The sequence below is a fragment of the Microcebus murinus genome, chromosome 6 (assembly GCF_040939455.1).
Source record: "Microcebus murinus isolate Inina chromosome 6, M.murinus_Inina_mat1.0, whole genome shotgun sequence".
In the NCBI taxonomy this organism is placed as follows: domain Eukaryota; kingdom Metazoa; phylum Chordata; class Mammalia; order Primates; family Cheirogaleidae; genus Microcebus; species Microcebus murinus.
The window spans coordinates 58,466,050-58,538,138 of NC_134109.1; the positions used below are offsets into that span (position 1 = coordinate 58,466,050).

General features: G+C 36.6%; 1 protein-coding gene across 2 annotated transcripts; it reads left to right on the forward strand.

Annotated features, from left to right (window-relative positions):
- Positions 1-7,831: 7,831 nt before the first annotated feature.
- MBIP (MAP3K12 binding inhibitory protein 1) lies at positions 7,832-28,808 on the forward strand. Of its 2 annotated transcripts, none has more exons than XM_012767035.2 (9): positions 7,832-8,035; positions 11,764-11,883; positions 13,653-13,877; positions 13,974-14,070; positions 16,587-16,652; positions 16,896-17,048; positions 20,479-20,576; positions 26,512-26,550; positions 28,211-28,808. In XM_012767035.2, exons 1-9 carry the CDS (start codon positions 7,907-7,909, stop codon positions 28,316-28,318), a joined length of 1,035 nt encoding a protein of 344 aa, XP_012622489.1. In that variant the 5' UTR covers positions 7,832-7,906; the 3' UTR covers positions 28,319-28,808. The 2 variants fall into 2 exon arrangements, with proteins under 2 accessions (XP_012622489.1, XP_012622491.1); XM_012767037.2 differs by having other exon boundaries at positions 28,214-28,808.
- The last annotated feature ends 43,281 nt before the right edge of the window (positions 28,809-72,089 follow it).

Consider the following 72,089-nt stretch of genomic DNA (forward strand, 5'->3'; position numbering starts at 1 on the left):
ACGCTAACTTTTGGATAAAAGAGGAATAAATATGTAATTAGTGTTCCATGTTCACATTTGTGGACTCCCTGATTTCCATCCATAAATTCTTTAGGGGCTCTGTGGATCCCAGAATAGGAACTCCTAATCTGGTGGCTCTGGCATTCCTTATGTCTCAAAGTCCTGTCCTGTATTCTCTGCATCTTGTCAGCAGACAGGGAAGAGAGAACACAGAGAACCATGCAGGAGGTTTTAGAGGCTAAGCCTGGAAATGGTGCACATCACTTCTGCCCACATTTCATTGGTCAAAATTCAGTCATATGCCCCCAACTAACTGTAAGAGAAGCTGAAACTAAATCACCAATACTAACAGAAGCCCACGTGTCTAAGGTCTGATAATATGCCCCCACTATTCCCCATGCAGGAAGGACCTAAATTCACTGAGAGACAACTATGTGTTCTCACAATCCTTTTGGGAAAAAAAAGACTCTTAAACAAGATGTCTTCACAATCAGAGATGATTTTACATTCAAAAATAGAAGAAGACCAATACTACAAAAGACAAGTATATTCAGTAAATAGAATTTACTCCAGGCTAAATAAAGGTAAGACAGACTTTTAAATGAATACTTTTAATATCTTCAAAAAGAGATAAAGGAGAAAATCAACAAGCAAGCAAAAATAGAAGGTAATGATATAGGAAAGATAGTTAAGAAAAATAACCAATTAGACATCTGAGAAATAAAAACTATATTTGAAACTTTAAAAACTCAGAAGATGAGCTAAATAGAAAACTAAATACAGATGAGAAGCAAATTAGTGAGCTTGAAGATGGAATTGAGGAAGGCTTCCAGCACCAAGATATAAAATATAAAAGAAATGTTACGAGATATTTAGGATACATCTTTTCAGGAGGAAAGGGAATGGTGAGTGGGCTTATCTTAAGAGAGAAAGACTAACAATTTCCCAGAATTAAAACAAAAGACCCATGCCTTCATATTTTAAAAGTTTATGAAATGCTGAACAAAATTAACTTTCAAAAACTCCATATGGGGAGGAAGGAGGAATAAATGGGAAGAGCATAGGTGATTTTTAGGGCAGTGAAAATACTCTGTATGATACTATAATGGTAGATACATATCATTATACATTTGTCCAAACCCATAGAATGTACAATGCCAAGAATGAAGCCTAATATAAACTATGGACTTTGGGTGACTATGCTGTGTCAATGTAGAATGGCCAATTACAACAAATGTGCCACTTTTTGGTGGGGGTTGTTGATAATGGGGAAGGCTATGCATGTGCAGAGGCAGGGAGTATATGAAAAAATCTCTGTAACTTTCTCTCAATTTTACTATGAACCTAAAACTGCTCTAACAAAATAAAATCTTTAATGAAAAATAAAAATCACACTTAACTCCAAAGTCTTTTGGAGGAGATGAAATATATTCATTGCATCCCAGCTATAGGCAACTGGATTTATGAAGCTGTTAATAATTTTTTAAAAAACCCAAACTCCATATCTAAACCCATGATGAAACTTGTGAAAAATAAATTATCTAATGTCCATAGGGAAAACATAGACTACTATAAGGAATGAGAAAATATTGTCATCAGATTTCTCATCAGTAACATTGAGTTCTAGAAAACAATAGGAAAATACGTTCAAAGTACTGAAGAAGAATAACAACAACAACAAAAACCCCTTCAAATGTAGACATCTTTGCCAAGTCAATCTATCACTCAAGAGTGATGACCAAGTAAATCTTCAAGCCGGGCACAGTGACCCACGCCTGTAATCCTAGCACTCTGGGAGGCCAAGGCGGGCAGATTGTTTGAGCTCAGGAGCTGGAGACCAGCCTGAGCAAGAGTGAGATCCTGTCTCTACTAAAAGTAGAAAAAAAAATTAGCTGGGCAACTAAAAATAGAAAAAGTTAGCCAGGTGTGGTAGTGTGCACCTATAGTCCCAGCTATTCATGAGGCTGAGGCAGGAGGATTACCTGGGCCCAGGAGTTTGAAATTGCTGTGAGCTAGGGTGATGCCATGGCACTCTAGCCTGGGTAACAGAGCAAGACTCTGTTTAAAAAAAAAAAAAAAAAAAAAAGCCGGGCGTGGTGGCTCATGCCTGTAATCCTAGCTCTCTGGGAGGCCAAGGCGGACAGATTGCTCGAGGTCAGGAGTTCGAAACCAGCCTGAGCAAGAGCGAGACCCCGTCTCTACTATAAATAGAAAGAAATTAATTGGCCAACTAATATATACAAAAAATTAGCCAGGCATGGTGGCGAATGCCTGTAGTCCCAGCTACTTGGGAGGCTGAGGCAGGAGGATTGCTTGAGCCAGGAGTTTGAGGTTGCTGTGAGCTAGGCTGACACCACGGCACTCACTCTAGCCTGGGCAACAAAGCGAGACTCTGTCTCAAAAAAAAAAAAAAAAGAAAAGAAGAAGAATAAATTTTCAGATACATAAGAATACAAAAAGATCAATACCCACAGATCTTAGCTTTAAAATGTTTGGAGTAGATTTTTGTGACTACAGTTCTCAAAGCAAATTTTGTTTCAGAACCACTCTTTTTTTTATTATAATTTCAGAGTATTACAGGGGTACAAATGCTTTGGTTATATAAATTGCCTTTGCACCACCCAACAAGTGTGTCCATCCCCAAACAGTACACACTACATCTGTTAGGTATGGATTTACCCATTCTTTCCTCTCCCCTGACACCTGCCTGACACCCTATGAATGTTACTTCCCATATGTGCACATTAGTGTTGATCAATTAGTACCAATTTGATGGTGAGTACATGTGGTGTTTGTTTTTCCATTCTTGTTATACTTTACTTAGAAGAATGGGCTCCAGCTCCATCCAGGATAATATAAAAGGTAGTTCATCATTTTTTTTTATGGCTGAGTAATACTACATGGTATACATATATCACATTCTGTTAATCTACTCATGTATTGGTGACCACTTGGGTTGTTTCCACATCTTTGCAATTGTGAATTGTGCTGCCACAAATATCTCTATTATTAATTTATAATTTATACCTCTTTTAAAATATTTTTATTTACCCTATAGTTTATAATATATATCTTTAGTTTATTATAGTCTACTTTCAAATATTTTATTGCTTCATGTGTAGAGTAGAAACATTACAACTATGTATTTACCATTCCTACCTCCCAATTTTGGTACTATGTTATCACACATTCCTTTTACATATGCTATAAACCCACAATAATTTGTCACTATATTTGTTTTAGACAGTCAATTACGTCTAGGGAAAATAAAAATAAGAAAAAATATCTTCCATATATCACTTCAGCCATTTCTTAAGATCTTCATTTCATTGTGTAGATAAAAGTTTCTTTCTGGTATCATAGTCCTTTTGCCTGAAGAACTTCCTTTAACATTTCTTATAGTGCAGTTCTGCTAATAATGAATTACATTAGTTTTGTTCTCCTTTAAAAATCTTTATTTCTGGCCGGGCGCGGTGGCTCAAGCCTGTAATCCTAGCACTCTGGGAGGCCGAGGCGGGCGGATTGCTCGAGGTCAGGAGTTCGAAACCAGCCTGAGCAAGAGCAAGACCCCGTCTCTACTATAAATAGAAAGAAATTAATTGGCCAACTAACATATATATATATAAAATTAGCCGGGCATGGTGGCGCATGCCTGTAGTCCCAGCTACTCGGGAGGCTGAGGCAGAAGGATTGCTTGAGCCCAGGAGTTTGAGGTTGCTGTGAGCTAGGCTGACGCCACGGCACTCACTCTAGCCTGTGCAACAAAGTGAGACTCTGTCTCAAAAAAAAAAAAAAAAAAAAAATCTTTATTTCTCCTTCACTTTTGAAATGGAGATGTGGAGTCTAATTTCTCATCCCTTGAGTGTTGGCCATAGTTAACTTGGTTCTAACAAATAGAATCAGATGGAAGTTACAATGTGTACCTTGAGAGACTAGGTCCTAAAAGGTATTGTGGCTTATGTCTTTCTGAGTTTCTCCAAAGTGTGTGACAGAACACCAAGCAAAGCCACTCCTGAATTTCTGAATTTCGGCCACAAAAACTATGAGATAACAAATGTTCATTGTTTTAAGCCATTGAGGTGAGTTATTACACAGCAGTATGTAACTATTGAGGTTCTCTAAGCTTCTTGGATCTGTAGTTTGATGTCCTGTATCATTTTCTGAAATTCCTGTCATCATCTCTTGATATATCTCTTTGCCCCATTCTCTCTCAATTCTCCTTTTAGAATTCCAATTATATGTATCTCAGACTGTATAACTTTGTCCTATAATGCCTAGATGCCCTATCTGTAGTTTTCAAAACTTACCAAATCAGCCTTATCATGCTCACCTTAAGACACCAATCCCATCAGAATAGCACTCCCTTCTCTGAGGGAAGCCATAGGGCTGGTTCCTGTAATCGCATACATTTTAATAATTCTAAACTCTTCCTTTTGTTCCCCCAGCCCTAGAGGGGTTAACTTCTTCCTGATATGTTATTGTTTCCTGTTACCTTCTTCTATATTTTATTGTTTTCTTATTGCCTTTTGAGTTAATTAATATCTTATCCTAATTAACAATATTTGTATTAACTTTTCTCTATTCAAATAACAGGTAAGGCTTCTGTTTCCTGACTAAACCTTGAATGATACAGAAATTGGTACAATGAGTATCAGTAAGTAAATCCTCAAAGAATGGGACTTTGAAATTGGTTTAGTCATGTCCTTGGGCTTGATCACACTGCTAAGGTCCTTGCTAATAGAAAATAGAATGTTGTGATCCATTGCAGGAAAAGTATGTACAAGTTGTAGGAATAGTTTAGTAAAGGAGTAAATAAGCTCTTTAAAAAAAATTTTTTTTTATGAGGAAAGACTTCCCAGAAAAGATTTTCTAACTGGAGTTTGAAGATGGAAAAGGAGTTTCCCAAGCAGATACGAGGCAGAAGGCATAAACAAAAGCATGGAGGCAAGACATGGTAAAGTTTTGAAGAAATAAAAGCAGTTTCAGAAGCATTAAGCATCAGACAGTTTGTGGCAGAAAATAAGGCTGGAAATTTAGGTAAAGGCCAGAATATGAGAAGAGCCTTAAATGTCATTTCAAGGAACTTGGACTTATGCATCAGGTGATAGGAAGCCAGATATGACAAATACCATTTATTTTTCCTTTTTTGCATTAGAAAAAATTTGAATTCTCATACATGCAACAAACATCAGTTAAGCAAATATAATACCTCAAGCATTTTGCTGAGCACTGGATTATTGAATTGAGTTGTGCCACTAAAGTTCATCATAAAAAACATTTTTTTTGATAAGGTAGATAGCCTAGATTTTATTTATAGTTTCTATCCTCCCAGTTGATTTTTCGCATAAGCTTGTAGGACAGTATTTCTAACTCTGTTGCTAATGCCAACACCAACACTTTGAATCATTTCTGCCAGGCAGCAGATTTTTCAGCAACCCGTTTCATAAACTGTAATTAGTTTTCTATAAAGGGCAAATTATTTCCTTTATTCCTTTTCTAAATTTCATAGCTTTTATTATATTTTTGTTATACATACATACATACAATATCTATAAATTTCTATTTGGAGTTAGCCCAAAGGAATCCATATCTTTTCAGCCTACAAACTCTTCTATTTAGAATAGAATTTGCTACTAAAAGAAGAAAATGAGAAAAATTTCCAAAATGAAGGTAATAGGCATCAGGAAGGAATAAGAAAGGTCTTAGAAAGAAGAAATAATGCACAAAAGAGTTAACAAATTCAAAGTATTACAAGTTTAGTATCCCTTATCCAAAATGCCTAGGAGTAGAAGTGTTTCAGATTTCTTTTTTTCTTTTTTTAAATATTTGCTTATATACAATGAGATATCTTGGGGATAGTACCCAACTCTAAACATGAAATTTATTTATATTTCATATAAATCTTATACAAACAGACTAAAGGTAATTTTATATAATATTTTCAACAATTTGTACATGGAACAAAGTTTTGACTGTGACCCATCATGTGAGGTCAGGTGTGTAATTTTCCCCTAATGGTGCTGGTGCTCAAAATGCTTTGGAATTTGGAGCATTTTGGATTTCACATTTTCAGATTAGGGATATTCAACCTATACCTAAGTAAGGAACACTAAGATTTAAAGTCTAGATATTGAATCACAGAATTACATAGAGAATTCATATACAAATCAAATGTCCATCAGTTAATTCTGTATTAGGGATTCAAGGGAACAAGTAAAACTTGAAATTTCAAAATCAGTGATGGCAAAGAAAAGAATGAGCAGTACCCTTCTAAAGACAGTATTCTTCTAATGTACAAAGCATATTCCCAAATGTGCTGCATACCAGTATCCTGCATATTTGAAAAAAATACTTCATATCCCTGATGAAAACAAATGATCTGAAATTGATTGATTGCTAATTTGGCACAGAACAAAAAACTTCTAGTTACCCCATTACAATGATTCCCCAATAACAAGAAAATAACGGAAAAATAAAATATGCTAACATTGCAAAGAATCATGAATTTAGGTTAGATATGGGGATGAGTGGCTTGAATGGGACTGGATGTTGTGAAGTCTTTTTTCTGTCTCTAGACATAGGCTGGACTATCATTTGTATATCCTGCTGCTAACAATGGAACAGGCAAGATTTCTCAAGATCCTGTCAAGCCTCCCGATCCCACACGTCTTTGGAAATGAAAACCTAATTAAGAGACTCCCTAGGGACAGGTCAAAGGAGTTCTTTTATCCCTACTGTCCTTCTCCTAGTTCCTTGATGCCTTATTCCTTCCCTTTCATTCAGTCTACTCTAAAACTAAAGAATACACAATTGCGTGAGTTTCCACCTCTACTTCCTCTAATGTAAATGCATTAGTCTATTAGAATTAAGAGCTTTAAATCCCTCATCCCTTACCTCTAAACAGATAATGTATATATTTAAAGTATTTTGGAATAGAGCTTAACACTAAAAATTCTTCTTAAACTTGTTTTTCATTGGATAATTTTTTTTTAATGTTAAGAGTCTGACTAAAAGATTACAAAGTTCTTCAAACATCTTTATAATAAAGCTACAGGGTAAATAACACTTTGTCAATTTTCAGTTCAAATTTATGTCCTCCTAATTTCAAAGATTGTGGTTGCATGATATTACTTATTTGGGTTAAATTCCTGTTGGAATCATATTGACAGTGTTTCACTTCTTTGAAACAATTTTCGGGTTGAGTATCTCTACAGTTATCACCCAGATAATAGCAACTGATGCACGTTTTAAAATTTGACGTAAATTATTTTACAGATTTAAGATTGTTAATGTCATTCCCTTTATTACTACAAATGAGGCATAATGGAGCACTTTTATTATTCTTTTACATCCAGCCCTCCCCCGCATGAAAACTTACTCGTGTTGATTTATATATGTTTTAAACAACCTTGAAGAGATTAAAACGTTTAATTATGACAATTCTGGGTGAGTTTTCCAGTGTTTAGAAACACACTCCATCCCTGACCAGCAGTCTTTTTCCAGATCCACTCCACACCACCAGGTTAAAATTTCAATTTTTAGGGCTCAAATTCTGACATTTAGTTATAAGTCTCTTCTTACCAACACTCATAAACGTCTATGAGTCAAGGTAGGCTTCGTGACACTAACCCTTAACACACCATGACTTCAATCAAATCTCCCAATAGCATCCAGCATAGCGCTCGTCAGCAATTACCCGCTTCAGAGTCGCAGCGCAATATGTCGTTGCACCTGATTGGCGTACGAGCTTGTCAGTCATATAGAAAGGGTGGGGCCTTAATGCCCAGTCTAAACGAGACGCTGTTTTTACGTAATCGCTGAGCGACGAAAGCAGGAGAGGGTGGGGGTGGGGTTGTGAGCGAACCTTGGTGGTGGCGGTGGTGGTGGAGCGGCCTGCGAAGATATCATGGCTGCTGCCACGGAGCTTAGTCGCCCGAACAGCGGTGACAGGAGCCTGGAGAGAAGCTGCAGCCCCAGCCTCTCCCGAGAGGTGCTCTGCGAAGTCTTTCGCTCCCTGCACGCCCTGCCTGGAAAGGTGAGAGGTGGCCTGAGGGACTGAAGGCAGGGTAACCATCCGGCCCCTCCCCCCTGTTTTTCCTCTAGCAAAGGCGGGGGCAGCCGAGGCCTGCGGGAGTGTGGGATGCTGCCCCGGGGCAAACCCGGGCCCAGCCGCCTCGGGCCGGATGGGGGGACGGCCGTGTAGGCGTAGTTCAGTGCGGGTTGCAGACTAGATTACTTTGCAGCTGTTCTCCCCTGGAGTAAGTGAGGGTGATCTAAAGTAAAAACCCGGCTCCTCGAGGAGCAGGCTTGGAGACAATGCGGAAAAAGCTTCATTGAGGCTTTAGGAGGCGCCTGGAGCTCAGCGTCCTTTTTCCTCCAGTTTATTCATTATAGGAATTGGTGGGTCAGTGCGGCCTGAGATTTTAGGAACAGAGCGCTCTCGGCCTTTTTTTTTTTTTTTTTTAGGGTGGCTTGCTTTTATGAGTCACTTAGTTTTGTTTTTTTCTTTTCTCCTTCTGGCCCCTGTGTACATCTATTAACCCTTACAAACGGGAAGGAAAGTAAAAGGAATTCATTTAAAATAGCGTGAATTTCGATGACTTATCCATGGTTGATGCTGTTTGCATTAGAACTGTCGTTTAATTGTTTAACTATTTACTAGTTTGACTGGCTAATAAATCGTTTTTGCAGAAACGTCATAGTAAAACTGGGTTTAAAAAACGGGCTCCTTACACTCTATTCGATCAAGTTAGTATTTTGTTTCATGATGTAAAATTAAAAGCAAATTTTAAATGAGAAACAACTTAAAAGTATGTTTGTTAAACTGCTTTTTAAAAGGAAATATTTTCTTTTATATCTTATGGACCATTTTCTAGCTATAAAAGTTTGTTTTGGTGCTGGTACTCGTGCATGTAGGAGACACAGCAGGTTTTTATGTCAAAAATAATGGTAAATTCCTATGAAAATAGAGCGTTTGTGAAAATCATTTTTAGAAGGCTTAAGTGGATTAACAATCTTTTAAAAAGTTATTTCGATATTCTAAAAACTCTTAGCATGTTTCTTGTGACTTACAAATAACAGTACTGCTAGTTAAACATTCAGTTTTGTGTAATGAAGCAATTATTAATAGAATCTCCTAAAAGATTCAACTTTTCAACTCAATTTTTTGCCAAGGACTTACCAAAAAAATTTTTAAAGACTTGGGGACTTCTGTTACTAACATTTCAGCCTTAAGATTCAAGGCCTTTAAATGGTTTAAAAGTTAGAGAACTTTTTATGGCAAGATTGGAGCATTAAATTTTATTCATATTCTAATGTCAAGACAAAAAAAGTTTACACTCACCTATTACTTACAGAAGTTTATTTTTCAGTGATGGAATGATTTTAAAAATTAATATGGAGCAATGACTTAAACATTTATTTTGAAATATTTTGCATACTGAGTTTTTCAAGCTCATTTAAAAATTTTAAACATTCAGGTATTCTAAAGGTACAAGTAAAGGAGTGATTAAAATTTACTTAAGTCACCTGTAAAAAATGTTTAGGGTAAATGTTTTGTGAGTTTACTGAGACACAGTGAAGGGACCTTCCGGTATTATACAAGTGTCAAAAATAAGATTGTCTCATTAATTAAATGTTTATCATTTCGATAATACTCAGTTTTTTGAGAAATACTAAGAATGAGAGCCAGAGTACCATACTTACAGTATGGTCCCCAAAAGAATCAGTATTTTCTTTTGCACCAAATTTAAATGATTTTTAAAATGTATGTTGTAATATGCCTAAGTTCATCCTGCATCATCCTCAGTATCATTGTATTATTAGTTCTCCTCAGGAGGAAACATAAAATTGAGTGCTTAAAAGCATTTTCTACTTCAGCTCACAAAATTTATTAATTTTAACCTTTTTTACTTGCCTCTGGATGGCCCGTTTTACCAAGCAAAGGAATTATTTATTTTTAGCTTTGGTTTTTGTATTAATTTAAAGAAGGTTTTTACTGGAAATGTATGTTTAAGTAGTCTATATTAATAACAGATTAATAGAGAGTTTTGAGTGGATTATTTACTATTCCAAGTTCTCTAGGAGGAAAATGCATAGAATTAATATTACTAATAGGGAATTTGTGGAATGAATGGTCAAATGTATTGGGAAAGTTTTAAAATTAATTTGTGACATTATTATGTGGTTTTCTTAAAAGACCAGGTATTCTTAATTGCACTTGTAATTAGTAGTTCTGTTGAATTGAAATGAGAAGGTGATTCAAACATTAAAACTTGTTTTCTATTATTTTCTCTAGAAAATGTGATACTTTCCTTTGGTTGAGGTTTTGTCTGCTTTATCCCCAAACCATCCATAGTCATAAATTTGCTATAATTGTCTATAGATCTCATTAAGAATTATACAATTATAATAATGGGTTACTTCCATTCGTAATATATGTTGACTAACAAAATCTTTATAGGCATTAAAGTAATATAAATTAAGGTTAATGCATTAATCTTAATATAAAAATCTTAATTAAATTAATATAAAGTTATCTTTGCCAGTACAGCCAACAGAGGATTTCATATTTCTTTACACTTTTCTAATAAGGACTTCAGATACTTCTGGTTTCATGTTCAAAGGGTGGCAAATTTTTGCCACATAGCATTTTTCAATATATTGCTTTTTTATTGGTAACTTTGGATCTGTTTGATCCTTGTATAGTGATTTATCTTTTTCTTTTATTATAATTACAACTCATAAATCTGTATTTGAACTTATGTAACACTTTATTTTGTAGAAAACATGACTAATTTTTAATAAATTATTTCTGAAAAAATGTAGTTAACTTGATTCTGCTTGGAGTATATCCTTATGCTATGCTATACACACATGTCCCTAGAAAAGTTTGTGGTAGTTCAATTTTATTCCCTCAAAAAACTGCAGATGGAGGCTCTCACTCTAATATTTTCACTGATTTGATACTAATTTTATATTCAGATTCTTGGTAGTTTTCTGGGTATGATTTTATTGTATCATATCACCAACTGACAAGTAATTTTCATATAATGAGCCCTTACATCTTATTAGAAAATAGTATTTAGCAAAAGATCTAGACATTCCATTAGGTTTCTGGCAATTTTTTCACTATTGTGGAGAAGTTGTTTTTTATTTGAAGTAGATAAACATGTTGCCATTTATCGCTAGACTGTATATGTATGAATAATCTTGATTTTTAAATTATTTTAAAAACTGGTTAACGTTGAAAACAATAATGTGATTCGGAGGACATCAGAATAATTATATATTTCTGATATGTATTTGTGCACATATTTAACAAAGAGACATGTGCATATTAGAACTTTTGTAAAACAGTTGTGCTTCTGCTGGTTAATGCTCTGAGCTAGAAGTAGTAGGAATCTGAATAAGGCAAGCCTATTTTGGACCCCATCCAAAGGTTTTTAGATATTGAAGTATCAAGAGAGCCTTCATATTTTCATCTTTCATGAATGGCTTCTCTTCTAAAGTGGTCCCATTACACAGACCCAAGAATAGAATCAGAGTGAGGTATCATTTTGTTTTTGTTTTTAATGAAAATATGTACCTTATTGGCCTTTTAAAATGGTAATGGGTAGAACATTTTAACGTATCATTAAAAACTTGATAACTTTGAGCAAAATAGACATGTGTTACTCCATAGAAATCTTGTTTTTGTGACAATCCCATATGTACAGCTTAATCTTGTAATTTTTGTGATGTTACTGGTTTGCCCCTTTGAAGCTTAGCCTCAGAGATGATGTGGTGAAAATTACAATCGATTGGAACAAGCTCCAGAGCCTCTCAGCATTCCAGCCTGCATTGCTCTTTAGTGCACTTGAGCAACACATTTTATATTTACAGGTAAATTTCTTGTTAGAAATGTTAACTCAATATTGAAAATAGAAATTAATTGTGGTTAAATTTGCTGGAGTATATGTCATTTCTATCTTAACACTGTATTAATAGTGATACTAATAAAAGGTTACTTACATCCAAATTGGATCTAAATCTTTTAATTTCAGTAGTGATCAGGACAGTTATGGCAGTATAGCCCAATAGGCCAATGTGAGTATGAGATTGAACAAATGCAACTCTATTCAATTCTAAACTTGCACTGAAAATTCAATACTGTTCCATCTATGGTGGGTTATAATTAAGCAATAAGACACGGCAGGTGTGTGTCATGCTATGATAATGATTCCATGCCTTGGGTGAGTTTGGAGGCTCATGGAGTGCTTTCAGTGGTTCAAGAAGTGGCATTATCCCAGCATGACACATCCTGGAGTGTCTATTGCAATTAAACAGTTTCAGCATAGTTTTTAAAAAGAAAGTAATTTCTGTGACATTAATGTCTCATCTTAGTAGCCAGTCACTATTTTATCTTTTCTTTTTCTTAGCAGTTGAAAATAATTCATTCTTTACATATAAGTCAACATTGTGTTTTTATTTATAAAGTATTATTATGTCTTTTAATATTTCAGTTTAATAACTGAACAGTATTGTGACCTTGCTGGTTTCTAATTGAACATCTCTGCAATTATAATTGATGTAAGTTTGCAGTTTATCCCTAATCAAAGTGTAAAATGTGAAGTGTCAAGAAGTTAAGTGAAAGAACTGTTTGGATTGGTCAGTTTACTGTGATTAACATGTTATAAGGTTTCAGAAGAGTATTTGGTATAGGCAACAATGGAAGCAAAATTGTAGGTATGAAAAAAATAATTGGAACATTGATAAGTGTTAGTTTTGACTAATGGAATAGGCATTAATGTAGCCCTCCATTCAATGACATTGTGAGAAAATTTAACTCTGTGTTTCATGTTAAAAGTAATAGTTAACCTGGTTTTTAAAGGGCAGAATGTTGAGCCATAGAACTCAAATAAGGCCTAATTATTGGGTGAGGCGGGGGCATAAATGGGTAATATAACTCATCCGAAAGGGTATTTTCCCACCTCTAGTATAGTGATAGGTGACATTTATCTCCTTTCAGCTATGGATCTTGGTAGGGTTTTTTTCCTTGTCCATTTTCTTTTTTAAAATTTAATTTCATGACCCAAGAAGATATTTTGCCATGTCAGGAAAAGTCTGAGTGTTCACTCAGCATAACACCTATATATTTCATGTCTATGCTTTCTCATTCACATTGGCCAACTGCAGTTTCAAGTGGAGAATCTCCAGTGATATAGTGATAATGCAGGGCTTTGCAGAGTGAGAGCACTGGCTCTTATGTTAAGGAGGAAAAATACTAAGCTTTAGTGTTCTGAGGAGGCATTTGAATGACATGTTAATTAAGTGGCATTGGTGCCAGAGGCTGAAGGCTTTGATTTGGCACAAAATAAAAGATGAGTGACAGAATGATTCCCTCAAAGAAAATTTTAAATTTCCTCAGGTTTTCTTTCTTTCTTTCTTTCTTTTTTTTAAATAAATTTATAGCAAATGATAATGGCCACATTAACAGAGAACAGTAAACACTTATATGTGCTCAGATTTATGTATTCTGATGTAACACTTTTATATTTAATAGTTGATATTAAATATTTCATTTGCTTAGCAGAAATTTATGTAAATGTATTAAATGTGTAATTAATTTTGGTTAGTGTGAACCCCTGCAGATGGAACTGTGTTCTTCTCAGCCTTTTTTAGCAAAACTTCAGCCTCTGATTAAAGAGGAGAATACAACTGCTTGTGAAGACATAGGAAAAACAGACATGGGGAACAAAAATGAAATAAACACCAAATTTTCTATTGGGGACCTACAAGAAGAAGAAAAGCACAAAGATTGTGATTTAGGAGATGTGAAAAAGACACAGATCCATTTTGATCCAGAAGTAGTTCAAATAAAGGCTGGAAAAGCAGAAGTAAGAAGTTTTGCGGGGGATGGGGGAGTGGGAGGGTATTACTTTTTTAAAAATCTCATTATGTTTATATTGTTAAAACATACTTATTGTTTGTAGATTGACAGACGAATATCTGCATTTATTGAAAGAAAGCAAGCTGAAATCAATGAAAACAACGTCAGGGAATTTTGCAATGTTATTGATTGTAATCAAGGTAACTACCTAGAGGTTAATTTTCATAGGATTTTAAGTGCGATTTTTATAGTTGTTCTAATTTTTCATTTATTTTTTAAAATGAGTAACATTAAAACACAATTTATTTCCCAGTTTTAATTAGTAAGTAAGGCAGTAGAATTTCCTTCTGCTTAATAATAGACTAGATTGTAAAACTGGTTTTCATTTTGGTTACACAGAAATCAAATAAATGCTTTTACACAAAGGCTAATGTTTACCACAGGTGAAAGATTATTTTAAAATTCCTTCAGGAAATGAAGGTGAAGTGTGGGTGGCAGGGTTGCTCAGTCTCACTAAAGGAACTGAGCTGTATAAATTTCAAGCCTGTAAATGTACTTCTGAAATTAAGGTTAATATATAAAGTAAACTCAGTAGAGTTAATATTCCTCCAGAGGGAGAGTTTTCTCAATACTCTTGAGCTATTTGAAACGTTTTATGTCATGATACAACGGATTTGTCATGAAGACCATGGCGTCTTATGCTTTTTCCATTCTCCCATAGTGCATACATTCACTGTTTTTCATCAAATTCCCTTTTCCTTCTCCACTTGATGCTATAGTATGTTTACAGATCTGCAGGTATGCTGCAGAATACAAAATATTGCAAAGCACTGCTATAGATCAGGCATCATAGTAATAATCAGAACAAGTAGTTCTTAGAAAAAATTATGGAGAAGAGTTCATAATTGGAATGAACATTTTTCTTGTTGCCTCTAATATCTCATGGCTAATTATCATGAATACAGAATTGTCGGATGAAGCTAGAAGTGACTTGTATCACATTGGCACACTGATTCTCTTAATAATGAAATAACAAAGGCTCAGGTTGGGTCCTAAGTTCAGGTGGGTGCTACTGTTAACATTATACATGTATATCTTTGAAATTGGTATATTTTCCTCTTAAGCTTTTCAGAACAAGTGCAACAGAGGCAAAATCTCAGGTACTATAATCCAACTGTAAGCAACCCATGAGAACGGGTTTGTTGAGGGAGCAAGCACATGTGTCACTAATGTTATTCCTCTGTTCTCCTTGCTAACTCTATTATTATAAACCACCAGGGGATAGAAATTGACAAGAATTGAAATGCTCAGCAGGATTCCTTGGCCCATTCAATCCCTTGCTGGCTCAAAACAGTGCTAGCAAGAATTGCTGTGGAGAGTGACTAGCACTCATACATTCACTATCTTCACACCATGCTGAATTTCTCACTGATGGGTCAGTTAATCTATATGTTTAGAATATAGCTCCAGAATGGAAGATAGTTTCTTTTTTTAACCCTTAGCCCCAAGAAATGGTAGAAAGAGAATGGAGAAGTGATGACCCTTTAAGGATATTTTGAGGTATCTCTAGAAAAAAAAGAAAAAGAAAAGATGATTCTCTGTTAGTCAAAGATAAGTGGATTTGGAATTTTATATCACACAAATTAACTTATCAGCAGAGCTATTAAGGAAACTTAGACTGAAAAAAATTAAATGTATTTTAATGTGTTAATGTTTTTCTTTTAATACCTATCAATGTGACCTAAATTTAAACAGTGGATTTTTAAAAAATCAAATTCCATAGGAAACAAAATAATTTTTTTTCAATATCTCACTTTCCTTCCAATTTTTATATAATAATCAAGAGAATTTTGCAGGAAATTTATTGCCAATGCATGGTTTTACTAATGTTATTTTAAACATTAGTATATTATTATTACTATAGTGTATCATGTTATGATCCTATATAACATAATTATGTAAATAAAATTAGTAGTAGTGTATGTTAACATCTTTCCAGTTTTTTCCCTTTGTAATTTATTTCTTGTTATCTAATTTGAAAGAAACTCTACTTTTCAGCTTAGAAAAAAATAGGACCAAATTTTTGCAACATATCTTTTCCTAAAATTGCATTTTTTGAAAGCGGTAAGATGAAGAAGTAGATGACTTTTGTGATTAGAGGTTTTTAAAATAAGCACTGGAAATCTAGGCAGAGTGGAAAGGGATGTGTACTGCAGATTTTAAGGTCTTTGTGTGGAGTTCTGAAATAAAAAGGGTGTTTAATGTGTAATTAATCCTTTTTATTGGGTGTTCATTAATTTGGTCAGTAATATCAAAAATGCTGGGCTTTTAAAAAAAGATATTTTAGTAAAAATGATGAATTTTATTTCTACAATGAAGCAGAATTAAGATACTCCATAATATATATTATTTTCTCCAAAGGCCCAAATGGTTTTAGAGGTATTGGTTTTCATTAAAAATTGTGCTAAATTATGCCACTTAATGTTAATGGCTTTTCTGTATGTAAATATGAACATTAAATAAGAATATTAGATATTGTGATACATTTTAGAGGGTAAAGAAGGTAACTAAATTCTGTCCTGTGTGATGGTGATTTAATGATTATTATTTAAAATTTTCTTATGAGTAATATATGGATTATTGGAAGTTTATCAAAATCTCATACATTTAAAGTGAAGAATACATTTAAACTTATTTTCATCTAAATTCTCCTTAGAAAATAGTTGTGCAAGAACTGATGCTGTTTTTACCCCTTACCCCGGATTTAAAAGTCACGTAAAGGGTAAGTAACCACCATGTAATACCTGAGTCACTGGTAGCTTATTCTAAATTATTAGCAAAATGGAATAGAAATAGCTTTCCCATCTAAATTTTGTTTATTTCAAAACAACACAAAAACTCTTGTATTCTTCATAGTTGGGTTTGTGGTTAGATGATCTTTATGACAAGATTATAAAATACTATTAGAGAGAGTTTTTTATTTTGAAATATAAATTTGCATAGGCTCAAAAGCTTCTTAATTTAGTTTCTAGAGTTGTGAATACATATGGACCACAGACTAGACCTGAAGGAATTCAAGGGTCGGGTCATAAACCTAATAGCATGCTTCGAGATTGTGGTAATCAGGCTGTAGAAGAACGACTGCAAAATATTGAGGCTCACTTGCGATTACAGACAGGTAAGCAAAGTGGCAGATGGTATTCCACAATTTTCAAGTGGTTACAAAATTCCAATTCATTTAGTCACCAAATTTTCATTGAGTGCCTATCATGTATAAAGCATTTTTGGGTTGATACAAAAATAAAGTATTCTTCTCAAGGAGTACACGGTTCTTGTATATGCTCTTCCTTCTCTCACATTTCTTGCCATTTTCTAAAATTGAGAGAGTCTTAGTAGAATGTGTACAGGTTCCAAATAGATCTTGATAGTCTAAGTTTATTGAAGTCACAGCTGAAAACTAATGTAGTCTTTGCCTATCATCAATTTCATAACTTACCATGACCACTTCTTACTCTTATCACCCACTGTGCTAGGTACAAAGTATTTATAAATGTTCTGGTCCTCAAGGATCTCTCAGTGGGGATAAGCATATAAATAAATAAATGCCATAGGAAAAATGAACTAGCATTTATTGAACTGTAGTAAGTGCCAGTCACCCAGAAAGTGTTATGTATATTTCAGATCAGTTAATACGTGAACAGTACCCTTTCAAGATACTGGTGCTGTTATTTTATCATTGTGTAGATAAAGGAACTGAAGTTCAAAGAGCTCAAGCAAAATGCCCAAGATAGTAAGTGACAACTGGAAATCAAATCCAGATGTTAACTGGCTGCAGAACCTGAGTCTACCTCCCCATTTAGTCACCATGTCCTTTTGATTCTGCCTTCTAAATATCTCTTAAATCCGCCCACGTCTGTCTATCTCCATGCTACTACTATAGTTGAAGCCACTATGGTCTCTGCCTTGGACTGATGGAAGGATAGTAAGTGGTCTGCTCGCCATTAGACTTTCTCCTCTAGATCATTGTCTACCCTATGGCCAAATTGCTTTTTCTAAAACTGAAATCTGATCTTGCTTCTCCCCAGCTAAAAATTCAGAGATTGGGATCAGAGGAGGTTGTAATTCTAAATAGTGTGGTCCACGCCTGTAGTTCCAGCCACATCTCTGGGCTTCCCATCTTCCGCTCATTTTGCTGCCCTGAGGTCTTTATACTCATGCTCTTCCTTCCATATATGCTTTTCCTTCCTGTTCCCAGACCAGTATAGATTCCTATTTTATGTAGTCTCATAGTACTTGATACTCTCTGCCCTCCTTTAAAACAGTTATCATGGTTCTGTTTAATTTCTGTTTACCCTGCGAAATAGTAAGGTCTGTGAGAGTGGAACTATGTCATATTCATTACTCTGTACCTAGTATAGCACTTGGCTCAAAGCAAGTGCTCAAATGTTTATTGAGTGAACAATTGCTCATTTCACCTTTTTAGATATGTGTACAGTACAGTGGGACGCAAAGTTAGTGTTAAGATTCTCTCAGGGGAGGTCAAGGGGGTGGCATCCTTGATGAGGTAACTTTTGAACCCTTGAAGGTTAGTAGGAATTTTTCTGGAGCAAAGCAAAAAAGAGAATCAAAAGAGAGAACAGCAGGAGCAAAGCATTCCATAAAGAAGGACCAGCTTTTAAAAAAAGGACAGGGACACAAAATGGTTCAGAGAATTTCAGAATCTAGTCCAGCCTAGAATATTTGTTGGATGGAGGTAAAAGAAGATAAGAAAATGAGTAAGCTTTTGAGGGAAATAGGACATTAGCATTAAGAATTAATTCCCTCCAGAAGTAGATGGATTTAAAATGCAACTATATAAAAGATTGACTGGTTAAGTCTCTAAAAGTATCAAGTAGTTATTTTTTGGAAAAATATCTGTTGAATGCTTACTATGTGCCAAACACTATTTTAGGCACAAGGAATATTGAGATGTAGTTATATTCTCTGGCTCCAGTGACTATAAACTATGTGGGAGAAAGATTAATGGTAAAGTAGAATTGTAAAGGGGCAGTGAAGACAGGAATGGTGGGCACTTGGAGCCTCCATGTGAAGATGTTCAGGCTTGGACCGCAACCAGCTCAGTAGGTACAGGGTACAGAGGACATTGTAGGTAATAAAGGGAGCAGCAAGAGCAAAGTCAGATGAACAAGTTACTCATTTTATTTTATTTAACAGAAGAACTATCAGGGTCCTAAGATAAACACATTGTCAAAAAGAAAAAAATATATTTCTAGAGTTTTTATATTTAACAAGTTGATACTTTTGATATAAAAATTTACACATTCTTTTATTGCATGATTGTCTAATCATATATTCAATCAGTAAATACTGAGCATCTGCTCTGTGCCAGGCATTGTAGTCTATGAACTGATGCTTCCTGGCTTTGTGTGATGCACAAGCTACACAGCAATACCCAATGAAAACTCAGCAAAACCAATAAAACTCTCTGTTCACTTGGAACTTAATTAGAGTGAGGAGACAGTGAATAAACAAAATCTACAGAATGTTGGGTGGCAGTAAGGGTATGGAAAAAATTAAGGAAGATAGGGAGTGCTGGGTAGTGTGAGATAGTAGGACTACTGGTATTTTTAAAAGGATGGTCAGAGAAGGCCTTACTGATAAAGGTAACTTTTGAGCCAGGACCTGGAGTTGGCAGGAATAAATAAGTCTTAGGAATATAGAGGTAAAGGGAACCACAGTTGCTAAAGCTGATGGGGTGCTTGGCCGAAAAAGTAATCAAGTGGCTAGAACTATATGGGTATAGGGAGAATGTCCAAATTGTGTGGGGCCTTGTAGGACATTGTAAGGGTTTTGGTTTTTAATCTGAGGAAATGGTAAGGTATTGGAAAGGTTTGAGCAGAGAAGTGGCATGATTCTGACTTACATTTTGAAAGAATCACTGGCTGTCATGTTGAGAATACACTCTATGGAAGCAAGGCAGAAACAGGGAGGGATGGTGGTAGTCTGGACCAGAATGGTTATACTGTGGAGGTGGTGAGAAGTGGAAGGATTCTGAATATAATCATAAACTTGAAATTTGACCTTAATTTACTATCCCTCTCTCCAGAAAGTTTATTAATTTAGAATAACAGTAAAGCCCCTTTTTAACATACTTCTAGGTCAAAGGAGAAAATATGGCATATAGGGAGAAATATAAATTGAAGAAAATAATGATATGACATTGCAGTAATGGAATTCAATTGTCATTTATCACTATGTATTTTATTCCTCTCTTGTAACTATCAAAGCCTATCAGAAATACAAATTGTTCTGTATGGAAACTATTCAATATCTTATAAAATGAATTTAACATAAAATAAAGTTTCTAGCAATATAGGAAGCATAAATGGGGTCTGGAGAGAGGGGATGTAGTATAATATATTCCGTAGTGTATAATTTGAAAATATGAGCTAAGGAATTTATTCTATTTTACTTTTGTTTTTATTTTCTGAAGTTTAAATATTTCTCATTCATTTGCATAAGTATCTTTGCATGGTATTTTAAAAGTAAAAATTATAAGAAAAAAAGAATTATTCAATAGTATCTCAAAAAATTTTTAATGTATTTAGGTGGTCCCGTGCCAAGAGACATTTATCAAAGAATTAAAAAACTTGAGGATAAAATCCTTGAATTGGAAGGTATCTCTCCTGAATATTTTCAATCTGTGGTGAGTATAAGTATCTCTTAAAAAGAAATAAAAATGTTTTATTTTAGAATTCTTTGTAATTTAACAGTTCACTCATTGATCTACATGCAAAAAAACCCACAATAATTCAAAGGTGAGTGAACATGGTTCTATGTAGGGGCATATCTATCTATTCAGAAATTCTGATTCTGAATATTTTTTATATAATACCCAAATTCTCAAAGATAGGCCATTTTCATGGCGTAAGGAATCAGCCTGGATAGTGGTTGAGCCTGTCATTCTGTACTGTCTTGTAAAACAAAGGCTTCCTCTGGGATCTTGCTCTGGCACTTATCCCTTCTGTCTCTTTAATCCCTCCTTCGCTCAGATATACACGGTTATATTTCTCCATAGTAAACACACACACCCCTCAAGCTGCCACCCTCTTTATCATAACCACCATACTTTTTGAAAGACTAGTCTATATTTATCTAATTATTTAATTCTAGCATTCATTCATTCATTTATTCTTACCCCCTTTTCTAAGAAAATTAAGAAACAGTGTTGTGCTGGTAACTATCTTCTTTGGCACCTCAACATTTTTCAGAAAATAATCCTGAGCTCTTGTTAACTTATTTTCTTAGTCTTCTGAGGTGATTATCTATAACCTGCCTTTTCTGAGTTTTTTTTAGGAAATGCCACATTAAAACTAAAATAATAATAAAAGATTATGCTAAAAGAGTTTAGAAACTCTTGTTTCTAAAAAATTATGTAAAATAGCTCATTTCAGTATGGATCATATAAGTCCCTGGTGAAAATATATTTAAAATTCATTTTAGGTGTTGGAGTAATCTTTCTGAAGTTATAAATTAGATATTAGAGTGAGGTACAGAAAAGTATTTCTAGAGGCAGAAGTCAGGTCACATGACAAAAGGGAGGGGGCAACAAGTCCTAAATGACAAAAATTTCGAGCAGGTGTCTTAGTGATTTACTGCTCTAAAATGTAAAAATGAGATTTATAAAAATAATAAGGGCTGAAGCAAGGATTAAATGAGTCAGTGTTGACCAGACACTTAGCACACTGCTAGCATATGGTAAAAACCTCAGTAAATATTAGCATTTATTTTCAGAAACCATCTGTGAAATGGCTATATAAACATGGTTAAGTAACTCTATTCCTCTGGTCTTCAGAGTGGGAAGCATTATAAATATAAACAGGAATGGCCTGGCTGTGATAGGCATTCAGAAAAGGGTGAATAATGGCAAGCTATGATAAAACTGTGCTTTTTAAAAATACGTGCAAGTGTGTCAAAAACAATATATCTTTGATTAAAAGAACCACTTCTGAATTAGTGTCAGAAGTGACATATTCAGATAAACATTCAGACTGATTCTGTCCTGTAGGCCTATGAACATATATGGCACAAACCCTAAGTTAGAAAAGTAGATTTTATACTCAACCCTTCTGTAGCAGAATGAATGAGCCATCTCTACGAACTACATTCCTCGCTTGGAATAGAGCCAGCTCTCGGATTGTCCTTGCACATGGGAGGAGTTGAGCATATATACCCTACATCACCATGCTGGGAGTATACGCATGGTTATTGTATAATTTTACATATTTATCCCTCAAAGGTATACAGAAGAGACTACATATGTAGCAATCTTCTAGCTTCTAAAGTTAGAAAGTAAGAAAGTTGAGCCCATTCAATTTATTAAGGATTGCACTTTTGTTGTAACTTCTGAACTCTGAAAAGTTTTTAAATTGAAATTTTTTGATCCAAATTCACATGTAGAGGAATTCTAAACATGGGGCAGCTTCTTACAGTTGCATAGAGATTATCATGGGTAACATTGAAGCATATGAACATATGAAGAGGAGAACGTTAAAAGAAAAAGATGTACATTGTATTCACTTTGTAAAACAAAATCAGATTATGTAAAGTTCTTTTCATTTTATAAAATAGACATAAAATTCTACAATAAGGTATAATGTATATAAAACAGGAATTATGACAAGGGTTAATATTGTTGTACCTTTTAATGCAATAGTTCTAAAGATCTTTACCCTCAACATTAAACATGGAAAGATTGTAATGTGGTAATGTTTTCAAAAGTTTAAGGGCATGACTTAACAGATAAAAGATAGGATCTTTATGTGTTTCTAAAGAATTACTGATTTTAAATTATGACACTTGAAAACAGTAAGTATAACATGCTTTACAAGTATGTTTCTGCAGCACTTTGTTCATTTTATAGTACTTACCACTTACATATTTGCACATCTCTTTTCACACTATATTTTGAACCTCTTAAGGGTAGGAAATGTGTCTTGTTCATCTTTGAGTACATGGAATGTAGTAGACATCAAGTAGATGTGTGAATGAATGGATAGGATTTGGCTTATACTTAATTACTGGATTTTGAAGGTATATTCTCTGTTCCAAAGTACTGACCTAGGCATAATTTTTAGTCTATAAGGGTAACTCCTGATTGGAAAGGGAAGTTATCAGAGGAGCAGAATGCTGAAGGCCAAGTCATCATCATGTGCACAGGCCATGTGTGTGTGTATGTGTGTGAGAGAGAGAAAGTGGGTGGTGAGCCAGAAGCATGAGTGAACAGCTGGAAAATTAAGAGTGTAAACACATTTTGGTAAAGCTTCAATGTTACATTACCCAGTTTGCACTTCCCAGTGTCAATGGAGCACAATTAAGTTTTGAGAAAGAGAAACCTGTAATTTAGGTTCCTGTCTGGTAGCATTATAAAGTCTGAGTTGGAGAGAAATTGGAGTCAAGGAAACTATTAATAGGTTAGAAAACATGTCATTATCCAAGCCAGAGAAAAATGAAGGTCTGAATCAGGACACTGGGTGGGTCTAAAGGGAACAAACATTTAAGACTTAGCACGTGTAGGATCAATTGCCTTTTACACCTGATTAGAAAGAAGGAAGGAAGTTGGTCATGGAAGAGGCCTCCTTAGCCTTGAGTTTCCTTATAGCACTGGTTGCTAGAAGTATAAATGTAGTATCTTTTCATTAGGACACAGGCATTATAAACACATCTGTAAATTAGCCTTGCTCCATATAGTGATGTTTTGGTCAACAGTGGACCACATATGCTACAGTGGTCCATAAGATTATAATATGGTATTTTTACTGTATCTTTTCTATGGTTAGATATGTTTAGATACACAAATACTTAATCCTTATGTTCCAGTTGCCCCACAATATTTAGTACAGTAACATGCTGTACAGGGTTGTAGCCTAATACCATATAGCTTAGGTGTGTGGCTTAGGTAGCCTGTGCCATCTAGGTTTGTGTAAATACATTCTATTGTTTGCACAATGATGAAATCACCTAATGATGCATTTATCAGAGCATATTTCCATCATTAAGTGATGTGTGGCTGTACCTGCTAAGGTAAAGTGCTAGGAGAGGAGATAATTTTGAATTATCTCTGTCCAACTTTATTTAGTGTGTTGTGCTCTCAAATATTTTCTGTCAGGCATCAACATTTGTTAAAATTTCTACCTTTTATACAGCTGCCCCTTGACTTGCATTAGGGTTACATCTGAAAAACCCATTGTAAGTTGAAAATATTTTAAGTCAAAAATGCATTTAATACATCTAACCTACCAAACATCATAACTTAGCCTAGGCTACATTAAAAGTGTTCAGAACACTTATGTTAGCCTACAGTTGGGCAAAATTATCAGGCAGCACAAACTGTAGAGTATCAGTTGTTTATCTTCATGATTGCAGCTGACTGGGAGCTGTGGCTGCTGCCCCTGGCCAGCATTGCATGAGAGTATTGTACTGCATATCACAAGCCCAGGAAAAAGATCAAAATGCAAAGTACAATTTCTACTGACTGCATATCACTTTGCCACCATGATAAATTCAAAAAGTCAAATCATTGTAAGTTAGGAACTGTCTATACTGAGATTTCCTTATACCTGAAATAAATTTTAAAACTAGTCTAGATTATCTATAGTAGATGTGGTGTTCCTAAGTGTTACCCTTGTCAAAATACTCTGCTAAGACCTAAAATAAGCCCCAAAGACCACATTTTACTATATGTTTAAATTAATGAGCCACTGATGTCCTTATTCTTCTCATTCTGATCATTTTTCACTTTGGTTTCATAATACAGTAATAATCTGATTGCTTAATGGCATAGAAACTATCAATATCCTACAGGTTAAACTGTTAGGAGAACAAGGGGAAGTGTATTTTCATCAGATGTATAAAAAGCTACCTCATGGGAAGTTAGGAGACTGAGCAATGGCCAAATTAAACATTAAGCCCTTAACCTGCTCATAGGCTCCACCACAGGTATCCAGCTCAGTTTGTCAAAGAAAGGAGAGAATATGTATCTGAGCTCTATTATTCCATATTTAATAATTCTAAAACTTAATGATTTCTAATTTATTATAACCACTGCTAAGAGGTATATCTAGATGTTCTCTGAATCAACATCTGCCACAAAGGAAAATATGAGTTTTTTTAACCTTCTCATCTAAATCTCAGTGGTCAGAAATGTTTGTGAGAAAATTTTGCCACCTACATTTATAGTTTCTTTGTCAAATATACTCATTTACTAATTTGCCATTCAAAAGCTTGTGGTGGTGTGAAACTAAGAACAAAGTCAGGAAAGAATTTAATATATCAAGGTTAAAAGGTTCAGTAATGTGTTAGTGAGAATGTTGTTAGATTCAGCTATAAGAAATTTGAACTGAAACTGGCTTAACCACTTTGGTACGGCGCTCACTGGCCATGAAACCTTGCCCACAGCCAGCACTTATAGTTTGTGCTGTGCGTTGATGACGAATCTGTTTTGCTCTTGTGTGATGAGGAAGGCTTTAAACCACTGAAAACTTGTTTTACTTTACAGGCAGCTTTACTTGTAATGTAAATCAGAATAGGTAACATATATGTTTTCATTACGTTATTTTTAAATGTTCACAATTTTATTTTGATAAATGAAAAATTAGAAAAGTCATATCACGGCTGTTGGCTAAAGTCATCGCTCGGCTGTGTGCCTTCATATGATGGCTGTCATCCGTGGCTGTCGACGCTCATACCAAAGTGGTTCAGCAATATGGAAATTATCTTTAAAAATAGTAAGTCCACTGGTAGCATAATCTTCAGAGGTAATTGATTCAGTGGCTAAATTGTGAATTTCAAAAGAATTGGGTTCTTTCCCATCTCAGCTCTGCTTGGTGTTGACTTCTTCCCCAGAAAGATGGCAAGATGGCTATAGCTCTTTCAGGTATCTCCTCCAGATACAAGTGTCCAGGGAAACTCTTTTTTGAGGACTTTGTTTCAAAAGAAGTAAGGAAGCTTTTTCCAGAAGCTCTCCTCTTAATTTCCAGCAGACTTTCCTTATTTATTGGCCAGAATTGGACCTGTACTCATTTCAGTCACTAACAAGATGATTGTGTAGGATCACCATTCCCTCGAGTCACATAGAGAAGCAGCAGATAGATAGCTGCTTGCATAGACAACACGGTGTCTGTTACAGTCAGTCAGGGTGGGGGTGCTGCTTTCACTCTTTGGCCTGGTGTACCAAATTCTTTTCCTCTGCTCTTGTTTCACTTGTTCAACATCCTGGGATGGAAAAGTTATAAAAAAGGAAACTAAGTAGAAAATCCCTAGAACACCTCTTTACACAATCACTTAGGCTCATTAGAAGCTGGCAATTAGTGGGAAAGTTTGTATTGCCAGGGATGAGCATGTTGTGCAATATTACTACTATTTTTTTAGCATCATCATCTTTTGAGGGTAACTTCCAGATATACAAAAGGTAGATGTCAGTTGCAGATAATGCTTGGTGAGTTGGTGGGTTTTATTTTTGTCAGGGTTCTCAAAGGCTCTACGTATTTTGTACTATACAAAATATTCAATAAAAGAAAATTGATGCTTAGATTATTTAAACATTAATTACTTACCTTTTCTTTTTTTTACTTTTAATCTAGAACTTTTCTGGAAAAAGAAGAAAAGTTCAACCACCTCAAGTAAGTTAAGTTACTTCATTTTCACTTTGGCTTCTGAAATAGTTTGATTAGTTTTATACCTTTCTTATTAGCCTGCCACAGATGAACATGCACAGCGACTTTAGCGGACAGCGTGATATGAAGGCACACAGCCAAGCGTGGACTTTAGCCAACAGCCATGATATGACTTTTCTGATTTTTCATTTATCAATATAAAATTGTGAACATTTAAAAATAATGTAATGAAAACATATATGTATATGTTACCTATTCTGATTTACATTACAAGTAAAGCTGCCTGTAAAGTAAAACAAGCTTTCAGTGCTTTAAAGCTTTCCTCATCACACAAGAGCAAAATGGACTCGTCGTCAATGCACAGCACAAACTATCGTGTGGACTATGAGTGCCGGCTGTGGGCAAGGTTTCGCGGCCAGTGAGCGCCGTACCGAAGTGGTTAATAAAGATTCTACTATTATTACTTTTAGATCATTTCTGGTAAGATTTAAGATGGAAAAAAAGACAGTATAAACTAATATACTTGAATTAGAGAAATAATTTTAAAGGCATGGAATTACTCAGATGGGATAAACAAATATAAAAATCTTTACCCTGCTTTTTAATAGAACAGTAGAAAAAAGTACTAGGTACAAAATGATAAGTACTCAAGTAACTTCAGTCTCCTCCCCCTCCCTCCTTTTATGGACACCACTAATAGCAACATCTAAAGAAAAAAAGGGTGTTTGGCAGAGGTTGACTTCAGCCCACACCTGTCCAAAGTACTATTTATTAATTAGTTGAATCTTAAATAGTAAGGTTTTGCTTGCCTTAACCACTTCAGTACAGCGCTCACCAGCCGGAAACCTTGCCCACAGCCGGCACTCACAGTCCTCACGATAGTTTGTGCTGTGCATTGACGACGAGTCCATTTTGCTCTTGTGTGATGAGGAAAGCTTTAAACCACTGAAAGCTTGTTTTACTTTACAGGCAGCTTTACTTGTAATGTAAATCAGAATAGGTAACATATACATATATGTTTTCATTACATTATTTTTAAATGTTCACAATTTTATATTGATAAATGAAAAATTAGAAAAGTCGTATCACGGCTGTCAGCTAAAGTCGATACTCGGTTCATCTGTGGCTGTCGACTATAGTCGATGCTCATACTGATATGGTTAAAGGTGGTAATGTAAATTTAAACCTCGGGGAAACTTTAAAAAATGTTTTGGCTTATTTTTTAAGAATAACATATTACTTATTTTTTTATTATAAATTTTGAGTAAATTTTTGAGAGCAGCCGTTTTCCAGAAGAAGTAGTTGATTGCAGTTGATCACTCAAAAGAGACTTTCTAGGTATTTTAAGCATGTATGCTAATCCTGAAGTTTATTTAATTTTTTACTATTGAGAGTAGTTAGGTTTTTAAAAAAGTTTTCACTATTCTTTCAAAGTAAAAAAAGTTCAGGAAAGCTTAGTCATTAGGAAAGAGAAAGATAGAAATATTTAAGCCTGGTTATTTTGTGCCTTGAAATTTGATATAGTTCAGTTTTAAAATTATTCTCATGAGGAAAAAAATGTATCCTGCTTTTGAATATTTTAAATATTTATAGTTCATTTAGTACTTTATCTGCATTAGGATACTTAAGAATCTTATTCAGCAATTTATGTTCTTATTGTTTACAGCAGAACTATTCACTGGCTGAACTTGATGAGAAAATTAGTGCCCTCAAACAAGCCCTCCTCAGAAAATCAAGAGAAGCAGACTCCATGGCAACTCACCACCTTCCATGAAAAACTCTAATCCTTGTCATTTTACTTTTTTATATAAATGTAACTTACACTATAATTAATTAAATGGATATCTATTCATCAATGTAGACTTCTCTGTGAAGTCAAGGTTTATTTTCACATGACTCTGGCTTACAGAAAGTAATCTTCAGATATTCTAATGAGTTTTGGAATAATGAATGCAGTGAAAATAGTATTGTTGGAATTTATTCCCTTCTGTTTTAAAGGAGGTATTTGGAAATTGAAATACAGATGCATCTTTTGCCTTTTGTGGACCACAGGAAGGAAGATTTATTTTGATAGTGATATTTAAAAGGACTTTATAATATTGGTGTTAACCAGTTTATTAGTTTAAAGCAGTACTTTGTATATAATAGGTATTAAACAAAAATTTATTGCCTGAAATGAATTTTAAGTGCATGTGTAAAATTTTTTATTTTTTCAGATGTCAGTGTTAATGTAAATAAACAGTAGATCCTGCTTTATCTCTTTATTGGGTCTGTTGCTTAACTCTCTTTGTACCTTAATTTTCTAGTCTGTGAAATGGGAATGATAATAGAAACTGCTTCATTAATTGTTAAAATAGGCAAGATCCTGCATGTTTAAAATTGTCCCAAGGGAATTGTTCAGTAAATGTTACCTATTATTGTAAAACAAGGTCTATCTTTGGACAGCACTTAAGATGTTACGAAGAAATTATAGTGCTCTCCCTTGAGGGCCTCACTTTTACAATACCTCAGTTATGTCAGGCAGTACATATATTGCCCATAATTGCAAATTAAACATTTAAAAGATGTGGTTATGGTTAGGTCAAAAGTCTTTCATAGAGCAGCCGCTTAGGTCAAAAATTATTTGGTTGCAAGAATCAGAAATCTACCTAAAATACCGTGTTTCCCTAAAAATAAGACCTACCCATAAAATAAGCCCTAGGAAGATTTCTAAGCATTTGAACAATGCTTAGAATTTGAACAATTCTAAGCATTTGAAAATAAGACCTAGTGATGGGCATGGCTACGCAGCATATCTGCACAACCCATGCATTTAGTTGGGGAGCAGACGAACACCCCTTCTCGTCTGCCCATCGTGACAGCTACTATCCCACCGGTGACCGGAAAGATGCGGGCAGCCCCACCAACAAGGTCGCCACAGACCCTTCCCCCACCCCACCCCTGCCCCCCAGTCAGGTCCTGGCCGTCCTATGCGTGCTGCAACCTGAGGCTTTGAGGGGAAAATAACACATCCCCTGAAAATATGCCCTAGGGTGTCTTCTGAGGAAAAATACATATAAGACCCTGTCTTGTTTTCCGGGAAATACGGTAGCTTGTAAGAAAGCTGTTAAAACAAATCAGATATCAGGAACTTACTTGCAGAAATATAGTGCAACATTGTAGGATCTAGGAAGTCACCAGCAATTACTCTAGATGTCTCTGACTGCCCGTCTCTATCTAGGTCTGTCTCTGTCCCCTATTCCTTGTTTTCTGCTATCCCTCTGTCTCTTCCTTGTTTTTCTCCTACACATAACCATCTGTGCATCTACTTTATTCTCTTTCTGTGGTCTGGTTTCTCAGAAGGACTTTTCATTTCTGCTTCCTCACACAGGGTGTCAGGTTAGTCCTGTCTCGATAGCCTCAGCTTGTTCATGCCTTTGAGCTGCTATGGTGCAAACTCTGAACCCAACTCTGGAACTTCACAACTCCGGTGACTGCTGCTTACCTCAGTCTCTTAGTTCAAATTCTTCAGGGATTAAATCTGACTCGATGTTACCAGGCAGCTCAACCAGCTGTGGTCAGGATGATGGGGCAGGACCTCTTACAGGAATATGCAGTATACACACAACCTTGTACAACCGTTTGTGGCAGCCTGGAAATTGTGGTCACCTGATAAAAAGTGGAGGATTTGGAACCATTCCCAAGAAGATGTAGGCTAGGTTGATTGCTGCTGTCATACCACTATATTTCATCTCCGCAGAGCAAACTTATCCTTGAAGATATTCTAGCCTGTCATGATCCAGTATTACAGGTACAGCTACAAATGCCTGCTCCCCAGTCTCCACCTGGTTCATGTGATCACCACCCTGCCAGAATGACATCCTCCAGGTTTAGTAACACATTTTACTACCAGCCCACTAGCAACAGTAGAGACAGCAATAAAATTGTCAATTAGAAAACGAGGTTTGCCTTAGAGGTGAGGAAGAAACTTAGTAAACAAGATCATATACTGGTTACTGGTCCAGACCAATAAATACCATGAATCAGTTTGATGCCTGCCTTGGTAATAGAACACGATCCTAAGTCATGTCTGACAGCCCTAGGATCCGCCCATTAGAAGGATTTCCTTTTTCCTTGTCCTTCAGGCTTGCTCTTCTGAGGGACATAGGCGAGGAGTCCTCTTTCCACTTCAGTAATTATTGTCTGCTGCCAGCATCCTTTTCTACTTGAGTCTGGAGCCTGTAGAAGAGGCAGGACTCACCCCATGTTGATATGAGTTGATAATAGTACTTGTTCAAGACTAAGGTTCTTCAGGTGCTAACTACCCTGGAACTTTAGTGGGCTTTCAATCATTGTCTTTCTTGAGTGTGTCTTTGACTGAAGGGTGACTGCAGGAATTTTTTGTGGGGTAAATTTGCTCCCTTAATCACCAGGCTGCCTAATGACCATTCCTTCCTGATTTTTATTCAGCTTTCCTTATCCCCATTGTTTCTTCCTATTGGCCTTGTCTTCAAGAGAGTAAAGGAGGACAAGTGTTTAGAAAGAGGCTTGCTGGCAGACACTGGAAAGCACCCTTTCCCTAGTCTGCCCCACAATACTCTCCCCTCTACAGGTTACATTCCTAATCCATGAAAGTGTTTTACAAGGGGTTGGTGTGGGTGGGGTTGGGCATCAACATGTCTATCCTGTGAGGAGGGTTGGGCTTCCCAAACTAGTCTGTCTACCGTTAGATATCCCCACTTCAATTGCTAGGCTCCTGAGCTTTTTCAAACTCATGAGTAATATCTGGACCTGATCTTCAGTAATCTCAGCAGAAAAGATTTCCCTTTATGAAACAGAAGTTCCCTGCTTTTCCCTATTTGTTTTTAGCCAAATAACCTGAATGTGTGGTTTGGGTCCCAAGAGATTTTTGGTAATTGTTTATCTATTTTGTCATTACTTATCTCCAATCAGTTTGTCATAGAACTGGACTCCTCTCTGTCTGTCCTATCTGTCTATCCTATCCTCCTATCTGTCTCTACCCCATGTTGATTTCTATCCCTCTTTGCTTCATCCGCAACTAGTTTTACACTTTCACGCAGGACCTGTGATTTGGGCAATCCCATTCCTGGCACTAATTTCTGTTTTAGAGATTTGTTGTTTTGAAGAAACAGGAACCCAGTTCTAAAATAAAGAGGTATTATAAAGAATGTGAAGAATCCAAATTGCAGGAAGTTTAGCGAGTTTTTATCACCTTTTATCCCTTACTGGGGCACAACAGATTCTACACATTTGTTTCATTCCCCTTGGCTTCTCTGAAGATGTCTTCCTTCCTGCTTTCCTATAATTTAGGCTTGCTCAAGACTTCAGGCAGGCTCTGTGATGCTGCTAGACCTACCTCTTTGGCACCAGTATCCGTCCCCTCTTTGTTTCTTATGGTTCAAAATCTTGAAAAAGAGGAATTCATATTCTTAACTTGGGTCAACTGTCCACAATTACCTGTGGCTTGAGTGATAGGATGTCTGAGAACAAAAACAGCCACATGCACCCAGCCCTTCAGGAAATGAAGGGCACTTCCAACAAAGTGTAGGCTGGGAATCCTGACCCTAGACTGGTGGATACACTGCTGGCCTTTATAAAGTGTTCAGTTCCCTAAGAAATACTTTTTTTTTTTTAAGTATCTTTAATGAAAATGTATTATGTTACCAGAGGTAGCCTCCAGGTCCATTGGATAAAATTTTAGCTTGGTGTTTCTTTTTTGAGCAGTTCTAACTATAAGAATTGATATTTCATGACTTTTATTCTTTCTTAGAAATCCTTCAAATGACAAAGAGAAAATTTTCTTCTTAAAAATAGAATATAACTCATATCTTGCAATTCTTGTATGGGTTCTTTGGACTCTTATAAATCTGAGATATATTATGGACTTTCAGTGATTTAATTTTTCCTATATCTTTTGAAACACTTTGTTTCATTATCCTAAGAATTATTTAATCATTACTAGTCAATTATGCCCAACTATGCTAAAAAAGAAAGACTAAAATAAGGAAATGAAATAATGATGACTAACCTAAAAGGATAATGTATTAGGAAAATAAATGGTCACTATTATGGCATCCTTCAGTTTTTATATAGCACTTCCCAAAGTATTGCATCATCTACAAAGAAGATACGAAAGTCTGGAGAGAGATCATTTTTAGAGTCTTGTTTTTTAAGCTTTCAATAAATACAGTTAAGAATTAAGAATTTTTCATTTTTGTCCATAATGGCAAGTAAAATAAAATGAATTTTCACAATTATTAAAGGAATCAAGGTAAATGCAAAGAGGGCAGTACCCTAGACCCTAATGATGCTGATGAAATTGATCATGCAAGCAAATCTCAAGCCTTGAGTCTAAAGATTCATATTCTAAATGAGCTTTTTCATACTCAAGAATGGGTGAGTAAACCAAAAATTTCTAAGGACAACAAGGAAAAACAATATTCCCATGGAGGTACTCAATAGGAAAAACGTAATCATGCTTTTCAAAAGCTTAATCAATATTTTGTGACAAGGGCCTGGACCACCTAATTTTGCTGAATGGATGTGCAGTATTCTTTCATCTTTTATGATGTTTATCCACCAAAATTTACTTGATATAGTTTCTAAGTTGAAAAATGTTGAAGATAGCTATGTGCACAAAGGTGATTGAAAGGAATTAAATGATGTAAAAATGAAAAAATTATTGGATTCATCATTCTAATTGGTGCTTATAAATCTAAAAATGAAAATGTTCTTCAATAATTGCCATCCTCCCACAAAATTATGTCATCAAAGTTTTAAAAAGTGTTGCATTTTGTCAATGCAAGTATGGGAAGAACCAGAAATAATGATGAACTAGAACCTAATAGAAATGTCTTTGAAATCTGAAATCACTATTCACAAGATGGATATGTTCCACAGTAGGTGGTGAGTAGTTAGTTACATTCAACTGACGTTGCTGATTTCAAGTATACATACCGTCAAAACCAAGAAAAGATGAGATAAAAATTGTTTTTACTATTTTTAAATTCTCACTAAAAGTTTCTAACAAAGTTGTTTTTCAAACTATCCTTTTACACTTCTGTAAATTATTCTTAAAATGACTTAAAATATATTTTTTAAAAAGTTTAAGACTCATTGGAACTAGATAGTAAAAGGTGATGACTATTTTTCCTGGTATATTGAGTGTTAAGATTTTTTTTAAAATCTGAAGATCTTTGTAAAATCCATATGCCTAACATTAAATTTTTTAAATAGTGTCAACATTTTACAAATCTATATTTAGGTGACATGAAATCACTTTCAAAGATTTATTATTTTCTAATGTTTCCAAGAGGACGGGTGCAGTGGCTCATGTTAGTAATCCTAGCATTTGGGGAGGCTGAGGCAGGAGGATTGTTTGAGGCCAAGAGTTCAAGACCCCGCCTCTACAAAAAACAGAAGAATTAGCCAGACACAGTAGTGTGCAATTAGAGACCCGCTACTTGGGAGTCTGAGGCAGGAGGATCACTTGAGCCTAGGGATAAGATGTTGCAGCGAGCTATGATCGCACCACTGCATTCCAGCCCGAGCGACAGTATAGGACCCTCTGGAATCAAAAATATTTCCAAGAAAGTGAAATACATGTAAGATCACTTCCTCACACACACTTCCTGCAGGAAACATTGGTCGAGAGGAATGAGTAAGTGTGAAAAAAGTGTTGGATTGTAAAATGTTCACATGCTTCTGCTTTTTGAAAAAGTAAACATCTAAGTGGCTGGCAAACTGCTTTCCCTGTGTGAAAAAATAGGGACATTTATTCAGCACTAAAAAGAAATGAGCTAGAGACATAGAGGAAACTTAAATGCATGTTACTAAGTGAAAGAATTCAATCTGAAAAGGCTGCATACTATACAATTCCAAACATAACATTCTAGAAAAGGCAAAACTGAAGGCAGTAAAACTGTCAGTGATTTCAAGGGGTTGTGCAGGGAGAGGGGGGAGGAGATGAATAGGAAGAGAGCAGAGGATTTTTAGGGCAGTAAAAATATACTTTATGATACTGTAGTGATAGACACACATCATTTGTCCAAACCCATAGAATGTACAACACCAAGAATGAATCCCAATGTAAATTGTGGACTTTGGGTGATAATGACTTAACAGTATAAGTTCATCAGTTGTAACATGTGTACCACTCTGGTGGGGCATGTTGACAACAGGAGAATCTATGCATATTGTGGGGGCAGGGTACATGGGTATATGGGAAATCTCCGTACCTTCTTCTCAATTTTGCTGTGAACCCAAAACTGCTTTCTAAAATAGTCTTTTTCAAAATAAAGCAGGGACACTTTCAAAAACATCTCATTCTTATAGAACAAAATGCTTCCAATGTTCTTACTTATTCTTATAACTTATAGCTTTTGGTAAGCACAGCACTATCCTAGAAATCCAATTTATTATGAGACTACTTTTTTATCTTTAAATGGCTTTTCTAGGATGGTCTTTATCTACGCCACTACACATCACTAAGAAATAGAATTTTTCCAAGTTATCTTAAAAATAAAGTTTGAATATTTATATATTTTTAGACTATCAGAGGAGGCTGAGTTAACAATACATTTTTGTCATTCTAAGATTGTGAAATTAGGAGCTCACTAAAAAAAAGAATATGATTTCAAACATACAGAAAAGTATAGAAAATAACAGACAACTCCCTCACCACCCAGATTTAACAGATGTTAATATTTGCTTCAAGGTTTTATTTGTAAAGAACCAGGCCAAGCACAGAAAATATCTACCTCTTTTCTTTCCGTCTTTCTTCAGAGAGAATCACAATTCTGAAGTTCGTGTGCATCATTCTCATACATTTCTTAGTACTGTTTTTTGACATGTTAATCATATTTGAAACTTGCTACTTTTATTGAATATTGTTTTTGAGTTCCAACCATATTGATTTATGTAGATCTACTTTACCTATTTTAATTGCTATATAATATTTCTAATGTATGAATAAGAAAAGTTCATTCATTTCCCAAGAGACGCTAAAGTTGTTTCCACTCTTTGCGTTTCTGGTGTGGTATCCTGACCTGTGTACGGGTCGCCTCTGAGGCGGGTAGCTTTCCGAGCACATAGCTTCCAACCTTGAAAAACAAGCTACCCCAGAGATTTGCTAGAATGTAATTTTAAAAGAGGGATGTAAATTAACAAGTTATTTATGTATTATAGATAAAACCAGACATATTGAGTGATAGACAGAAAAGTATAACCAAGCAAAAAATGTACGTTCATTTTTTTTTTCACTGTGACAATTTTGTTTCTTTATTGTCTCAGTTGATTTAAACATTTAGGCTTTAATAGCCTGGGAATTATGCTCTGAAATTCACTGCGTTGCTAAAGAACTCCAGCCTTCATGTGGCAGCCTATTAAATAGCAGCTATTCACTGCCTTTTTTTTCTTGCTCTCAGAATCCTGATCTCATTTTTCTGTCTCAATAGAAAGACAATGGGTAGATGAACTCTCATGCCAATTAACGAATCTAGGAGGAAAAATATGAGTGATGCTTGAAAAGTCATGGCCTCTGACCCTTATTTACTTTTATGAGGTAAAATCCAGAAAAAGAGATTCAAAAGAGCATTCTGTTCACATTAGTCTCTGGCCTGAAGCTATCCGCCCTATGTACTACTATGATAAAAAGGAATTATGGAAAATTCATTTATCCATTCAACTTATATTGAATAACAAGCACTGTGCTGGGGCTGGGTACTGATGGAATTTCTGCCCTCATAAACTTAACCTAGTATATGTTCTCTCCCTGTAGCACTGACAATAGCTCCAGTTGCTTCTTTTCAAGAAAGCTAGGTGGATCTGGAAATGCCTCAAAAGAATAACTAACATGATCAAGAGGATTCATGGATAAAAATAATTAGAAATGATAAACATTATTAGGGTTTGTATATAAGTTGAATATCCCTTTTCTGAAATGCTTGAGACCATAAGTGTTTTTTGGATTTTGGATTTTTTAGGATTTTGAAATATTTGCATATATATAATGCAATATCTTGGGGATGGGACCCAAGTCTAAACACAAAATTCACTTATGTTTAGTATACACCTTATACACATAGCCTGAATATTAATTCAGATTCCATATGAACACAGAATCCTGTAAGCCTGGGCCTGGACATTTGTGAGACTTTAAATCCTATGTAAGGGGTTCTGAATAGATTCTGAAAGAATCAAAAGTCAAAGTCCATACGATTACTTAAAATTGGACCCCCAAAGACAAATTTGGGATAAAACTCACTAGAAGAGTGTTAAGGTGGAAAGCCTAGTAGGTGCTCATGGCGTGGGTGGAGAAAGATTTCTCACGCAGAGATTAGGATATATAAAAGTAAAAAAGTATATTGTATCCTTTAGAAGGACAAAGAGAATGAGAGAAAGAGAGAGAGAAGAGGGCCGGGTGGGAGAGAGCAGGGAGACAGCGTGGCATCCCAAAGAAAGAGAGGGAGATGCCAGCCACAAGACCAAGTGGCCTGCTGCTTTTATGGAGACAAAAAGAAGGGGGGGGGGATAGTGATGGCTGTCAGTTGATAACAAAAGCCACAGCAGGTAGACAACAAAAACTGCAAGGATGTCAAAGTCCTAGAGTTGGCTCTCCTGCCTTTCCCTGGAGAAGGGATTGTCACAGGAGATATGGTTGAGGCTGTAGCTGTTTACTCAGTAACTCGGTAAAAGCAGATTCTCAAATAACAATTTTGAAAGAGAGAGATTTACATCTCTTTTCCATCCATTCAGCTCTCTTCAGAAGTTGTGCAAAACAGAACTCCCGTGGGGTACCTGTTAGTGAGAGAACTCATAGCCTTGGTCTTTAACTGTTCCTGGGAAATTTGAAGGATTAGGTATTTTCCTGTTATTTTTGCAAGGCCGCCTGCTTCTAAGAGGCCTCGTGTAGGAAAAATGACTCCTCCCACTTTCCTGGATTTCAGGGGGCAGAAGAGCAAAGAAATGTTGCAAAGTCATCAAACTTTAACCCTATCTTTCAAAAATGATGGATGGGGTGATAGGAAACTAAGCAAAGCAATAGGTTTTAACAAAAGAGATATTTTCTAACTAAAACTAGAAGGGAGGACAAAAATTTCCTTAAGAGCATTGTGACCTGCCATTTCTCTTCGGGAGCACTGATTTAAGTGGCGATTACAGAGAACACAAAATGTACATCTCCTGCTCAGACCAGACCAGACTATATCCAGTGACCCACTTGAAATCTCCCCTTGGATGTCTTGACTCATATCAAATTCCACACTTCCAAAACTAAGCTCCTGATCTTTTTCTCTGACCTGCTCCAGTCATGTCTTTCCCATCTCAGTGAATGGCAAATTCCTTCTTTCAGGCCATCAGGTTAAAAAACCTTGGGACCATCTTTAACTCCTATCTTTCTTTCACAGTGCACATTCCATTTGTCAGAAAATGCTATTGATTCTACCTTCAAGACATATTCAAAATCCAGCCATCTCTCATTGTTTCACTGCTACTACCCCATTCGGAGCCACCATCATTCTAATGGCTTTGGATCCCTGTAAAGTCCCCTACCACCACCCTGCTCTGCCCTGCCATTCTACTATTTTCAACACAGTGGTCAAAGTGATCCTCCACAATTGGAAGTCAGTTCACGTCACTTCTTTGCTGAGAACCCTACAGTGGATTCTCAGTTCACTCAAGAGAAAAAACACAGTCCTGCCCAAGGCCTTCAGGGCCCTGTGTGATTGGCGTGCACCCACAGGTCCCCTTCCTCCTGACAGGCCCTCCCTTCTCCCCAGTCCCAGCCACACTGGCCTTCTCACCTTGGCCGGGCACTCCTCCATTACTGTCCCGCATCCCCCCTTATCTTGTCCCAAATCTCACTTCCACTGGGATGAGGTTGCCAGATAAAATACTGGACACTCGTTAAATGGAAATTTCAGATAAGCAATGAGTAACATTCTAGCATACCTATGTCCCAAATACAGCATAGGACGCAGACATACACTAAAAAGTATTCGTTACTTATCTGAAATTCATATTTAACTAAGTATCCCATTGTTTTATTTTGTTTTGTTTTTTTCTAACTCTGGCACCCCTGTAATGGATGCTACCCTGACCCACCCAGAAACATCCTGTCTCCTCTTCACCCCAACTCTTGACTCTTCTCACCTGATTTATTATTTTTTTCCTGTAACACTCGGCTTCTACCAACAAAGTACATAATTTATTTAAATATCATGTTCATTGTCTGTTTCTCTCCTCTGGAAAACCATCTCCATGTAACCAGTTCCAGCATAAAAGCAAGATTTAATTTGTGGTCAAAGTGTTTTATTTTTTATCATATTACTTTCCCACTGTTTTAAAGGGTTAGAAGTTTTTTTATAAAAATACTTGGGGAAACATAGGTGCTTGTATCTCTGCACTCTTACTGTTGTTACACATCTAATACACAGGCATGTAAGTTAATATTGATTTCCATTCAAAGCTAATCATTTGCTATGAACTGTAGAAAAGAAGTTTGTCTTCAAAAAAATACACCGTACACATAGCTGAAAAATACAGAATTCCAATGGTAGAAAATAAATTACTTAAACCCAAACATTTTGATTGAAATTACCAGTTATGTTCTTTCTTTGATAGCAGCCGAATACAGATATATATTATATTTAAAATGAATGAACTTTTTTTCTGCAGCAGCAAGGCCATCTGTTGAATTCTGTAGTTTAATAAAAGCTATAGAAAAGGTAACCACCTTGTTCTTTGTTTATTCATTCAACTACTGTCATTGTTTAGCTGCCAGGTGGGGAGCATCGTGTTAGGTGTTGGGGAGACCTTCCCTCCCCCGTGAGAGGGAAGAAGGGTCCAGGTCCAAAGGGCCTTGCAAAGCACTGGCTTAAGGAGCCATGGGAAAGGGCAGGAGTGGCCCAATCTGACTCACACATTAGAAAAATCACTCTGGCTTCTGACTACAGTGTGGAGGATAGATTACTATGCTCAGGTACATTACGTTTGATTAAGAAGTTAGTATAGGCCAGGCGTGGTGGCTCACGCCTGTAATCCTAGCACTCTGGGAGGCCAGGCAGGTGGATTGCTTGAGGTCAGGAGTTCAAAACTAGCCTGAGCAAGAGCGAGACCCCATCTCTACTGTAAATAGAAAGAAATTAATTGGCCAGCTAATATATAGAGAAAAAATTAGCCAGGCATGGTGGTACATGCCCGTAGTCCTAGCTACTTGGGAGGCTGAGGCAGTAGGATTGCTTGAGCCCAGGAGTTTGAGGTTGCTGTGAGCTAGGCTGACGCCACGGCACTCACTTTAGCCTGGGCAACAAAGTGAGACTCTGTCTCAAAAAAAACAAGAAGTTAGTATAAACAGGGTCTTAACCTTAACTTCTGGGCCTCAAAGCAAAAATTTCAGAAACTTGTCCCTTTGAAGAAATCACAGTGGATCTGTTTTTAAATACCTTATTACAGTCTGTTTAAATGGAGTTTTTAAAGTAATTATCTGTATAGCAAACATCTGCAATTTTACTCAATTCTGTGAATTTTTACTAATGGATAACAGACAAAAATAGAGAAAAAGGAAGAAAACACCAGCAGGAACTAACAATTTTGAGTACTGTACTCACTCAAACCCAACAAAGCATGAAGGACTTCTCATGTGTTATCTCATTCAATCCCTACAATAAGCAAAGAGGCTATTGTATTATCATTCCTATTTGCAGATAATAGATTTCAGACTCAGAAAGGTGAGGGGTCCCCCCTCTGTAAGAGACAGGGTTCATTAGCCTGCCTTCACTCTCTCTGAAGCCCATGTTCTTGCCTCTACAACAAATGGGAGATGCATTTACAGTATGAGTAAGTTAGGCAGCAGTCTGGTAGGCAAAGGCTGAGATAACTTTGAACAAAAACAGAATAAAGGGGGGAAAATGATCAACTAGACAAAGGGGAAAATCGGTTGGCAAAATAAAATTATGCATGAGGACTTACCCTCTTGGTAAGAGCAAAAACCTTCTCAAATGAAGAGCTATAGAAATTATCAATTTTGAATTTCTTAGTATAGTGCAAGTACAACAATAACATAGTTTCTATTGCACTATAGAATTTAAGAGATGCCCTTCTTGCTGAGGCACTAAGATTAAAGATGAAATGCTACAGAAAGGAAGCCCACTTACTAACTTATTTCACATAACCACTCTCATATGCCCTGGTATTTGACACTGGCTTGGTCACCAGGCGTGGGCAGTATCTAAATCCTCTGAAGGCCAGAGCAGGGGCATATTCCTTGCCACAAGCAACAGTAAATCTCCCCTCCCCCAAAGAAACTTCCACTTAGGTTTTGAGATAGGGAAACCCCAGGCCCGGCTTGATTGACTAGAACCAAGGTCTCTGACAAAACAAGACGACTGCAGGAAAAAAAGCGGCCCAAACAAGCTAGAACTGAGATGGCCACACACACACACACACACACACACACCTACACACACACACATTAAAGAAAAAAACAACAACAAAAAAACACCTCAGGTTACCCTCACTGCTCATTATACCCTGGCTTATAATGTATTAGCACACTAAAAGAAACTAACTCCTACTGGTGCCGTGACAGTTCACAAATGCCATGGCAACTCCAGAAGTTACCCTATATGGTTTAAAAAGAGACAGAGTTCTTCTGGGAACTTTCTACCCTTTTCTCAGAAATCTTGTGAATAATCCTTCCTCTGCTTAACATAAAATTAAGTCAAAGGTACAAAATAAGTCCCTGGAAACTCACAAGGTGCTACTCTCTGTTGCTCTGAGAGATAACCAATGCTCTAAGGAGCAAGCCTTCCTTCTGCTTCTTTGTTACTTTCATAAACTTGCTTCTGCTTTACTCTGCCTGCTCGCTCTTGAATTCTTTCCTGTGCGAAGCCAAGAACCTACTTAGCCTTCAAGCTGGACTCCAGTTTTAGGGTCTACTTTCCTATATCAGTTTGTGCTCCAAACTCTGGAATAGAGACTCTCTTTGGAGGGATGTTAGTCACACTGACTTCATCCCCTAAGACACAGATTCGGGGTTAGTTGGGGCATCCACTGGTCACCCACATAGTAAGTTCTGAAGAGCACTGGAAATGTCTCCTTCCTAAACTGAGCCTCCCTACTAGCTGGTGGAGATCTTGGATTAATATACGTGATTGAGTCATTACCCCACTCACCTCCTTAACTGGCCAATCAGCTATCAAGCACCCCAGGGAATGGAGCACAGAACTGCTGAGCTTTGAGGGAGAGAGTATAGGGAGAATGCTGGCCCAGGGTAACCTGCCTCAGTGAGAAGACCTGCTAGGCAGGAAGCAAGAGAGTCTATTTAGGAGAAGGGCCAGATATCAAACATACCAGAGTGTTGTGTACACAGTCAGTGCACAGTGTTTCCTAAATAATTGTTGAGGTGCTATAAAGGACTTATGAGGGGTTAGGAGAAGTAAGGATTAAGAGCCAGCCCCCAAACTAATGCCTATTTAACAAGTTTTTCACTAGCTTTATCAGGACAGGCAAAAACTTGTTTAGTTGAGCAAAGTGGTGGTGAAATGAAGGTTAAATATATATACCCTTTCCATGGGACATGGTGTGAGCCACATGTGAGCTATTTCTTCCAACTATGAATGGATATTTTTGTGTCTCTCTTCTTATTACTAACAAAATAGTAAAGACAAAGATGGAAGAGAACGAGTGGGAAAGAGGCAAGACCAAAACTTAGTAATTCTCTTGGCTCTGCCTGGCCTCTTTGAGGCTTGTACACAGCCTCAGTCAGACAGGAAGTGCAACTGTAAATTGGTACACCTTTGTCCCCAGAGTGGCCTTTATTGAGGAATACATTTTTTGCTGAGTGACTTAAAGTCTAACTGGCATTAGCTACCTGGAGATGGAAGGGGCAAGTCTTTGAAAATTCCCATTCAATAAACCGGCAGCCAGTACACTGGAGGAGAAGAGAAGGAAAGAAGAAAAACATTCCCTCCACCAGAGCATCCCACAGAAAATTAAAGCAGAGACTGACTCACAGCAGGGCGATTTTAGCATATCTGACCCGGGGCTTGGCGAGCACTCTCTCAATGTCTCTTCCAGTGCAGTTATACTATTAGCTTTCATGATATCCTTTGTGGGGGAAACACTTTTCTTTAAGCTATTCCATTTTGCAGTCACTAAAGAGCTTTGAGTTTAAAAGTTCACAAAAAAAACCCATCATGTCCCATCTCAGACATTTCCTTTGTCTAATAGGTAGTAATAACATCACCATTTCAGTTCACATTACTTGAACATCCAGCTGCCCTATTTCACACTTGGAAAGGGCTAGGCAATAAACCTATCTGCTCTTTTCTTTATTGTCTGCTTCAAGAATGTATGCAGGATTTTCTTCTTTGCTATAGGAACAGATTTCTTCTTTGCAGTGTAGGAAGTGATTCACCTCTAGGAGGCTAATTTCTTATAGTTGAGTGCAGGATCTTAATAAATAAACCAAAAAGTGAAGTGCTATTTTGAACAGCCCTCACACCAGCAGGAAGAATCAGTGAATGAGGAACCATGGATGACTATTCACTACATACCCATTTACTCCAAAATATTATTTGGATCAGCATTGGATATTTTTTAATAAATTATAAGTGATTCTTCTTTCTGTATTAATTAAGAACTTACACTACTCCTCAAGTGTTTTAACTCCCCCAGTGCCAAGCTTAAATCCTCTGGATTAATCCTGATGCATGAAGAGCTTTGAAAACATAACAATGGTAAGCAACAACCCTGGGTGATTAAGAAATCAAGATGTGTGCAGGTGCTGGTAAAAGACACACACACAGAAAGACGGCAAATGGAGACTGAAAAGATTGCCCAGACATACTGCCAGAACAAGCTACAAATGTAAGGCTTGGAATATGCTTAATTTATATCACATCTCACTCTAGAAGAAAGTGTGAGAGGGAGAATATGAAAAAGCAAAGCTCTTAGCAGAGGGCCTAACACAGAAGAAGTACTCAATAAAAGCATGAAACAAAGAAAACACAGTGGCAAAAGATAGAAATGGAAAGAAAACATTTCGGTGGTCATATAATAGATTATATAACAGATTTACAGTATAGCAAGGGAATTCAAAGAATCTTTTGTCAGGCTGATGACATCTGATGAGGTGTCCTAGATATGGCTATTAATGTACGGTTTCGGTGTCATCAATCCATCAAGTCATTCTTCCTATGCCAACACAATACTCTCAGTACTATCAATACAAGCCTGTTTCTTCACACATAGTCTCTTCTCAGTGTGGAGACCTGGTCACAAATGGCTTCCTCTAGAGCAATTCTGAGAGGATGGCCACTGGGATTTTCAGCCCAGATCCTGTAAACCAGAAGCTTCTTTGACAGGGGAAACGACAACCAACACATAGTGATAGTAAAGTGTCTCCACTTACCAGGCACAGAATCGGGACCAGAAACCCCTCCCTCAGAACTTCCCAGCAACGATCTCCCTAACAGTCTCACAGTAAATTTTACTTTCATAGAATAGGAACAGCCTCTGAAACACTAAATATTTCAGGTTTTGTTTACCTTTACCCCAACACACAAGTTTTCTTCACTCATGAGGTTTTCATGGCAGTAATAAACAATTTGATAAGACTTTCTTGACAATCACCAAATGGAAAATTTAAACAGTATTTTTTTTTTTTTTTTGGTCTCTCTCAAGGTAAAGCCCCTGCCCACAGGCTCAATACTGATTCCTTAAAACTAAAAACATACACACTTCATTCCTATGATAGTCAGTGTTTACTTTTACCTAAGTACAACTGAGCAATTGTAGCTTTATTTTGGGTTATAGAGTAGAAAACAAATATAAGCTAATTTCATAGAATAATCTCTGTAGGAAGGAACAACCCAAATCAAAACAATCCTTTTTTTGTGGACCTTCAATTAAACTATGCTATGTCATGGACAAAATACTCATCATGACCTGGAATAGAAAGGTATTGTTTCAAACCTATTATGTACAAATCATCTAATTTTTCAAGGTTAATGAGTATAATTTACCCATCTTTGGTTACTGAAGGGGTTACATAGGATGAACAAAACTTAAGAGTTCATCCATTTCATTTCTGTTGTTGATTTGCCCACATTTGTTTGCCTTTTATGTCCATGTAATTGATTTGTATAATTCTGTCCAAAGCAGATGGGCAACTGCTCATGACCACTTGCAAACCATTTAGATTATTATTCTACTGATGTTTATTCAAGGCCAAATGGGGAGAACATAAAAGGTGTGATATTCAACTTAGCATAACAATATTATGAAAAATCTATTTGGTCTCAGCAGCAAAATAGATTCTCTCTACCAATCAGTTTCATAAATGCAGGTGAATTGCTTCTGTCCATGTGGCTAGACTCCTACCCAAATTAATTATGGCACCATTTTCCAGTTCCACAATATACTGCAAACTCTCCAAGAGCATAATAAAAGGACAGTTATCTCCAGTGCTACTTGATGTTAACATTCACATTGAAGACATCTCTCTCCTCACACTTTTGAACCAACAGATAAAACAATACAATCATCTGCTAAAAATAAATAGATATACATTTGATAATCCAGAGGGCCATAGTCGACTCAAATAGTTCACTAATAGCATTGATTATGATTTTTTTTCCCAATGAATAGATTGGGATTTGTTTTACTTAATATACTATGTTGAACCTCATACCTTATAGTTTTGCTTTGATTTATAATTAGTAGCATCGAAAAACCACAGTGTCTATGCAAGACCTTTTCTTTTCTGGAAGTTTACTATACAATTTTATATTTTGTTCTATGTTTAGGTTTATTAGGTTTGACACTTGCATAGATCTGAACAAGTTTAGGGGCCACTGTTTATCAAGTAAATAGCAGTACATTGTTTTCTTTATGTCAACAGGAGCTAATTAAAACTGTTTCTGTAAAATCCTTATCAGTTAAAATGCTTTGGAAGGGTTAGAAGGACATTATAATTTTTTCCCCCAAGTGCTAAGGATCAACTCAGTTCATGATACAGACCAGAGATGTCAGGGATACTTAAGATGTGTACACAGGTAAGCCAAGCTTGGAAGTGGGTATGCCCAAATGATTGAGAGGAAAATCAGATGAGCTCCAATCTTTTGCTAAAGATCACCGTGACTGAGATCTGTTCTCACCAATACTGTTCTTTCTCTGGGCAGAAAGGAACATTACACTTCCTGAGGAGACTTCTTTGCAGTTAGATAGCAACTATGAAACTAAATTCTGGCCAACGGAATGTGGGTGGAAGGCGTGATGTCCATGATTGCCTGGCCATAACCTCTCTGGTCTCTTCTTACTGGAGTTTCTTTAAGGCCAATTCAAATTTACATGGGGAAACTTAGGTCTACTTTAAAAATCAGGTAGAATTTTAAGTGATTAGGCTGAAACTCTCTAAACAAGAAAGCTTTAGAATTCTTCAAGGATGAAAGTTGTTTAAGTTAGTCTAAAAAAGGCTATGAGCATCACATAAACTGTTTTTTTAAAGATTGTATGTCTTGAAAACTGAAAGTTCCACTTATAATAAACACATTACTGAGTATCAAGGATTAAGATAATATAAAGAGATTTTTAAAAACTCTACCACATATAATGGAATCTTGTTTTTGATGATTACAAAGACAAGTCAGAATTCCAAATGCCTCAAGTTCACCATTCTGCACATCAGTGTTCTTTGAACAATACTGTTGATGCAGCAGCTAAGGGTGACTCAGCTGTATCTGGAGCAGCTCTACATGGCATTTTAAGTAAGACTCTCAAATGCAAAAATTTTTTTATTGTTTCTCTCTTTCTATAATACCATGCAGACAGAAACACTTCAGTTATTTTAAACTTTCCTATTTATTGCAGATAAATGGGAATTATATATCTTATTTCAATTTATTCATACTATAAAATCTGTATATGCCCTTCTGACAAACACCTATTAATAGACTCTTTCCCTAAGTGAAGGACTATTTAGCTTTGCAGAAATATAAATGATACCATGCTTTGTACATATTGGTATTTTTAAAAGCTCAATTGAAAAGGTGACATTTTACAACGATGGATAAGACATTTAACAACTTACTTGAAGGTACACTTTAAGTCCTACATTTAAGTACTGTATAAAAGTTATTTTATTTATTTTCTTCTTTTATTTGTCTATTTATAAATTCAAGTCCTTTGAAATGTTTTTCCTCTTATATTTAATATAGCCTGATATTTTGCTTAGAAAATTACATTGCCACATTTATCAATTTTCTGATAAGCCCCTTAAGCAACTTTACCTTATAAAATGCTAGCACAACGGTAGCACTACAAATATGCATACACACACATATAATACATATATATATATTTTTTTTTTTTAACCCTTTTCCCTTAAGTGAACAATTATTGGTTAAAGAATAGTTTCTTCCAAAGGAAGTTTTGAATGGTATGGTCCATAATGCCACATGATAACCTCAAAGAGTGAATGAGCTTGTCACTAGGGCATATAATCCTCCAGGCAAAAAAAAAGAAGAAAATGTGTAGGACATAATTAAACACTTACTTTTGGGGAAAATATAGGAAAAGAAACGTCATCTTTTGTCAAACACACTTTTGTTAACCCAGACTTTGCCAGATTTGCAGCATGTCAAAACTGGTCCGTTCCTTAGCCATTTAAGAACCAAGAATGCACACTCATTGTTCATGACTAGTTTCCGCTCACATGTGACAAAACAGCTAGTTGGAGAGTCAGCCTCAGTCAGTGTCTATTTAGGGCAAAATGTCAAAAAAGAATGTCTTGCATTTGGGGCTCAACAATAATGAACATGGCTAAATCTGAAAATTAACAAAAGAAAGTGAACAGCTTTTTAAATTCTGAGAACATTAGATTCTGGTGTCCTTTTTGTTCTGATTGTTGTGGCTTAACACTCTGAAAAGACCACCTGTTGGGCAGCCATTTTGTGATTGTATTGAATGCAGTGATTGCATAAAAGAACACTTTCCAAAATAACCTGGCATTATTATTCACTTATTTTATAGTAAATCTGCATTCAAAACCTGCATTAAAATATAAGGCTTTTCTCCTAAGTGAAATTTAAAGCTATAAGTTTGATGTAAATGCATACTCAACTGCAAATCCATGGTTTATGGTCAAATGCATTATACTTAAAAATGTGTTCAATTTGATATGGCAATTAGAGAGTATGTTGAATAAAGTAAAACAGTTAAAAGTGGTGCACAGTAGACCGGGAATCCCAGAGGAAATGACACAAAACTGATAGCACATAATTATTAGACTGACACATAGAGACATAGTGTAGCTGGAGAAAATTACTGTTGTCTATTAAAAGAATGTGATATCGTAGCAATCCTGAAAGCATATTTTACTGGTACAATACCTCCACTTTCATGAATAAAAGAAAAAGCATGCCCAAAATTCACAGGCTTTGCAATTCATTTATGCTCAAAATGTCTCCCTACAACACAGTATAAATAAAAACATTATTGTTTAAGTCTAATCAATGAAAATGAAAGTTTATGCTACAAGTGACAACTAAGAAAATAAAGAGAACACTCAAAGAGAAACTGTTCCTAAGATAAAAAAAGATCATTTGCTATACCTATCTACCTAATAAGCTTTTAAGAATATGAATTGTGACATTAAATATGACACTTATATCAAAAAATCATTTGCAGTGCATGGACAAATGTTTTGGATGATTAACTCTATTTTTTAGTTACATGGCTAATTTAGAGTAGCATGCAAAAGATCAGTTCTGTATTCTGCGTGATTTTTAGTACTACATGAGCCTGTAGAGTTAATGCATTTTCTGAATTTGGAAAACATAACTTTCAAAATATTTGTTAAAATATTACATTAAATAGTTTCTAATGTTTCTTCAATATTTCACATTTCAATTTATTCCTAATTAAAATACAGTCTTTTTCTCAAGATATTGCATTCATTTTTAAATTTGCTCTACTTAATGACCTAAATTGGATGGAATGAATGAATATATTGTCACAAACATCCAAAAGTTTTTCCTAAGTTTTTCTAAGTTTACATTCACTCAAGGCTTTACTTCAATACATTTTTTACACACTAAAGATTTATTTCTATGCTGTATTAAAAGCAAACTGTCTCTTGGAAGAGAAAAAAATTAAAAGTACTTTCCTTAAGCCTTATTTGCTAAGTGGAAAATACCACCAAAAAAGAAGTTTCCAAGTTAATTAAGTTTGTAAAATATTCCATTGTTGATTTATGCAAAATATTTTGCACATTCATCAATTTTTCCAGAAGTGCTTTAACTTACAGAGGCTCTTGTATACTATGAACTCTGAATATTTAGTCAAAGTATGATTTTAAAAAATCTCTTTCTGGGTAGAAAGACTGTTTTTCTTCCTGATAAATAGGCACACTTGAATTTTATTTCTCTGACTTTATTTTATTTAAAGAAAGGCTTATGTCTTGCAAACATAATCCCTGGTTTTCAAGAACATTATTTTTTTCCTTGTGTTTCAGAGCCTAATATAGAGAAATATAACATTAAAATATAAACATGTAGAAGAGTACAGCAAAAAAGCAAATATTTAGGAATAGGAAGGATATTAAAATAAGTCTCATTTATAAATTTGGGATTTTCATGGAGAAAAATTATGAATATACTCAAATGTCATTGCCATGTGCCTGGAAACTCAAGATATTGAAATTATCTGGCAACTTTAAATTTTAGTTCCTCTCTCATATATTTAGCTCCCTAAAGATATTTTCCTGACATAAATGCCACTCAATGGAATATGCAGTATTCCATAAGAAAAACCATATGAAAAAAGTGACAAAAGACATTATGTCATGTTTAAATCATGTCCTATTCTTGTGTTAGAGACCCTCAGAAATCAGTGACTTAAGTCAATACAATATAAAGCTGTTGGTGGTGTTGTTCGATCCTCAGACTAAAATATACTTTATTCTCCTAAGGAAAATAGCATCTTACAAACATGCTGAACACAAAGGCAAAAATTATATATTATACAATAAATTAATATGAGTTTCTTGTTTGCCAAAAAGAGTGAATCCATGAATTTAGTTAGACAGAATCATGGATAGAGACTTGAGTTTATGAAAAAAAGTAGGTTAGGCTTGGGGAAAAAGAGAAATACATCTTTATAAGAATCACATTATCCCTGGAACTGCAAGGGTTAATAAGAGGTAAGGGAGGAGTTGAAGGAAAAGGAGAGATGAAGGAAATAAGAGAAACCAAGCAGATGAAAGAAAGGATTGAAAGGAAGGTATTGTTGGTCACAGCTAGGTGTCAGAAACAAAACTAGAAAAATGGGAACTGCTTCAACATTGGAAGTAAAATAAAAAAAAAAAAAAAAGAATGTATACCACATAGTAAAAAGAAAAAGAAAATAAGAAATAATAAAAAGGCTTTCAGGCTTTCCACAGAGCATATCTGTGAAAAAATATAAAGCAAGCAAGAAAGAAAAGAAACAGTGAAATTGAAATTTTCTCCAAAGATATCTCATCTAGAAGGCTTCATTGTGCTTTTCCTTTCACATCAAGAATTTAATTTTGCATTCCCTTTGTCTGTTTTGAGGCACATTACTAGTTTATTCCATGGATTTCTTTTTCTTTGTAAGTTCTTATTGGCTAAAAGAAAGGAATAAAAATCAGATCTTTCCTTAGTCTCTTTTGTCCCAAGTTTAGGAAAAATGGGAATGTCTTATTCATCGACACTTGGGTATTTGCTGATTTTCTCTGCTATACCCATAACTGCCACCATTTTCATTGTCTTTAAGATACTCTCTTTGTGACACTAATATACTAACAGATACTATACAATGAATTTACCATTAATCATTAAAGCTCCTTCTATGTATTCATGGAATAGAATATATTAAGTTATAAGTTAAATTGCTCTTTGTAACCCCAGTGTCAGTGTTTCTAAAACGAGGACACATTTTATTTCTAGCTCCAAAGTCTGTCCAGGTGGCCAGGGAGCTTGGGAGCTCCAACAGGAGGGTGATTAATTTGGGGCTACCAAGGCTACCCTAAGGCTTTGCTTGAATAAACTCAAATTTGAGACCTGGCTCTGGAAGGAGTCCTTTCATGACTCTTTTGCTGGTTTTGGCCCAAAGCTATATAAGCTCACCAAATTTTGGTCCATATTTGCAGTGTGGGGTTAATTCTGATCTGAGCTAACCTACAATCTGGAAGGATATCTGGTTAAACATTTCCATAAAATACAGCACATAGGAAAAGAACTAGGACCTGGGCAACTGGATGGAGTCACCAATTGATCCTCCAACCCTGCTCTATATATTACCTGGCCAACTAACTTGAGCCTCTCTATAAATTCTAGGTTATCAGTTATTTCTCACTTCCCAGGGATAGAACAAGTATATAGACCCATTCTTTTCCACTACCAACAGTACACAGCATCTGTGGAGGCCCTATGAAGACCCTACATTCCACAGATGATGCTGTCCAACATATTGTGCATCCTAGTTGTGTCCATCCCTGACAAGTAACCTCATGCACGCAACAGATCTTATACTAAGCTGCTTTCTGGTGCCCATGACAACCCCAGCTATGAATGCTGAAATGTTACCACAAGGTTGTTTTTTGGGTACTTTTTTTTCCTGGAATCTTTTTGAAATGAGCTGTTGATGCCACAATTTTTGTACATCGTTCAACTTGTACAGAATTCAAAGCTAGAACTTATGAGGCTGAATCCAATCAGGTTTGCTAAGACACATCGTCTCAAAGCCGACTTACACAAAAATAAAAATGAAAATAAAAGCTGATTTATACATTCTTACTGATTAATCTTGCCATTTAACAAAAGCGTTTTGCATTTTCCTTTTACTATTTTTTCTTAGTTGCTATAGTACAAAACTATTTTGGGGAGCAACTTGCAAACATTTACTTCAGATTTATCTGAACACACTGTATATACATGCAAATACTTAAATATGAATTTAAAAACATATTCTAAATCTAAAAAGTTCTATGTAGCTTCCTTTTTAATTTACTACTACTCTGAGTTAGCATATAAAACAAATTGATACTAGTTAATGACAGAATCTTTAAAACCTGTGCACAATATATTTTTTAAATTACTCATTTACTCATTTGCACGTTCTTCATAATCACTTTTTGATTTAAAAAATGACACACATCAGTTTCTGAGAAGAAGTTTGCTACTGTCCTAGTAGCATTTGATAATATTTTCTGGTTTAACTTATTTCCTACAGCACACTGATTTAAGGTATTTGCACTTTCACTGAAATTGTTTATCCATTTGTGCTTATCTCATACAATTATCTTTTAGCATTTTAAAATTGTATTCATTTAAGGTATCTGTTTTTAAGAGATTTAAAATCTTTCATTTGTATGTCATCTGGTAAGGGAATATCTTTTATAAACTGCAATAGAATGCTAAGTTAGAAGAGCCAGAACTCTATCCTGGAATCACCTCCGAAATGTAGCCACTTCTTGGATAAAAAGCAACAGCTGTGTAAAAGCATAGAACTGCTAACACTGCACACCTGGTTAAGGCAGGAAGTAAATAGATTTTCTCTATCTAAATTTGCAGGGGGGAATTCTAAAAGCTGGAATGGGATGATCCCATGTGGGAATTCGATCCAAAAATCTGCCTTATAATGAAGGATGGGGAAGGCCATTATTATCAGAGAAGGATGTCCTTGGGGTGGAGAGAAAGGCCCCTCCTACAGCACTATTGAGTGTAGCAGCTACAGGGTAATTTCATTCTCTTCCTGTGTTGACCTAAGACCCAAGCTGAACTTACCAAGAACTTAGGCAAGACCAGTTATGCTACAAAACAGTGGTTAGAAGGCAGTTACAGTCACTCATGCCATGTGAAAAGAAGTTTCTGGCTGTTTTTAGGAAACACTGGCACAGGCAGGAGGAAGTTAAAACTGACAGGTTTACTAAGCAAGGGCCAGGTAGTTACTGTAAGAGATGGTCTTTTCCTGTGAAGTGTTCCATTAATTATCTATGTGGGCAGGAATTGTTTCTCCTGAGCAGCTACTGATACAGATATTCAAACAGTTAATGAAACTCCATCTGTAGAGGGGCTTCCAAGTGGGAGTGCAGGCTGAATTCATTAGTTTCAGACATGAGGCTTTTTTTTTTTTTTTTTTTTTTTTTTTTTTTTAGGCAAAGAGAAAACCCAGAGTCCAAACAAACATCATTAGTAAAGTCCTGAAAAGACATGGTTACTAGAAATGGTGAGGGGAAAAAAAGAATACATGCTTTTGAGCAAACCCTACTTTCTTTAAAATAAAAAACAATGGTAAAGGTTTCCACATGTAGTGAAAATCTCATTCTGAAGTTAACCATTGCCACTGGCTTCCCAAAGGATTCAATTAACAGGAAACCACAAAGAATATGGGATTTTCTTTGAGATGCTTTAAGAAATGTTGCTAAGTAGACAATAGGTTGGATAGTAGCTTTTACCTGCAAAAGGATAAGCAATTATGGTATATTTCAGCGTAAAAAATGAAAGGGGGTAGGTAAGGCTAAGAAAAGTAGGTTTATAATTCGGAAATTAGATTTTCAAGTGTACATATTTACCATCAGACCTATACTGAAATCCAGACTGTACAAAGTCTAACTTAGGAAAATTACCTTATGTCTTTAAAAATAAACTACAATCGCTCCCCTTCCCCCTCATTTAAACTATTTCATCTGAGGAAGGAAAGGTGATTACACCCACCTAAGGTCTCTTTTCCCAAACGGGCTTTCTTTTCTTACAGTGGGAGACTACATGCTCAGTCCTTGGGCCCAGCTCACTCCCCAGGAGTTGGGCCAGGGGCCGGGAGACTGTCAGGTTTCATTTCCAAGTATCACAGGAGGCCTCCATGGGTGTGTGGAAATGGTGGAATGAACAGAAGAGACAACTTACATCACTCTGCATGTTAGTGAAGTTGAAAACCATGCCAGTCGGCAGTGGGTGATTTGATGAAGCAATGCTTCAGGAGTCCACCTCTCTGAGTGAAAAATGGGGTTTTATAAATTCAGTACCTGAAACAACCCGCCGCATACCCAGGACACTGGCTGGGGCTCCGCCTACCCTGGAGCCTGCTGACCGCCACCCACACCTGGGTAGGCGGCGCGGGTGCTATTAGAGCTAATGAGCAGGAGCAGGGACACCTGGGATGTAAAATATTTAATTATAAATAAATACCAGCAAACTACCTGCTAGTCTCTACCTGTGAGGACCCAAGAACACTAAACAGCTCCTTAATTTCTGGACTTTCCCTGGGATCACAGAAGCAGACCCTGGGAATTTTCCGATTCCTTCTTTTCTTACAGGGTTTTTTTTTCCCCCCAGTCCTTAATGGAGATCTTGAACTGCAGAGCCGCCGTGTCAGAACTCAGATGGTTAACATTCACTTCTTGCTGTTTTATTGCATATTACTGTGCGCGCCTGAGCAGCGGGAGCAGATTCGGGCAATTACAATCAAGTCAGGGCACACGCCGCGGCGGAGCAACACGAGCATGATGAGGATACTGATGAGGCACTTATCGAAAACCCCACATCATCCACACTCATCAGCCACAACATGTCACCCCAAATGAGGCATCAGCTGCCTTCAAAAGGCTCATTGCACAGTGTTTACCGCATCCCTCGGACCCACTTTTGATTTTACGGTCAGAACTGGGTTCAAACAGCAGCTGTCTGGCAAGGGCAGGGCCGCGGCTCCTCGCGGCTGGCGCGGGGGTCGCGGGGCTTTGTCTGCGGGGCTCTGGGGGCCCGGCGCCGGCGGGGCGAGGGGGCGCGGGAAGGCAGAGAAGTGTCCAGTTCCGCTTCTCTCCAAGAGGAATCCCTTTCCCAGAAGGGGCCCTTGATTAATTTCAAGCACTAGCACACAGTGGTGGCGTAATGGGGGTGGGAGGGAGGGGTAAAATAAGGAGCCTTTCACAGATCTTAAAATAGTAACAGGGTGGGTGAGTCCTCTCACGCACACAGAAGTCCTAGAAAGGTCAATCCCCTTGGAAAAGACAGATCCAACCAGTAGAGTCGTTCAAGTGGTGACAGTTTTTAATTCCTTCATCGGTTTTGGGGTGGTTGGGGGGGGCATTCATTATTTATAGGAGGTCTTTTCCCTGCGAAACCCTGTTTTTCTGCCATAGGAGGAAGATACATTCCTAGTAACACTCCTTAAAACTATTACTGGTTTTCACTCTTTGAAAGTATTGTTTGTTGCTTTGGGTTAATGCAACTTGCAGCTAAACACTTGTTGGGAGAATCTAATTGTTTTACATTAAAAGAGTATGAAAGCCCTTGCCATCTATTTTTCAATCTCTGTCTTTCCTGGTAAGGGGGAAGGCATCATGCTGATATTTTTTTTTTTGCATGTATATTTTTTGGTTGGCTTAATGTCATTTATTTTAAAGCTAAATGTTCTTAATTTTGTAAAAATTCATCCCACAGTAAAAGATTTTCTAGTTAGATCTAGACCAGCTGAACCCATACCAACAAAAGCCACACAGACTTTCAATTTTTCACTTTCTTGGTGCCCTTTCAGCCCCCTCCCCTCAAACCCTTAGTGAGTGCTAGCTTAGCCATCCAGAGTAGTAAGCATGTGAGTATGGGGCCTGGCATCAAGCAGGCAGGGAGCAAAGGTGACTTCCACCCCCCCCCAACACATGATCTGTCCTGGAGACAGTGCCACATGCAGAATGTTGTTCAGCAAGGGGGTGGGGGCAGGGATTAGGCAGGTTCAGAGAGACAGTATGGGATTGGAGGAGGCCACCAGCAGAGCCACAGACCATGACCCAGGACCCTGGGACTTAGAAACAACCCCAATGTACCTGGCACAGGTCTGAAGTCCTCATTCAGGTATAAGATGTAATGAAGTCTATTCTTTTTCAGGTTAATCACACCTATTATTACTTTTTCACCATTTTCATATGTAATTCTATTAGTTGGCTAATGCTAACTAATGACTTTTAATGGTATTCTAACATCTTTACAAAAAGTGGGAAACCAAACTAAATACTTAAGTAGACCTCTGGGTTTGAAGAACTTTGATAATTTTGAGACATTAATTTACTTTTCCTGGTAAGTCATTTGCCCATTTGTTAATGTTAGACATTAACAAACCAGAGTTTCCAGAAATTTCAGAAAAGAGGCTCCTTGATCTCTACAACTTCTTTCCATTCTTGTCGAATGGGTTGTGTGGTTTTCTCTCCTCCTAGGTCCCTTTGTCTTCTAAACTTTCTAAATCTCATTTCCTATCCCTAACCTGATGATGTTCCAGTTTGGCCCTTTCTACCCAAACTCTTCTATAGTTTCCAGGGGTCTTTCCTAAGTTTAAGCCCACATGTTTGTACTACATGCTTGGATTCAAGATAAATCCCCATGGCAGGGTCTAGAATGGTGAACATAAGCCTCAGAGCAGCACTCAGCTTTATTAGCTTAAAGGAAGTCAAGAAAAGGAGGCAAACTTGTGCCAACATTTAACTTTGTCATTTTGGACCCCTATGGGCCTCCAGGCTTTATGCTCCAAAAACTTGTGTTTATTGCATGATGGTACGTGGATACTAAAGGGAATAGGAAATATGAATGTAGAAAAGGAAAATGGGTGGATGCCATGGGGTAAGGGAGAATCTGGGAAGGTTAGATTAAAAATTTAAGAGTCTCAGATTCATCTTGGTCCTTCCAAGTTTTGCCTATGACTCTTTCACTAAGGGATGTCTCATCAACCTTTAACTTAGTTTCTTTTTAGAGCTCTCTCAGTAGGTGACATCTATTGATGATACAGAGAGAAAATGGGTATTTAATTAGAGTCCAGCAGTCGATTATGGAGAGGATTCATTAAGCAGTGCATTGAAATGGATTTGAGTAACCTTCTGTTAAAAATGCCTGCCTTCAGCGTGCACTGCGCTCCAGTGATGGATGCACTGTAGGCCTTGACTTCACCACAGCGCAGTATATTGTTGTAGCAAAATTGTACTTATACCCCATGAATATATACAAATTAGAAAATAAAAAGTATGCCTAGGTTGTCGGTTCTACGAGTTGCGAATGTGTCATAATTCTTTAGGAAATTTTAATATTGTTGGTGTGTGTGTTTTACATTTTTACATGTATTGGATACTCTTTAATATCTTGCTACTGATAAAGGTGGGGGTGGTGTGGGGAGGCAGAAGAAAGACTACAAATGAAAATGCAGCATGACAAATTCTAGGCAATTACCCAAACCTAAATGAAAAGGAATTATTCAGTAGAGTATCAGAGGAACTCACTGGTCAGATGACTCTTGAGGGTCCTAGTTCTCAACCGCTGGGTTAAGAATCTAAAGAAAAACAATCTTGCAGGATCCTTGCTGGGAGCTTAAGAGAAGATCCAGGCAAGAAAGAGACTGTTTGCATGTGTGTATATGAATGCAGCATGCACGTCTGGAGTGTGTGTGAGAGTGTGTGTGTGTGTGTGTTATCTCTTTGTGGGGTCATCATCTAACGCTCTTTGTGATGCACATTCTAAATTAGGCAAAAGGGATGCATCTTTCAAATGCAGATCATGTTTGCATTAGAAGAGCAATGAGAACACTTGTCAGTTTCAGAACATTTATGTGCTAGAAGTACTGTTAGCAGAAGAGCAGTTTAGATAAATTCAAGACTTTTTTTGCTGATCACAAACATTAAGCTTCACACCTGAAGCCCTCAACCCCCTGCTGTGCTCTAATCCTAGCACCATTCACCCTTAGAGACTCAGAGTGCTGTGCCTCAGCTCTCAAACCTTTGATTGCCCTTAGTTTGAATGCCACCACCTGCAAAAATGCCTTTTTATTCCCTTTGAGCCTCTTGAGAAGGAAGTAAAAATGATAATTCATGACAAACATTAATTAATTGTTTACAAGATGATCTTTTCTTTTTCCAACTTCTGTTCAGCAGACATGTTGAACTGCAAGATTCCACTCGCGACGCCAGAATTCGTCAAGAGGCCGGCATTGTTGTTTCGCACTGAGGCATGGGACCGACTACAGGCCATTGTTTCTCCAGCTCAAGTGGCCTGTCTGGTTCGAGTTGGAAGAATGGGGGTGACATGCGTGAGTTCCCGAGTATAAAAGAACTAGTGGTTCTAGGAAGGAAAGGAGGTTAGCCACTAATGCAGAGTAAATAAACATTTTTCACCACCTCTTGCTCCATGTGATTTTTAAAGGTCAAGAGCTGCCATTACAGTATTTTAAAAGCTTCAAATTACGTTTAAAGAACGTATCACTAAACTCACAGAAACCTTATCAGAATTTAGGAACCTACTGTGATCATCTGCTCCTTGAGTTTATCATCCCTGGAAGGTGGATTGTAAAAGGAATGCAGATGCCCTGTTGTTTCTGATATCCTGCAATTTGCTCAAAGTTGAATGCTACTCAAGTTCTTCCAAATTTTCCTCCAAAATATGGAAAGTGTTGAGACACTTCAATTTCAAAATCTTATACAATCTACATTGCTGGCCAATCATTTAGGACAGGTGAGGATAAGGCTCTGGGGGCCTTTCACAGCATATGTTCAAAATGCAAAGAATGGCTCATGTTCCTGTGAAATGTCCAAGTGTGTGTGTGTGTGTGTGTGTGTGTGTGTAAGAATAAGAAGTAACAGGCAGAAGGAGATTTCTTTTTTAAATTAAAGAATAAAAAGCTTACTTCAAGGAAGTGTGGAGTAACAGCAAAAAGACTTCCTCAGCAACTGAGGTTTTCAGATTTCAAATTAGGAGCCCTTAGATCACGGCTGCTAGGCTAAAAATCAATTCTGTATTTTCTGAGTTAATACTAAGGATTGCACTTAACAGACATGGAGACTAATAAGGTATGCAGAAGGAGTAAAAGCAGCGCACACACACACAAATTCAGGCCTTAGTTTTGGCCATGATCCAGCACAATGATGTTTCAACCAGATTTGAAAAAAAAAATCAATAACATCTGTGGTATAATGGTTAATTAAAGCAGCTCTTCAGCAGAGCTCAGGAGGAGAGGCTCGGCCTGAAATTCAGACAGCTGAAGCTTGATTATCAGGAAAGAATGCTTTTTTAGCTATGAGTGGATAGGCCAAAAGCTGCAATGTGCCGAAATGGGGAGAAAAATTGCTTTTATTTTAACTTTCTTTAAGTAATCAATACATGCTTTTCACCTGCATTAGGACACTGCTCGGCTCCAAAGCCTGCTACTCCACTTCAGCATAAATTCTAGCTACTGTCTGTTGAACCTTAGTTTTAAAAAGGAGCCCCCATCCCTTGTAAATCAAAAGAGAAGAATATGTAGGTTTGGGTGCATGTTTTTTGAGGCCAGTTAAAGCTTGGGCTGGCTCTAGGATGGTCCCAAGGGTTTAATCCATAAGCTATGTGCAAAGCTGACCTGACCTTGGGGTATACAGAGGTCACAGCAAAAGTACTAAGGCTTCACAATAAAACTACTAAAAATTCTCAAGGAAACTGTAAAGAGCAAGGTCAAATTTCCCACTTCTTTTTGTCTTCCTATTGTTTTGAGTACTGTGCAAGGCATGTTTTCTTTACCTTTTAAAGAACAAAGGTGAGGGAATCAACGATGTCTCCTGGCCATAGAGAGCAAGGTCAGCAGGTGACTTCTCTAAAGAAAAAAATAGTTGGTAACACCCCATCTGACTATTTTCTTGGCACTTTGCTTTGGCTTCTATTTCTAATATTGTTCCTGGACAGTGGAATCTGTGTATTTACACAATCATTGTCAAATTTCAAGGTGCAGTTGTAAAACTACATTGCCCTCTCTGGATGACACTAGTTCTCATAAGATCATTGTATATGGTTAATCAATTGGTCATTTATTTCTTCTTTCAACAAGTTTTTCTTCACTGGTAAGCGTGTGCCTATCGCTGTGCTGGATGGTTTCTACCCTAGGAAACTCCTAACTTGTCTGAGGGCTGTTGCTTGTGAACAAATAATTGCAAACACAGTGGGAAAATAGCTCGAATAGAAGAGTCTGGACTGGCTACAGATGTCGAAGCTCCCTCCAGTCAACTGCACTTGGGAAGGGAAAGAGTGAGGGTTAGGGACCTTCAACAGGGAAAAACATTGGGGCCAAATCTTGGAGGATGAGGAAGAGTTTCCAGGAAGAAAAAGGAGAGAAAGGCAGAGAAAGCATTCAGAATTTACATATACTTATGTGAATTTTAAGAATGTATATGGAAGAATGTATATGGAAGAAATGATACAAATGTTTTATAACATCTTCAGAATTAATCTTTTTGATACATAATATGTATATTTTGGGGGTACATGTGATATTTTGATATATTCATATGAAGTGTAAAGATCAAATCTGGGTAATTAGGATATCCATCACCTTAAACATTTTTTTAATGTTAGTAATATTAGAATTATTCTCTTCTAGCTATTTTGAAATATACAGTGGATTATTGTCTCTTGTCTCTTTTTCTTTCTTTTTTTTTTTTTGAGACAGAGTCTTACTCTGTCACCCCGGGTCATCACAGTTCACTGCAACCTCAAACTCCTGGGCTCAAGTGATCTTGCCTCAGCCTCCTGAGTAGCTGAAACTACAGGCGTGCACCATGACACTCAGCTAATTTTTCTATTTTTAGTAGAGATGGGTTCTTGCTCTTGCTCAGGCTGGTCTCAAACTCCTGAGCTCAAGCAATCCTGCTGCCTTGGCCTCCCAGAGTGCTAGGATTACAGGCGTGAGCCACCAGCACCCTGCCACAATAGATTATTGTTAACTATAATCACCCTACTGATCTACTGAATACTAGGTCTTATCTCTGCTATCTAACTGTATACTTGTACCCATTAATCAACCTCTATTTATTGCCCACTTCCTCCTTACTCTTCCTGGCCTCTGGTAACCACCAATCTACCTCTCTATCTTCATCAAATCCACTTTTTTAGCTCCTATATATTAGTGAGAACATACGATATTTATCTTTCTGTGCTTGGTTTACTTCACTTAATATGGTGACTTCCCGTTCCATCCAGGTGGCTGCAAATATATTTTGCATCACTATCATCATTTTTAAACTTGTTTTCCTAGGCCCTTTCCAGATTCCTTTCCTTTTCCTCAATTTCAAAATATGAAGTAGTTTTAAAGGAGCCAAGAAACTGGTTTGCCCATCAGTATGCTGTACACTAAAGTATACCTTAGAAGAACTAATAATAATGCCTAACACTTTTCATCTTTAAAATGTTGCTCATTGGGTAAAATCCTACTTCCCCGCTACTCGTGTGATTTTGAGCAAGTAATATGAATTCTCTGGGCTGCAATTTCCCATCTAAAAAATGGGCATAATATGAAAAATGGACATAATAACAGTAACTCTATCATAAGGCAGAAATGTGAACTCAATGAATATTGTAAAGTGTTCAGAAAAATTGCCGCCAGTAATTGTTAAATAAATCATAATTACCAGCACCTATTTAGCACATGGTTCCCTGACCTAGCTCCTTTTTATCATCATTTTGCTTGTTCATTGTATTGCCTCAAATACTACCCACCAATTGTGCAGCTCAACCTTTCCCTGCTTTGATAAGGATCAGTTCTGAACTATCATTTTGAATTTGAATTTTGCCCTTTAATGTATTAGCAATTTATACTAGAGCCAATTATTTACTCCATTTTTTAAATTTTATTATGCATATTTTTAAATTATATTATAATTTTAAAATTATGTTGCCAGATTTTCTTCCTTAGCAGAGTGGCATTTGCCTTTATATTTTTCTGTATAATTTCTATGATTTTATGTCTTGAGGACTGACTCTCCAATCTTGCATTTTTTTTCCTGTTTTAGTCTTTATGCTCTTCCTTGGTAAGGAAGAGCATAAAGAGCAAATTTTGCAGCCATTTATTTAGTACCCCATCGTTAATTCATTTTGGAATCAGGCAGGTTTAAGTAATTAAATAAAATTTAAAGTGCATGTATTCGAGTAACTGCCAATTTAGAAACCATGTAATCTGCTGGAAATACAGAGATAGGATGTGTATTGTTTAAGATTTGTTTCAGCAACTATTAACAGAAACATAATTTTGTGGCATAGATACACTCAGGTTTATTCTTTTGTGTAAAATAAGACTGAAGTCAGGCAGCTGAGGGGATGGGAGTTCCAAAGAATCATCAGGGACCCAGGGTTTTTTTTTCTCCCCTGTTTTGGTTTTTACTCTCAGGGTCACCTCATGGTCCAAGATGCTGAAACATCAGCTGCTACATCTGTATCCCAAGCAGAAGGATGTAAGATTGAAGTAAAGGCAGAGAAGGTATATACCTCTTCCCCTTAAGAAGTCTTTCCCAGAACTCAATTAACAATTTTATTCACATTTTAATTGCCAGAACTTAGACACATACCTAGCTTCAAGGAAGGCTGGGAGATACAAAGTCATTCTGGTGTCACTCATCCAGCCAAAAAGTCAGAATTCTGGTGCTAAGGAAGAAGGGGAGAATGAATTTGGTGTCCAACTAGCGGTCTCTGCCACAAAATGTTTTATGGCAACAAGGAAGTCCGAGATCAGCAGCAACGAAAAACACAAATAATTATAATAGAGTGACATGAGTGCTAATTAGTTTTACATAAAGTTATTGGTACCTTCTTGTTATTTCCATTCATTGGTATGGTTTACTCTTTTGTAAAGGTTTTCTTACTCTCTCCCATCCCCTGCTTTTATTCCCACTCCCCCTGTACAGGCACAATGAAATGTGGTTTTATCTGATTTCTCAAAGGACAGTTTCCACTGATTTTCAGGGACTTATGTAAGTGTATGTCTCACCTACAAGTCACAAAACCACTTGAGGGTAGGGAGTAGGCCTTGGTTATTTTTATAAAGAGATTGTGCTTGGCTTGGGAGGTGCTTGATGGTTGCTAGTAGGATAATTTCATGAGCTTGGAAAGTATTTTTTAAAGATCATTCACTTCCTCCACACCTCTTTCAACTGAAGAAGCATGTCCACCTCATATCATTTCTACCAATGTAGAATGTCTTTCTCAAATTCCTGGTCCCATACTGTTCACCAAGTAGCATGTAACTTTAGGTATATCCTTTAACCTCTCTGGCCTGCGTTCTCCTAACATTCCTATCTTGAAGTTTTGAGCATGGACAAGAATGAAAGTGATATTATAAAAATATTAATTTCACATTTCTCTACAGACCTTATAAATCATGAATTGATCATAGAATTGTTTTTCCACTTGGCAAGAAAAAAATTGTATAAATATATACAATGCAGACTTTTTATAGGGATAACAACACACACTCTAGTGAAGATCAAATGAACTAATAGATATAAAAATGCTTTGAAAATAATATATTTATGTAATGTGTGTATGTATTTTTTGTTCATGTTTATTTATGTAAACATAAAGGACTATATTATATTTGTTATACTAATAACATTTTCATTAGTATTTCCAAAGAAAGTAAAGGAGCTAGCTTCTGTTCTTATAGTTAGGGAGGAAATGTATACACACATGAAACCACTGGGAAAATTTTCATTGCAGAATGTTAAGGATGGGCACGATAAAGGGGTTTATATTACACAGAGAGGCAGCTCATAAATGTTGAGAAAGCATCTTAGTTGAAGAAATCTAGCAACATATGATGAAGAATAATTCATTCAACAGAAGTTATCTGTAGGAAATAATAGGAAAGCAGTAAGAAGGAGTATAAAGCTAGACTGAATTGAACAATGCAGAAAAGGTGATAGTGACATGACACAAAATCTTGCTGTGTGAATATTCAAAGCCTGCAGGTCAAATAAACTCTATCACAAAATTTAGTTCACTTCTAAGTGAAACTCATTTAATTTTTATTTTCTGGATTCATTTCACTTGGAAGAACACTAAAATAGACACTTGGCCGTTTAGCAACATTATCAGCTAAGTGACACATATTACAGAGAATTTCAACCTTTCATCAGTGTTTTAAGAGGTTTAACTATTGTACACTAAATACACCATTAGAAGGACTATAATAGTAATGCCTAGCACTTTTTATCTTGAAAAAGCCTTTTATGCACATTAACAAATTGATTCAAATAACTCTCAGCAAGGCAGCTACTATATAAAATAATTCCCATTTTACAGATAGGGGAATAAGGCAAAATTACTTAACTCAAGGTAATATTCACACCAGAGAAATGCGGTGGTTATATCCACAGCAAAATAAAAGAAACTCTTGGATTCCCAAAATATATTGTGGATAGTGTGTCTTTTATTTCTGAAATATTTTTCTACCGTTAGACTAGATAGTGCAATCAAACTCAATAGTAATAAATTGTGTCTGACCTGGAACAAATACTAAGACCTGTTGGGCTGAGTCTAACTCATTGTTAGTTATCCTTGGACATTATAAATATAGCCTGACTTTCGACCATCTGACTTCTTTATCATTTAGTCTCTCTAGCTCTCAATTTCAGCATGCATAAAATCTGCAGAATAATTTCATACTTACCCCTTAACCATATCTACTTACCCCGTGTGCTCATATGAGATAATGGATGTGAATGTTTGAAAACTCAAGTGCCTCCATTTCAAATGTCTTCTGCATAGCACACTCTGATGTATCCACTCCCAACTCCACTAAAAAGAGAGAAAGAAAAACTCACACTGAATAAAACTAACAACTCATTGCCAACATGGTGTAAAAACATTTTCCTAACTATATGACTAAGGAAGCTATAAGGAGAAAAATAATAATGATCAGCTTATGATATGTCTCAACAAAGAAAACATCCCCTTTTCACCAGCGGCCAACATTTCTGATTGGCCCAAGCCCCTTCTCCCTCGCCCCAGGAAGACTTGCTTTCTGGACATGCCAGTGCAGCCCCCTCCTCCCTTCTCCTGTCTTGATTGTGAAAGCAAGAAGCAGCTATTTTGAGACCAGGTGGGGCCACGCATAAGGCTGAGAAGCCAACGGTGTAAGGACGGCAGAGCAGAAAGATAGAAATTGATAACAACTGACCCTCCAGGCCACTCCTGAAGTTGTCTACCTCTGGGCAGGATAAGTAAATAATACATGTTGCCACGGCCTATTCCACTGTTGGACTTTCAGTTACTTGTAGCTGAAAGCATTCCTAACTGAAGTACCACACAGAGAATGGTGCGAAGGTACATGGTCTCACCAGGACTACCTCTTCTCTGGCCCAGGACAAACGCCTAGCTGGCAGCTTTCCCTACTGTGCAGATGCTGCATTTTAAAGTAAATCATTTTTATTTCTTAGATTATATTTAATAAAAGTAATGTGCATTGTAGAAAATGCAGAACATCTAGATGTACACAAAGGAAAGATGAAATCGCCCATAATTTCACTAGCCATAAATAGTAAACATTAATATTTTACTATATATACTTCTATGTATAAATACACATATATTCTTTTCAAATTTTTAAACCAATTTGGGATAATGTTGTACATTCTGGTTGGATATCTTTTTCTACTTTTCCACATACATTTAATATTTCCTATGTCTTTAGATATATGTCTACCACATTAATGGCTATATGTTATTTCATCATGTGGGAATATTAGCATTCATTTACTCAATATCCTACTATTAGTCATATAGACTATTTATAAGTTTTCACTATTAAAAAGTCACTAACTCCAAACAAAATTTTGCCTATGTCCAAGATTATTTTCTTAAAGTGATTCTTTTTTTTTTTTTTTTGAGATGGGTTCTCACTCTGTCACCCAGACCAGAGTGCAAGGGCTTGATCATAGCACACCACAACCTCAAACCCCTGGGCTCAAGCAATCCTCCCACCTCTGCCTTTTCAGCAGCTGGGATTATAAGAATGTATCACCATGCACGGCTAATTATTAAAAAATTTTTTTTTTGTAGAGATGAGGAATTCGCTATGTTGCCCAGGGTGGTCTTGAACTCCTGAGATCCAGTGATCCTCTGGCCTTGGCATCCCAAGTGCTGGGATTATAGGCATGAGCCACCATACCAGTCTTAAAGTGCATTCTTAAAAGTAGAATTAGTGGAGTCAAAAGGAACATTTACATTTTTAAGGCTTTTAATGTATATTTATAAATAGTCTATGAAAACCATTGTAATATTTTGTCTTCCTCCTGACAGTGTAATAGGGTATCCATTTTTCTGAAGCCAGTGTACATTTGGAGGAAGCCAAAATATTGTGGCACATTGACCTTGTATTTCCTTAACTATTCACATTTTGAAATTGCCTTTCCAAGAAACCAAACCAGTAAGAAACAAAGTGGAGGTGTTGGAGAAGATTAGCAGGGGTACCCAGGGGCTTGGCAAGTGCACCCCCTACCAATAAACAATCTAGGCTGGGGTCCTGTGGGGTAAACAAAACTTGACCCAGAGTGTAGATGTTTGCATGCTTCACAGCTTTGAAATGTCAGCAAGTCAGGCTGCCGGGTGGTAGAAGATCCCATCTAAGCATATTATAGCCAAAATGGGGCTACTCCCTCCCACCCCCAACAAAAAAGAGACAGTATTTTTTATAGAAAATAAAAAATAAGAGTGGTCTCAGATTTCTGCTCTTCGAAGTAAATACCAAAATTTTATATACACAAGGAGAAGGGACAAGGTTGTGGTCCAAGTGGGTTGTATTCAGTACAGAACCAAGTTGTCTTTCATGTGTGATGCTATTAGAAAGAGACTCTCAGATTGAAAGTATATTATGGTGCTACCTTAGTAGTGATGCATTCAAAATAGATGAGCAGGCACTACACATCATAATATATACTTAAAATCATCTTTATCAATGAGAAATCCAATATTCCATATAATTATAATTATATTCCATATAATCCAATATTCCATATAATTTAACATTCCATATAATTTCTTTAACGTGGGCTCCCCATATTTTCTAAGCCACCCAGGTTCAAAACCTCAGGCTTTCCCTTCCAGCTACATACTTGACCAGCCCTATCCCAGGATGGAGGCAGGGAACAGTCCTGGGTTCTAGACCCAACTCTGCCACAAACCAGCCTGCTGATCTCTGCGGTCTGAGTTCAGACTCACTTTAAAGATGCTCTGGGCATTCAGAGAAGGGCTGTACCCTTGTGAACTAAGAGTGTTCAAAAAACATGCCATGCTCTTGCATGGACCTTGAAGAAATAATAGAATCTAAACTGGTGGCTGCTGAATGACAGACATATCTGAGAAAGTCATTCTAATTATCTGATTTATTGCTCTTTCTCTTCTTCTGTGCCGTTTGTCAGTCCAATTAGATCTTGATGTTATCTATGTATTCTAAGCAGAAATCCATTTTAAAATGTAGCCATGCCTTTTAGCACCAGTTATTCACTAAGTACTAGTTTAAGAATTTCTCCTTTTCATTGAAAAGGAACATATAGTTCTCTTGATTTGTAGCCTGTCTGAAATGAAGGAGACCAGGCTAACAGCAAAAGGAGGTAATTTAGCTAGAATTCCTGTGCTCTGTACTTGAGCTATAAACAGGGTCTTCATGAGGGCCTTGTGCACTTTAATAACTCAGGTTGTGCGTGTTAGAGAAACAATCTGTAAACGGTACTCAAAAGTAAATGTATTAAAGTTTAGGACAACTACATTACACAATTGCACACAATATGTACTCATTTCAGATCCTGTGACAAATGAAACATGGCCAGCAGAATTGAAGTTCACGACAGCTCTAAGAAGAAAATTGAATTTGCCTTTAAATTCCATTTAGTTTACTATCATGTCTACCTCGTATGCTTTTGAAGTTAAGTTTTTAAAATGGCACAGAGACTTTATAAAGATCCTGCACTTGAATTCAGTGATAAGTATAGTTAGAGAGAACATCACACCATCTCTTAACAAAGATAATATACCTGCCTACTTTGGTTGCTTTTAAAACCGCTTCAGAAATAGAAAATATAGTGAGTTTCCACAGTTAGTACAACTCAGTAAACAAGAATAAAACAGAAATATCTGAAACAGGAGTCTAGTTCTAAGCTTTGCCAATCAATAGCTTAGCTGAGTGATTCAGGAAAATTAGTTCTCCTGTCTTTCAGGTTTTTTCATCCAATGCTAAAAATAGAGTTTTATGGGCCATCAGTTCATGGTCCCCTGGTTTTTATAAACCTCTGCATGTGTATGTGTGTATATAAGGAATGGAGGATCCTCCGTATTTTCCTAGTTAAAAGTCTATCTCAATGTATCTCAATATGAGGACAAAACACTAGGAAAAGGCACAAAACAAATGGAGTGTTACTATTTTCTGTTTGTTCCCAAAACAAGAGGTTGCAAAATCAAAGCTCACAAGTCTACAAAAAAATTTGGGCGTGTGCATGTGAAAAGGAGAATAAGAATGAGATTTCTTGAAGTCCTTGCTGAACACATAGAACCAAGAGCTGGGACAGAATTACACAATTTGCAGATTGCTTTGGCTGGTCTCCATGTGCTTTGCAAAATGATTCATTTCCTGTGTTTGGTCAAGATAGAGAAAAATTGGGCACACACAAACTTGATGTGGTTTTTGATTAGAACAGTTTATCAGATAAGTAGATAAGATTTCATGATAGGAATGGAGAGCATTTTAATGCTTAAGAATATGGCAAACTAGAAAACATGGTATAATCCAAAGGTGTTGATATTCCTAGCCTTCTCCTCTTTGGGAGATTTTTTTTTTCTCCTCATCATTTTCCTGCTTTCCTGGAGGGGCAACAAGCGTTCTGCTCAATCACAATCTTCTTCATAAGGGAATCTGATAAATATCTTCACACTAAAGTTGAAAGTTGCTATTAACTCCCCCAGTGGTATTGCATTTTGACAGAAGCCAAGCTCAAGAAATAAACCTCTAATTGAGCCATTTCAGGCAGCCCTGGAGTTGAAGTATTTAGAGGAAGTGAATGTAAAGGGGCAGGGAGGCTTCTGAAGGTCCTGAAATTCTGGAACAGGGAGCCTTCTTCCAAGTCATCTCTACACGCAGAAGACAGACTTGATCTGAAGTCAGCCAAGGGTTGCATGTGGAGTTTGGAGACAGTCTAGAAATGTAGATTTGTAGATTTTTAGGTGAAGGATGGGTTTCACTATTTGGAAAAATGGAGATGACATTGCTCCTTTGAAGTTCTTTCTTGGCAGGCCTTAGTTAAGGCTGTGGCAACCTGAAAAGTTGGGGAAGCAGCTAACATTCAGATTGCTGTTGACTGCGAAATGGGCAGTGGACTTGGCCTCTTACTTCCAGAGCTGGAACATGAGGGACCTTGACTCAGACAAGATTTAGTCCACCTAGTAGAACTCAGTCGAACGCAGAAGTCTCTGTATGGGACTGTGTCTTGGTAACTTGAAGGCACCAAATGGAAAAAGTCATCTATGCTGGTCCTGGCCCTACAAGATTTTGTTCAAGATTCTTTAAGCTTTGATGTAGATTTTCTTTTCAAAGTAAAGACTTTGGACTACAGAAATATGTTTATGCCTCCATCCCATTCTGGTTTTTCACTAGGAGCTTCATTTGGTTTTCATTAGAACCAAATATATGATGTGATTTATTGTATTGTTATTTGATTTATGGTCATGAATTTGTACAATCACTCTAAACTCTTTTGGTTGGCCTTAGATGTAATTCCTTCCCCCTGCCCTTTATGAAAAGAACAAGTAACCAGAATATCTCAGACTAAAAAAGTCCCTGTCTGAATAAAGCATCAATCAAAGGTGCCAAAGCCAGAGCTCTTTCTTCAAGTTCTCCATTGCCATTTGGGAGAAAGAGAACACCTAATGTACCAATCATCTTGGATGCATGTGGTCTTGCCTCATAGGAAACACTTTCAGAATGCTTGGGACAGCATTTAAAATTGTTTCAAACTTTAAATAAATTCAAAGTGTGAATTAGTATTTTGGGGGTTTTTTTAATATCAATTATCAAATTTACAGAATTTGAGAGATTTCACTGGGAACTCATTTGAGTAATACTCTGGAAAATTTTGCCCTCATCTCTGCTCCACCAAAAGTGTTGGTGTCATATATTCTAGGTCTGGGCCTTCTACCTAATCCCTCTAAACTTCAGTTTTCTGACCTACAATAAATAAGTAGAATAAACACAGAAAAATAGAGACAGCAGTATCCATATTCATCATTGAAGCTAAATTCCTAACCCACAGGAAAAGCTCTGTACACAAACTCACACACCCACTGTAACGTAGCCATGGACACAGAGGTGAATGCAGTAACCTTTGCTCAGCGTTTTCTTTATTCCTGGGTTCATCACGAGGCATTCTGCTGATACCGGCTCTTCTTCCAGATGGGGTGCCAAAGGGATTGAGAAAGAAACTAAAGCCAAAAAATGTAATCAAGGCCGGGCGCTGTGGCTCACGCCTGTAATCCTAGCTCTTGGGAGGCCGAGGCCGGTGGATTGCTCAAGGTCAGGAGTTCAAAACCAGCCTGAGCAAGAGCGAGACCCCGTCTCTACTATAAACAGAAAGAAATTAATTGGCCAACTGATATATATATCTAAAAAATTAGCCGGGCATGGTGGCGCATGCCTGTAGTCCCAGCTACTCGGGAGGCTGAGGCAGAAGGATCACTCGAGCCCAGGAGTTTGAGGTTGCTGTGAGCTAGGCTGAGGCCACGGCACTCACTCTAGCCTGGACAACAAAGTGAGACTCTGTCTCAAAAAAAAAAAAAAAAAAAAATGTAATCGAACTGACTTAGTGCATCTCTTTAAGGAAATGTTTACAAATATCAGGCTCACTTAGTTCCTGAGCCAAGTGCAGCACCCACAAGGACCCTCCGCATGTGGGGGAAGAAAACAGAGTCAGTGCCCAGTTGCCCCTGAACAATCTCGCGCCCTCACCTTTGCAGTGTCCGGGAAAGCCCATCCCCCACAACTGTGCATGTCTTAGGGTTGTCACAGAATTAGATGAGATAATGTAAGTTGAAGCACTCTGCTTTCTCTAAAACACTTTGCAAATACGAGGTGTTATATTACTCCACCATACCAATAGCACAGCTAAGATGTTAAAACAATTCTGATTTGGTGTTGAGGAGGACCTTTCCTGCTACTTACTGAACCAGGTTGTGCATATGTTGGTATGGGAAGTCTCAGATTAGTGTTTTTATGGTGCAGTACTGAATTTGTAAAAGTTTAGGAAAACTCAAGAGGCTTTTTCATTTCTACGACACTCTCTGTTTCACATATTGAGTCTCATAATTTTGAGTATACTCTAAAATCCCTCATGCCTTATTTAAGCCTTCTCTCACATATTCCTACCTGTGTTCTTCCTGCCTCGATAAGTGTTCTTGACAGATGGGAAACCTTCCTACCATCTCAGAGGTCCATCCCATCTGTATGTTGTTCCAGCCGTCAGAAAGTTTTCCTTTGTCTTCCAGGTTAAAATGCCTCCTTGAAACTATTCTTAAAGTTTTATGGGATAAAAAAATATTTTTTTCTGATAATAATAGTCTTTCACACTTATTATAGAAAGTTTAGAAAATGTAAAGAAAACATAATTTTTAAGAAACTGTCAAACTTTGACCAATGTGGTTGTACCATTTTACACTTCCAGGTGCAATGTAGGAGAGTAATAATTGCCCTACATCCTTGCCCACATTTAGCATTATAGTCTTTTAATTGTACACATTCTGGTGAGTATATAATGACATTTTCCTACATAATATTTTGTATATAGTATGTGCTTAATAAATGTTAGGCATCTTTATGGTTTTTTTTCCATTGCTTTTATATTTTAATGTTTTTGTTTTGTTTGTTTTTACCAATTCCAAGATCAATGAAATATTCACTTACATCTTCTTGTAGATTTTGGCTTCTTAAAACAATTTTAATTCATCAGTCCACTCATGTAAACTTCAAAAAATATTATTGTTGTCTCTTCCATTTTCAGAGTCATAATTCATTTTATGAATCATGTAATTGATTTGATATTAATTGATTAGAACTTTCTGAACAAACGCATATTAAATATTGCTGTATAATAAATTACACCAAACCAAAGTAATATAAAACCACTAATTTATCATCTCACACAATTTCCAATGGTCTGGAATTCAGGAAGAGATGAACTCTGGACCATCAGAATTCTGTAGTTTTAGACCATCGGGTTTAGTAGTTCTAATCCACGTCTCTTAGAAGAGATCGGCTGGGGCTGTAAGCTATCTGAAGTCTTGACTGGGCTGGAGAATCTGCTTTCAGTCTCAAACAATTTGTGGGCATATTTAAAGCTAAATATTCACCAAAAATGGTGACTAGTGTTAATAGCTGGCATCCTTTTTGACCAATATCTTTAATAAAAATACCTTTAGAATTTTTGTCATGATTTAGTTTGAGGCATTCTTTATCATATTAAGTACAAAATCTTTAATTCCTAGATTTCTAATAATTATCTTTTTTGAATAGATAGGTAATTTTTTTCAGGTTATTTTCTTCCATTAAACTGTTCATATGACAAATAGCATTGATCAATTGTTTAACATTCAACAATTACTGTATTTTCAAAATAAACAGTTGCTGATTAAAGTTCTTATATATACTTCTGGCTTTGATTTGCTGATATTTTAGTCATGACTTTTGTTTTATTTATTTATTTTTTTGTTTTTGTTTTTGGTTTG

Bases quoted from the DNA above. Each gene is read 5' to 3' on its own strand.
- MBIP (XM_012767035.2), top strand. From the start codon at position 7,907: ATGGCTGCTGCCACGGAGCTTAGTCGCCCGAACAGCGGTGACAGGAGC. The intron at 8,036-11,763 runs GTGAGAGGTGGC...GCCCCTTTGAAG, and splicing joins TGCACGCCCTGCCTGGAAAG to CTTAGCCTCAGAGATGATGT. The intron at 26,551-28,210 runs GTAAGTTAAGTT...TATTGTTTACAG, and splicing joins GAAAAGTTCAACCACCTCAA to CAGAACTATTCACTGGCTGA.